General features: G+C 43.8%; 2 protein-coding genes across 2 annotated transcripts; one reads left to right on the plus strand and one right to left on the minus strand.

Moving 5' to 3' along the window:
- Positions 1-23,691: 23,691 nt before the first annotated feature.
- FICD (FIC domain protein adenylyltransferase) lies at positions 23,692-45,481 on the plus strand. Its single transcript, XM_074202254.1, has 2 exons — positions 23,692-23,908; positions 24,328-45,481. The coding sequence occupies exons 1-2, from the start codon at positions 23,692-23,694 to the stop codon at positions 25,401-25,403; spliced, it is 1,293 nt and encodes a 430-aa protein (XP_074058355.1). The 3' UTR covers positions 25,404-45,481.
- On the minus strand, positions 28,427-57,721 carry SART3 (spliceosome associated factor 3, U4/U6 recycling protein). Its single transcript, XM_074206068.1, has 19 exons — positions 57,465-57,721; positions 54,979-55,105; positions 50,501-50,605; positions 47,011-47,195; positions 45,586-45,691; positions 44,294-44,418; positions 42,862-43,017; positions 42,115-42,253; positions 41,128-41,235; positions 39,049-39,126; positions 38,896-38,954; positions 38,341-38,450; positions 36,914-37,026; positions 33,971-34,047; positions 33,202-33,370; positions 32,396-32,850; positions 32,051-32,203; positions 30,206-30,390; positions 28,427-29,834 (listed from the first exon to the last, which is right to left on the minus strand). The coding sequence occupies exons 1-19, from the start codon at positions 57,684-57,686 to the stop codon at positions 29,657-29,659; spliced, it is 2,850 nt and encodes a 949-aa protein (XP_074062169.1). The 5' UTR covers positions 57,687-57,721; the 3' UTR covers positions 28,427-29,656.
- Positions 57,722-61,071: the final 3,350 nt, after the last annotated feature.

Here is a 61,071-nt window from a genome sequence, read left to right on the forward strand (position 1 = left end):
TCTGTGTGACCTTGGGCAAGTCATAGCTTATTTGACTTAAACTTCATCTTCTATAAAATGAGTGTCTTGAACTAGCCAATCTATTCTTTATGTTTAATTTTTTAAATGAACAAAATGCTGTCTTCTCTCTGACTCATCCCTCTGCTTTCTACCATTTGAAAAATAAAAAATAAAAATCCTTTGCAACAAAATATGTAAGCAAGTAAAATAAAGAACCACTGTATCTAGCCTTTCTCTAGGCAGATGGCATGCTTAATCATCATGAGTCCCCTGGAAATGTGACAGGTCATTATACTGATCAGGATTATTTTTAAGTCTTTCAAAGTTTTTGATATTATAAAGTTGTTATTGTAAGGGCTTTAAGCACGCCCAGCTCCTGAGTAGGAGGTAGTTATGTAGGATATGGCAGGGGTGCCCTTCTGTCTTCCCCTATCAAGAAATTGTTCTCTTTCTCCTCTACTACATCCTTCTGCCATGGCCCCTTCCACCTCTGAGACCAGTAATCAATGATCTACACCCTCAGACTTCTCAGTTCTTTCTCTCTCTAATTACTTCACTATGAACAGAGTGAGGGACCAGGTTAGTGGGTTTTATCTTTTGACTTCTCAGACAGTCCATGGCTACTTTCCAACATGGAAACATAAAACTGTTAGATGTTCCCACAGTCCCACTTGTCTGTGACTCTAGCCAAGTTCCTCTGCTCCAATCCACTTGGTGCCTACAGGAGTCTGCCTGAGAGACTGAGTGTGTCCTTCCCCAGTTGGATGGGGTGAAATGTTGAATATTGAAAGTGTTCATGCCAACCTGGAGGGATGATGGCAAAAGAATAACTGGGGTTGGAAGAACCACAGCAACATTCTCCAGGATCCTGGAGCTTCTCTGGGTTTGCTTATTTCTATCTACTTGGCAGAATTTGGGGGAGCTGGGAGTTGGTGACAAACTAAGGCTAATGAGGGAGGGTAGTGCCTTTCACAAAGAACTAGTGCATCTACTGCAGTGATGCTGGTCATTTCAATGGACCCATGGTCTCCTGGGTGCTAGCCAGTCCTCCACTGGTAGAGTACCCCAACCCAGTGAAGAGATCTCTCATCCTGGGCACTTCTTAGCTCTGCCCAGGCATAACTCTTCCAATACATTCAATGTGGGTAGTCCTTTAGAGGCTGCCTGGGCACAAGCAGAGTTCACAGACTGTCCATCTGCTATTCCTCACTCTCCTGACATGAGAAGTCTACTTCCTTTCACTTCCTTTGCCAAATAAATACATCTTCTCAATCTCTCTCTCTCTCTCTCTCTCTCTCTCTCTCTCTCTCTCCTCTCTCCTCTCTCCTTTCTTTCTGTCTCTCTCTGTCTCCTCTCTCTGTCTCTGTCTCTTTGTCTCCCCTCTCTCTCTCTCCTCTCTCTCTGTCTCTCTCTGAATCTATTTTTCTCTCTATCTCTCTCTCTTTCATTCTCTCTTGTCTTTCTCTCTTTTTCTGCCTGTCTCATCTCTCTCTCTGTACCTTTCTGACTTTCTGTCTTTGTCTCTCTCTCTGTCTCTCTCTCCTCTCTCTCTCCTTTATCTGTCTCTGTCTCTGTCTCTCTCTGAATCTCTCTGTCTTTCTCTCTGTGTCTCTGTCTCTCTCTGTCTCTCTCTCTGTCTCTCTGTCTCTCTCTCTCTCTCTCTCTGTCTCTCTCTCTCTCTCTCTCTCTCTCTCTCTCTCTCTCTCTCTCTCTCTCTGTCTCTCTCTCTCCTTTTCTCTAACTCCACACACTCACAAAACTTTAAATCATACTGAACCTGAATTTGCTTGATATTTTATAGACATCCTCTAGAGTGTGACCAACTTTCCACAGCCAATATAAAAATATTTCCTATGAAACCTAATTTCAATTTATCAAGGACTTTTTTCCCCACTTAAACGCTTTGATTGATTGAGACATATTCTCACTTCATTGATGTATCACTTACCTAAAAATGGAGTATGGAGATTTGATTTATTCAATCACACTCCACCACCCTTACATATCTAAATACTTTCTTAATAATAATTCACATTTCTAAAGTGTTTAAAGGTTTACAATAGCCCTGTGAGGGAGGCAATATTTCCACATTTTTCACATCAATCAAAGGCCTCAGATTTTTGTAGGGAGTGTTTAATGCCAACTATATAGTAAATATCCATTTCTAATAGCTGACTAAATCTGGCTAATTGATATGATAATTATCAAAAAGAAACACACTGGTGAGATTCATTAACATATAGCATTAGATGGGGACAGTTAGGTGGCGCAGTGGATAGAGCACTGGCTCTGGAGTCAGGAGGACCTGAGTTCAAATCCGGCCTCAGACACTTAAGAATTACCTATCTGTGTGGCCTTGGGCAAGTCACTTAACCCCATTGCCTTGCAAAAACCTAAAAAAAAACCATATAGCATTAGAAAGTCAATTCCAAATCCTCTAAGCTACCTATAAAATACTGAGAGGACTGATAGGGACTCTCTAGGAGTCCCTACTAGGACTCTCTAGGGGCTCTAGGGACCCACCTAGTCAGTTCGAGTAGGGGCTGGGAGAGTGAGCTCCAGAGCAAGTATTATGCAAACAATTCCACCTCTTGGTTTAAAATAAAAGCTTTTGTCCATTCTAAATAAAGGATTTTCCATGCTTATGTTTTTTAAAAGATTTTAACACATTTATTTTCATATATTTAATTATAAAAATATTTTCCAAATGTTAAACCATTCTTGCATTCCAGTATAAACCTAACTTGGTGAATTATTTTCTGAATATATTGCTATAATCTTTTACATTTTATTTAAAATTTTTGCCTCTTATTCACTAATGAGATTGACCTAGAGTTCTTTTTTTGCTTTGTCTCTCCCTGGTTTAGGTATTGGGATCACATTTGCCTCCCATTAATGTAATCTAATACAAGAGACAGTTTTCTTATTATTTCAATGTTCTCGGTGGTGGAAGAAGGACTAGATTGACACAGTCTATAATGTCCCCACCCGATACTCTAGGCTTGACTATACTATTAACTCAGTCACCTTGTCAAGTCATTTTCCCCCTCTTTGACACTCATTTTCTTTATCTTGTAAAATGAGGAAATCTAAAGAAAATGTTATAGATGTTATAGGAAAATCACTGTAATGAGAATCGAAAGAATGGTCCCTAGTTCTGTCATTAACAAAATGTTGGTTTCCTCAGGCAAACCAAACCCTGGGAAAAATCTTAGCTCAAAAAGTCCAGGTCTCCCACTGCATCCAGGGCCATCTCCAGACATCTTCATCCATATCCATCCACCGGACCCAGATGGTTCCAAAGGAGAATGTGAGACTGGTGACTTGGCACCCACCATCTTCACTTAAATCCAGTTCCTTTGCAGACCATGGCATCAGTCTTCTTCTAGAATAAAGGACAAAAAAATAACAACATAATGATATTATGTTGCAACATTATGCAAATCCCTTCATTTCTTTCTAGACTTGTTTCTTTCTCTAAGGGAAAAAGGAATTGATCTACAAATTCCTTCCAGCTCCGGCATTCTATTTTCTGTGATTGATATCTAGCTACCTAGCTAAATATCTCCATCTAATAGTATGAATCAAATAAAATAATAATTGTAAAGCATTTAATACAGTATCTAGCATATAAGTCATATAATAAAATTCTAATATAAAAATAAATAATATACAAATATTATTGTGATAACTATGTGTTATAATGGATAGATGACAGAGGTATGAGTTTTAATCTTGCCATAGGTATATAATGGTTCTGTGATCCTAGGCAAGTTATATCATAGTAACATGATAACATAACATCGCAACATAATAACACATATAATGACTTTTATAGAGACCTTTCAAGCTTGAATAGCCATTTTACTAGTGTAGTAGGAACCCTAAATCAATCGATTCCCTATATGCCACATATAAGGCTAAGGTAACGAGATGAAAGGATAAGACCCTTTCAGATGTTGAGTGGCAAAATTTGTTTGGATGAAAGAGTTTGAAACTTGAATGTCCATTTGCGTTGTGCAAGAATAACTTCTCCCCCAATTGACAAATGGTCAAAGGATATGCAAAGGCAATTTACAGCTGAGGAAATCAAAACAATGTATAGTCATATGAAAAATTGCTCTAAATCATTACTTTTTAGAGAAATGCAAATTTAAGCATCTCTGAGATACCACCTCATACCTCTCAGACTGGCCAATATGACCAGAAAGGACAATGATCAGTGTTGGAAGGAATGTGGGAAATCTGGGACACTGATGCATTGTTGGTGGAGCTGTGAACTCATTCAACCTTTCTGGAGAGCAATTTGGAATTATGCCCAAAGGGCAATAAAAATGTGCATGCCCTTTGATCCAGCAATACCACTACTGGGTCTATACCCTGAAGAGATGATGAAAAAGGGTAAAACCATTACTTGTACAAAAATATTCATAGCAGCCCTGTTTGTGGTGGCAAAGAACTGGAAATCAAGTGAATGTCCTTCAATTGGGAAATGGCTTAGCAAACTGTGGTATATGTATGTCATGGAACACTATTGTTCTATTAGAAACCAGGAGGGTTGGGAATTCAGGGAAGCCTGTAGGGATTTGCATGAACTGATGCTGAGCGAAATGAGCAGAACCAGAAAGACACTGTACAACCTAACAGTAACATGGGAGTGATGATCAACCTTGATGGGCTTTCTCATTCCATGAGTGCAACAGCCAGGGACAATTTTGGGCTATCTGCAATGGAGAATACCATCTGTATCCAGAAAGGGATTTGTGGAGTTTGAACAAAGACCAAAGACCATTGCCTTCAATTTAGGGGGGGGGGGGGGAACCATTATCTTATTGTGTAGTTTTGCTATCTCTTATAATTTTTATCACATTCAACTGAGATCAATGTATAACATGGAACCAATGTAAACACTAACAGACTGCTTTCTGTGGGGGATGGGGGGAGGGAAGCAAGAATGGGGGAAATTGTAAAACTCAAAATCTTTCTAAAAAAAGAAAATGGGGGCGGCTAGGTGGCATAGTGGATAAAGCAATGGCCTTGGAGTCAGGAGGACCTGGGTTCAAATCCGGTCTCAGACACTTAATAATGACCTAGCTGTGTGGCCTTGGGCAAGCCACTTAACCCCATTTGCCTTGCAAAGACCTAAAAAAAAATGAAAAAAATTGAATGGGCTTGTTTTATACTTGTATGTATTTTGAGTTCAGAGTAAAACCATCATTAATTAAGCAGCTAGAGTTTGAATTAAACAATAATTTTTCTATTAAAAAAGAATAACTTCTCAAAACTATATTGAGATAAAAGATTAATTTTCTTTAGAGGATACTCAGGCTTCATAGAAGTCACCTTGCCAAACTTAGTAAAAAAAATTAAAACTCCAAGATATCTCCCCCTTTGTTAATTACAAACTTAGGAGGACAATAGCCCGATGCTAGGAGACCTTCCTCCCAGAAGGAGATAACCGGAGTTTCTGTTAATCTGTGAAAAGCAGTTTTGGCAGAGATATTGTGCAACTTCCTTGATTAGGATACTAAGGATGGTTAATAATTTTTCCCCTGTTCTTTGTTTTTGAATAAATATGCCTATGTCTTCCTCAGATCTGGGTGATACGCTTGGATGGTCCCTACTTATAGGTTTTTGATGGTAAATCCCAGAGAATAAAACTTCATATCTAGTCTATATTATTCTATGATGTCATTTAAGTCCTTTGTTTTTAAGGTCTCTTACAGTTTCAAGGGTCATAGCATCCAAAAAGGCAAAGAAATTCCTCTAAGACTTGAGAGAGACAATAGCTTTGTCCCTGGGATAGCCGTGGTGAGAATTTTAAAATGGTGCTGTAGACCTCTTCCTTGTGCAAAGCAAGGTTTGAGAAGAGAATTTCATTCTCCTCCCTCTCCATCCTTCTCCCTTCTCCCTTCCCCCTTCAGCATTAGCATCTTGCTGCAGGATTCTGGGTGGCCTATTTGCAGCAGTTTTTGAGTCTGCACATTTCCATGTGAAAGGGTCAGGAAATATAATGGAGAATTGGCAGGGGCAATCGATGTGTCCTTTGGCATGGGTCATTTTAAAACCAGGGATCAATCTCTAATGAACAAGTCAAGACAATCAATCAACTCCTAGGAGTGTTTTTAGGAAAAGGAAATCAATGAAAGAAGAGATTTCTTTCCCCTGCATCCTCTCTCTAGGGTAGCATCTAGAACATAGTAGGTGCTTAATAAATGTTTGCAGCAAGATGGCATAGTGGATAGAATACCAGGTCTGGAATCAGGTAGATTCATCTTCCTGAGTTCAAGTCTGATCTCATGCATATGGCCTTGGGCAAGTCACTTGCCTCAGTTTCCTATTCTTTAAAATGAACTGGAGATAGAAATGGCAAACCACTCTAGTCTTTGCCAAGAAAACTCCAAATGAGAGGCAGCTAGGTGGCAAAGTGGATAGAGCACCAACCCTGGAGTCAGGAGGACCTGAGTTCAAATCCAGCCTCAGACACTTAAGAATTACTTAGCTGTGTGGCCTTGGGTAAGCCACTTAAGCCCATTGCCTTGCAAAAAAAAAAAAAACTAAACAAATGAGGCATGGCTGAAATGACTCCACAAGAACAAGAATAAATGTTTGATTGGTATAAAAGCTAGAGCAGAAGCAGAAGGGACAATATGAAAGGGCAATTCAAAGACATTGCTTCCTGAGTAGTAGTTGGAGAACTGCTCCCTTCCTGAGAGGCAAGTTGGAGAAAAGAGAATTGGGAATCTGGGTAGAATCTAGCCACTGAATCAAGTTCAATTAGCAAGAAGAGATGGAGAATGATCTGATAGTTAAGTGGCCAAGCCAGAACTGGCATTCCTGACGGCCCTACAGTATAGATTCTTGTCCTTTCCAAAAGACCATAATGAGTGAAACAAGACATCTGGCCATAGAGTCCAGGGAGTCTTGAGAGCCATGGGTTCAATTCTCTATGAGGAAGAGTTTGAGAAACCTGCTTCCAGGAGATTTATGATAGCAGACAATGTAAGGGCCTTTGAGAGACTTTGGAATATGCCTAGATGTTCTGTAACTGATCTGATGGCAAATAGGAGCTCCGTTGACTGCTTGTGTCTAAATGGCTGAAAATTGGAAGTATTCAAAAGGCTCTCATCAGCCTCCTGCCCTCTATGGGTTTTGACTTTATCTCTTTGGCTTATTTCTCCCTAGCATCTGGCACACAGGAAGAGATAAGGCTGCCCTCTTCCCATCTGCAGTCCACTGATTACAGACTTCAGTTCTCTGCCTTAGTATTTCGACTTTCATTTTAGTGAAGGAAACTACGACTTTCTTTGTGTCAAAAGTTCAGAAGATTGCAGTATCAAATGTTCAGGAATTCTAATCCATGCTGAGTTTTTGCAACCAGTCTAGTATCTGTACCCTAAAATGAGAAGTGACCTTCTGGGATTACGTCCCCAATAGCTGAGACAAGGACTCATCAGACATCAGTACTAAATCTAGACATAAAGTTGGTGGGATCCACAATCTGTAGAGACCGCATCAACTCTGAGCCCGGTCTCCCCCAAAACAGAAGTGAAATAAGGAGAGTGTGCTTCTAAGGTGTAGGGGAGAAATATTTGTATTTCTGGTCTTACTATATCTTTTAAGTAAACATCTCCTCATAAAAATTTCTTGTTGGGGCAGCTAGGTGGCATAGTGGATATGGAGCCCTGGAGTCAGGAGGAACTGAGTTCAAATCCGGTCTCAGACACTTAATAATGACCTAGCTGTGTGGCCTTGGGCAAGCCACTTAACCCTATTGCCTTGTAAAAACCAAAAAACAACAACACAAAAAGTTTCTTGTTATTAGGTAGTGTCTGATTCTTTGTGAACATTTTGGATTTTCTTAGCAAAGAGACTGGAGTGGTTTTGCCATTTCCTTCTCCAGCTCATTTTACAGATGAGGAAACCAAGGCAAACAGGGTGAAGTGATTTGCCCAGGGTCCCCCAGTTAGTAAGTAGTTGAGGTCAGATTTGAACTCACAAAGTTGAGTCTTCCTAACTCTAGGTCCAACACCATCTACCTGCCCCCTATAAAAACTACCTGATGTCCATTGGTTAAAATGGACTAAAGCCTTAGTCACTGGTGGCTAACCATGGGGAGACCACACCAGAATGGAATGGAGGCTCCAGTTGAAAGCAGCAAAAATACTCCAATCTCCCCGGAGTACCCCTAAATCGTAAGAAAACACTGACTTCAGATGTGAGAAAGTGAGACCAGAGAATGTTCATGATACCACCAAAGCCAGAATTTCAACCAAGTCCACAGTCAAATATTAGAGGCATGAACCTAGCCCAGGGACAGACTAAGAGGGGCTCAGAAAGTCCAGTAGAGATACCACCCTTTATTAAGAGTAGCAAAGAGACATTATAAGACAATATGGGTTGGGGGAAGTATAGCAATGCTGGAAATGTAACTTGCCTTGACTCTGATCCCTTATAAACATATAAATTATGGATGTTCATTCTTTTATTTTTTTTAGGTTTTTTTGCAAGGCAACCAGGGGTTAAGTGGCTTGCCCAAGGCCACACAGCTAGGTCATTATGAAGTGTCTGAGACCAGATTTGAACCCAGGTACTCCTGACTCCAGGGCCGGTGCTTTATCCACTGCACCACCTAGCCACCCCTGGATGTTCATTCTTCCCACCTGCCTATGCTTATCAATGAGGGCCTACACCTTGGCTTGATGGGGAAAGAGTTTGTTGCTGCCATTGTTGATTATATAATTCCAGTCAAAGCCTGTAGACTTCGAGCAGTCCTCCAATTAATCACTGAAAGGTGAACACGTCTGGGAACTCATGAGTTATGATCATAGGAGTATGGACCCACAGAATACTTTGGACCTGGGATCAGCATGCAATAGGGTACCCAACCTAGTGAATGAGTACAAGTTAGGAGCATAGCCCACTGGGCACAAAACATAAGTGACCTCTTACAACAACCCTACAAAGTAGGTCTATTATCTGCAGTTTACAGATGGGGAAACAGAGGCTTGGAAATTTAAGTGACTTACTCAGGGAGCTAAGAGGCAGCTAAGTGACACAATGGATAAGTCAGGAAAACCTGAATTCAAATCCTGCCTCAAACATGTAGCAGATCTTTGACCCTGGACAAGTCATTTAACTTCTGCCTATCTCAGTTTTTTCAACTATAAGGCAGAGATAATAGCAACCCCTACCTCTCACATGAGATAGTATTTGTAAAGATATAATAGAGGCTATAAAAATGGACATTCTCCTCTCCCACTCCAGTAAATTTCTGAGGGAAGATATGAACTTGTGTCTTACTAGTCCCAAATCCAGCATTCTATCTACAACAAAATCCTCTCTCAATGTCTTAATTTCCTCATTTGTATAATCCTGGGTAAGACACTTCATTTGTTTGCCTCAGTCTTCTCATCGTTAAAATGAGCTGGAGAAGAAATGACTCCAGTATCTCTTCCAAATAGGGTCACACAGACTCTACAACGAAAAAAGGATAGCTAGGTGGAACAGGGGATAGAGTGCTGGGCCTGGAGTCAGAGTGATCTGAGTTCAAATTCAGCCTCAGACTCTTACTGATTGCTTAACCCTGGATAAGTTGCTTTACCCTGTTTGCCTCAGTTTCCTCATTTGTAAGATGTGGAGAAGGAAATAGCAGGGTCACAAAGACTTGGACACAACTGAACAATGATTAAACAACAATAACAAAAGTAGTGCTAATAATTTCTATACTATCTAGTCCCAGAATTACTTTGAGGTTTAACTGAGATATAAAGGCTATGTAAATGATGGTGATTATTAGGGGACTCCCCTACCTGCCTCCTTCCCCTCCCCCCCAAAAACTCTAATCTCGTTGTTGGAAAAGGAGTTTTGGGGCTTTGTTTTTTGTCATTACACAGATACATAAAGAGGAAGGAATAAAGGTTTTTGAAAAAAAAGTCCAGAAAGAGAAAAATAAAGCTAAAGAGAGAGTAGAAATTGCTTATGGTTTCACGACCAAGATAGTATCTCTGGGAGAGCCGATCTCAATACTACCCAAAGTCCCCAGAACCTCTATCTGATGATAACTTCCTACTGGGAGACAATGTGGTAGAAGGTTTAGTTTGGAGTAGGAACCAAGAAGATCTAGGTTTAAATCCTTCCTCAAAAACACTCCACACCTCTCAAATAGGCCAATATAACTTAAAAGGGAAATGATCAATGTTGGAGGGGATGTGGGAAAACTGGAACACTAATGCATTGTTGGTGGAGTTGTGAACTGATCAATCATTCAGGAAAGGAATTAGGTACTATGCCCAAAGGGCAATAAAACTTTGCATACCCTTTGATCCAACAATACCTCTACTGGGTCTGTAAGATCATGAAAAAAAGGTAAAAATCCCACATGCACAAAAATATTCGTAGCAGCTCTTCTTGCAATGGCAAAGAAATTGAGGAGATGGTCATCACTTGGGGAAGTGGCTGAAATGGTGATATATGTATGTGATGGAATACTATTGTTCTATAAAACAATCATGAAGGACGGGATTTCAGAAAAGCCTGGAAAGACTTGCATGAATTGATGTGGAGTGAAATGACCAGAACCAGAAGAAGATTATATACACTAATAGTAACATGGGGTGATGATCAACTATGATGGACTTCTTCATTTCAGCAGTACAATATTCAACAATTTTGAAAGACTTGGGATGGAAAATACCATCCATATCCAGAGAAGGTACAGCAGAATTTGAATATAGACCAAAGTTTATCATCTTACATTTTTAAACATTTGTCCTATGTATTGCCATTTTTTCTCTCTGTTTGCTTTCAAGATGGATATATTAAAAAAAATAAAAATAAAAACTCAAGTCTTCTCAAAAAAAATCCTTCTTCCATCCTGTGTGAGACTGAGTTACTTAACTGCTGTCTGCCTCAGTTTTCTCATTTGTATAATAAATCTTTCATGCCCTTAGCCCCTTTCTCCAAGGGAAGATGTGTTGTTGTACCTTCTTCTTACTAAAGCCTTTCCTCTGTTGATTATCTCCAATTTGCCCTGTCTTAAGTTTGTCTGTGGGTCATTGTGAGCATGTTGTCTCCCCCATTAGATGATAAACTCTTTGAGGGCAAGGATTGTATTTTGTTTCTTTCTGTATCCCCATCATTTAACTCGGGGTCTAACACATAATAGGAGATAATAAATTCTTACTGACTGACTTGAAAACACTGAAGTTCTCCATAAATGTTAATCATTATTTTGTTTCTTTTTATATCCCCATCACTTGACTCAGGGTCTAACACATAGTAGGTGCTAATAAATTCTTACTGACTGACTTGAAAACATAAAAGTTCTCTGTAAATGTCAATCATTATTGGGTTTTGGTTTTGTTTTTGCTTTAAACATTTCCTGAGTTTCTGAAGTCTATCCAAAGCTACTTGGGGATTTTGCCTATTTAAACAAAGAGGTGGGTATGAAGAGCTCTGTTCTCCAATGCTACCCAACACTCATGTTCCTTTCCATCTCTGGGTAACCATGGTGACAGAGCACTTCAACTAACATTTTTAAGGCTATAAATGCATTTTAAAAATCTGGCCTCAACTCTGATCTCTTCCTCCACCCACCTCCTTTCCATTCCCAGCAGCCTTTATGGCCCCAAGTCAAAATCTAAGCTGCCTGACCCTCAGGTGTGGCCACTAGATAATACACTAATCCAAGATGACCATATCAAGCCCCTTTTCTCAGCAATGAGAGATCCCCTTGGAAGACAGTGGGGAGACCCAATGTAAATCACATCTTTCTGAGCAAGTATTATCAGGTTATAGACTCGGGATCATCTCCCCAGTCTCATTTGACAACCCCCTTCCTCCCTGGTTACAAGTTCCAACCAAATTGGAAACTAGATACACCATCTCCTGCCTCCAAGCATTGCCATAAGCTGTACCCTCTATCTGGTGCACTGTGCTACACATGGCTCCTCATTCCTATCTCTCAGAATCTTTATCTTTCCTTCAGTTGTCGCTGTTCCCATAAAACATTCCCTGATCACCACAGTGATTAACCCTCCCTCCCACTCCAAATCAGCTTCTCCTCTTTTTTACCATCCTCCACCATTACCCACCCCCCAAAATCTAAGCTCCTTAAGGAAATTCATAAGATTTTAGTCGTCTGGCCAAAAATTCATCAACACACCTCATTTGACAGACTAGGAAACTGAGTTACAGATCAATTAAGTGACTTGTCTAGGATCATAAAATTCAAAGGCAGTCAGTCTTTGAACTCACTCAGGTCTCCCTGACTCCAGGCTCAGGGCTATAACTACTGAACCACCTAGCTTCTCTGAGCAGATAGAATGGTATGTCCAGTAGAGAGTAAGTAAGCTCACTTAACTGGAACCCATAGTGAATGAGAAGAAGATATTTTTTCCAAGATGGATGACCTGACTCCTCTAGGAACATGATTTTCCCAGCTAAGTAGAAGATGGATTAGAAAGGAAATGGGAAGTTTGAAATAGGGAAGAGGTAATTATTGCAACAATCGAGAGCTGAGTGTGTGGAGGGAAGAGGATGGTATGCAAGATATGTTCTAGAGGAATGATGGACAGGACTAAGCAAATGATTGGATATGGACGATAAGAAAGAGGAAAGAGTTGAGAATGAAGGGCAAGCTGGAAACTTGGGGAAACAGAAGGATGGAGACATCCTGGACAAAAGGAAGTTTGTAGGAAGGTCAGGTCTTAGGGACCAAGGTAATGATCTTTGTTTTCCATATTTAAGTTTGTAATGCTGATGAGTTTCTAGGTGGAATATATAGCAGACAACAGGAGAAGAATCATGGGGTCGGGGGTCTAGAAGGCACTCTGAAGATTGTTTTGTCCAACCCTTTTGATTTCTAGAAGGAGAAACTGAGGCCAAGGTAGATTACATGACTTGCCCAAAGTAATGGAAAAGATAAGTGGCTAAGTCAGGATTTGAGACCAAGTTCTCTGATTTCAAATCTGATATCCTTTCTTTCTTTCACATCTTAAAATGAGGCCTGCTCGAGGAGTAGTGGGAAATCTTCTGCCTAGAGAATGATGGCTGAATTCATGGGAACTGATGTAACAAGAGAGACAAACAGAGACATGGGAAGGCAGATGAGCAGAGAAAGACAGAGAAAAAGAAAGATGGAGAGAAAAACAGAGAGACAGAGGCAGGAAGTCAGAGAGAGAGAGAGAGAGAGAGAGAGAGAGAGAGAGAGAGAGAGAGAGAGAAGAGGAAGGGAGAGAAAGAAAGAGAAAAGCAGACCAATAGAGGCAGTGACAGAGAGAGACACAGAGGAGCAGAGAAAGAAAGAAGGAGAGAAAAACAAAGAGAGAGGCAGAGAGACAAAGACAAAAAGAGAAACAGAGAAAGATGGGGAGAGAAACAGAAAGAAAACAGAGGCCATGAAAAATAGAGAAACAGAAATAGAGACAGAGAGAGAGAGAGACACAGAGAGTGACAGAGACAGAGACAAAGACAGACAAAGAGATGGAAAGTTAGAGTAACAGAGAGAAACACAGACCAGAGAGAAATAGAGAGCAATAGAGAAACAGAGACTGAGAAGGAGAGAGCGACAGAGACAGAGATAGAGATATATTATAGAGAGATCTTAGAGAAGAGAGGGAAATCCAGAACTGAACCCTTGAGACTTCTTCCAGAGAGGGGGAACATCAGCAAAAGGAGACAGAGGAGTCAGACAGATGGGAGGAGAAATAGGAGAGTTGTTCCAAAGACCCTCAGCTGCATGCAGAGAGATCAAGAATACTAAGGATAGACAAAAGCCTATTGGGTTTATCTGTGAAAAGACCTCTGGTAAGCTGTAGATTTCCGGAACTTTGCCTTTCCTGTGTTCATGTTTTGATTGGGTTTCATGGGCTTGTTTTCCTCTTCTTATTCTGACAGTATGAGAGGGAGCATATAGAGCTATGGATGTCAATATAGCATGTCTATATGTGCATACATACATATTTATATATGTGAAAATGAATGTGATACCAAAACATGATAAGTGATTTCTTTTTCAAAAAGCATTAGTCACTTGGAAGAGAGCAGATTCATACAAAGAGGTGTCTTCAGAAGTAAGAAGTTAGGAAATAAGAGGGCTGGGTGAAATGAAAGCAATGCACACAGACAACTCTTCCAAGGCTGAGAAAGGGAGGCCATGACTAGAGGGGATGCCAGTTTTAAGAATAAAGGAGACCTGAATGTGTTTGGAGGCATCAGGGAGGAATCGGATGAGTCAAAAGAGATGGAAGAATAGAATGAACAAGGGGTGGTCTAAAGTGATCTTTCTAGAACAAATGAGATGGGAGGAGACACAGGGCCCTGTGGTACCAGACCTTTAGCCAAGGCAAGGATCCAGCCTTCCTCCCAGACTAGAGCAAAGGAGCACAAAAGGGATGAAGCTGAGAAGAATCAAGGACTAAAAATGGGGAGAAGAATGATCTGACAGCTCCATGTTCTCAGAGGGCCTGTTTCGCTATTATCTCTTTATATCACCAGGGCCTAAGAGAATACTTGGTATGTAATAGATTCTTAATAATTGCTTGCTGATTCACTGGTGATTGTCATGATTGTAATTTCCTGCAGGGAACTTACTCATTTTCCTTTTTTGACTGTAAACACACCTGGTGCCCTCCAAGGAAGCCCTTGAGAAGACCTAGTTCTTGTTCTTTCTCATCTATGGATTCTGGGAGATTCTCCAGGAAGACTGGGAATCATTTGGTCCTTGTATTCCCAGTCCCCACGAAGTAAAAGTTTAATAAAGGTGGTTTCAGTTAAATTGATTTGAAGAAAAATCAAGTCAACCCCATCCCAGTTCTAGTGCCTACTCTGTAATTTGGCTAAAGCCCTAAATCTCTCTGAGTCTCAGTTTCTTCATCTCTAAAATGATCCATAAGGCCCCTCCCACCCCTGATAGCCCTTGTTCTAAGGTCCCTCCCAGTGCTGATATTCTGTGTTCTAAGACCCCCTTCCCCCCTGCCCCAGTGTTGGTCTTCTATAGGTCTGGGATCTCTCTAGGCCTCAGGGGCATCCTTTATAAAATGAGGCCATTACCCTTGAAGACATATTGGGTTCCCATCAGCTCCATGATCCTCTGAGTCTCTGAATTCCCTTTATTCAGTCATCTTAGCAACCATCCTGGATCAATGACATGGTCAATCAGATCAGTTGTGAAGCTGGGGAGACCAGGCAGTCAGTGACAAGGTGGGAGACAAGGAGGGACTGCAGAGACAAGAAACCTCATCTAAAGTAGCCTGCTCCAGAGGGTTCCCACTGACAGGCCAGCAATAGAAAGACAAGGTTGAATGAGTTGCCAGCCTATGGAGCAGCAAGAGAGTTAATTTGGCCTGACTATAGCATGAGTGAAGGATTGATGAGCAATTTCCCTAGAAAGGCGAGTTGGACCTGGCTTAAGGAGTGACAGATAAAAACTTCTATATTTGGTCCTCAAGGTAACAGAGATCCCTGAGCATATTCAATGATCAATCAATCAATAAACATTTATTAAGTGCCTACTATGTACTGGACACTGTGCTAAGCACACTGGATCAGAAAGGAGCTTTAGGAATATCTCAAAGGAATGTTACAATGAGATGGCAGATGGGGATGGAGGAGAATATTTTGAAAAAAATAAAGCTTCCCACCATATCTCATCAATCTCATCACTTTTAATTTTAACTATGATTGGGGTTCCCCAGTTTGATTCATCCCCTATCTTCTCCTCCAGAATGGATTCTGAACAACCTGTGGTTGATTTTTTAAAATCCCTTCCAGGAAAGATGAGAAAGGGCGCCCACCTCCTGACAGAGAAAGTGACAGATCCCAGTATATAGAATGAGATATGACCAATATAAGAATTTGTTTTGGGGTGGCTAAGTGGTACAGTGGATAGAGCACCAGACCTGGAGTCAGGAGTACCTGAATTCAAATCCGACCTCAGGCACTTAATAATTAGCCAGCTGTGTGGCCTTGGGCAAGCCACTTAATCCCATTTGCCTTGCAAAAACAAAAACAAAAAAAAACAATTGCTTCCCTAGGTATGTTTGTTAGAAGGACCTTTTTTTCCTTCCGGTATTGGGAAGAAGAAAAAAATGCTTGTTAATTAGCCAAAAAAAATTTTTTTAAGAAAAAAATTATGTTCCCCTTGAAGATGATGTAGTTTTTTTTTTCTAGGTCCTCTTTAGAGGCTTAAATCTATATCCAATCTATAGTATAGTGAATAGACAGTTGGAGCCACAGTCAAAAAGACTTGAGTTCAAATGCTGCTTGTGTGACCCTGGACAAGTCAAGAGACTTTGTCAGCCTCACTTGCCCCATCTGAAAAATAGTATGATAATAATAGCACCTCTCTCTCAGGGTTGTGGTGAGGATAAAAATAATATTTGTAAAGCACATGGCAAATTTTAAAGCCACATATGAAAACTAGTGATGATGATGCTAATCTCGAGACCATTCAACATTGTAGATTAACTAGGGAATAAAAGCAGGGATAGGAGGGAGCTGCTGCCCAATCTATTTTTCTTCCTTCTGGTGCGTACTGGTGTGTGTGACCTTGGGCAAATCCCTTTCCCAATCTGTACTTTAGTTTCCTCATCTACAAAATGAGTTTAACTAAGAGGTGCAGCTAGGTGGTGCAGTGGATAGAGTGCCAGGCCTGGAGTCAGGAAGACTTGAGTTCAAATTTGATCTCAGATCCTTCTAGCTGCATGACTCTGTTTGCCTCAGTTTTCTCATCTTCCAAATGAGCCGGAAAAGAAGATGGCAAACCACTGTAGTATCTGTCAAGAAAACCCCAAGTATGGGGCGGCTAGGTGGCGCAGTGGATAAAGCACCGGCCTTGGAGTCAGGAGGACCTGGGTTCAGATCCAGTCTCAGACACTTAATAATTCCCTAGCTGTGTGGCCTTGGGCAAGCCACTTAACCCTGTTTGCCTTGCAAACCCCCCCCCAAAAAAAAAGAAAACCCCAAATAGGGGTTTCACAAGTGAAATAACTAAGCAACAAAAATAGAGGCAAATCAACATTTTGTCCATGACTCTAGGAGCTGTTGACCAAGTTGTAACTAAGCCGACTCTAACCCCGGTCGGGACAAAGCAGGCAGGAGACAGTACATCAGAGAGCTTTCTATTCATTCCTTCCTACTTTGTAAGGAAGCGATCTGTAAATCACAGGATTCCTCCACCCCTTGGAGTCCACCTTGCTCCTGTGGGGTCAGATACTTTATACACCATCATAAGGTGGAAGGGGGAGCATGGAACAATAAGATTTGGGGTTTGAGTGATCTTGTGACCACCAAGGAGTTCCTCTGGGGACAGTTAGGGTGGTTGTAGAATTTGGGGGCTCCTGAACAGTACAGATTATACTGATCCACTTCATGTAACACAGATAAGAACAATTCAGGGTGGGACCTGCCATACTGTTTTCTCAGACCCAGGGTCTGCCTGTGACAAAGACCTCTAGAAAGTGATTATTATTAAATTACATCACATCTATCATTTTCATCAAAACAAAATCTTAACTTTTTGACAGATCCATGGTGGCATCCATGCCCTACCTTTTTCTAGTTCCATCTGAAGACTTCAGTCCTGTGAAGGACCCCCATCTTCTGCAAAATCTCTTTCCCTGTCCTCCTCCATCAGTGTCTCCTGAGATTTTCTCCAATTGCTCCTGCTTCTATCTTAATTGTACACAGTTATTTGTATACAGTTTCCCTATAAGATTATGAACTCCCTTGGGGCAGGGAGTTTCTGGCCTTTGTTTCCCCTGCTTGCCACAGCATCTGACCCACAGTAGGGGCTTCTAAATGATTGTTTGCTGACTTACTAGTGGACTTCCCTATTTTGAAAGGGAATTATGTTGCCCTATGATCCTTCTCTTGGATATCTCCACTTAAGTCATATGGCCTTTTCCTAAAACACCAACAAGGGTCATTTGCTTTAAGCATTGAATGGTGACTGATTCTTCAGCAAAACTCTTAGTCCCATCAGTGAATTATGACAAGAATGAAAAGGGGGGATGGAGGTATGCAGCAGAGGTCTCTAGGATCATAGACAAGAATTGGAAGGTTAAAAATGATTGAATCCAATTCCACCATTTTAGAGATGAGGAAGATGACCCAGAGGGATCAAGTAATTTGCCTGAGGTCACACAGCTGGTCAGATGTACCAGAGCTGGGATTAGAGATCAAATCATAAGAACAAAGATTTAGAGCCAGAGAACTCAAAAACCATTCAGTCCAAGCTCCTCATTTTACAAAAGGGGAAACTGAAGCCAAGGGAAATTCAAAGACTTGCCCAAAGTAACAATTAATAAACAACAGAGATGAGAGTCATTGGACTCTAGGGCCAGCTCTCTTTCTGCTATTCCACAAAAAATTTTTTTCTGTATCACAATAGGTGTATCACACACGTCTCATCTCAGCCCCTGTGGCTAGGGTAATATGGGTATTATTAGTCTCCTTATACAGATGAGGGAACTGAAGCTAAAGCAACTTAAACAGGATCATCCAGTTAGTTACCAAGCAACTAGACTTTGTTTTCAATTTATTTTTATATTTTAATAGCATTTTATTTTTCCCAATTATATGTAAATATAAGTTTTGACACTCATTTCTTTTATAAAATTGAGTTGCAAATTGTCTCCCTCCCACTCCTCTCCCCTTCCTAAGATGACAAGTCTTCTGTTATAGGTCATCTATACATGGGCATTCTCTTAATTTCCTATTTTTGGCCATTGCCAAAAAAAAAGAGTTGTAGGTCCTTTATGATGCTCTCTTTGAGATACAGACTTAACAGAACACAACCGGAATGTCTCAACCTTCTAAAATAAATACTTCATTAGACAATAGGGATAAATGGGCAAAGAAGAAACCTGTCCTCAAGTTGCTTGCATTCTATTGGGGGAAACAATAAATGGATGTACAATAATACAACAACATGGCACCAATATTAAGGCACCTAAAACTTTGAAGGAAAGGAAGGATTGATTTCATGTAAGAAATGAAGTCGAGGAAGGAGAGCTTTCCAAGCATGGAGATGGGAAAAGGGAGGTGGAGAGATGAAGGATCAGTTTTCCTGAACTGGGGATGGAAAAATATTGTAGCCTTTGTCTTTGCCTCATTTTCCTGCCTGACGCCTGAAATAGAGAAGTGCATCTGACTTGAGATTCCAATTCGAGTCTTCCTGACTCCCACTGTGCCTTGTCATCTCACTGATGAGGATGATGAAGCGTGTCCTTTGTTCTTGAAGAAGACCACAACATCAGGGACGTGATTCCATGGCAAGCACAAGAATTGGATTGGAGGGAGGGGGGACTGGCCTAAGTCGCCAATCTCACTTTTTCCTTCTGAGCCAACTGGGTCCAATGGCCAGACAGGAAGCAGGAAGACGGGACATGGTCCTGGATGTGAGGTAATCAGGGTGAAGTGACTTGCCCAAGGTCACACAGCTAGTGAGTGGCAAAGTGTCTGAGGCTGGATTTTCAAACTCCCGTCCTCCTGACTCCAGGGTCAGCTCTCTATGTACTGTGCCCTACAAGAAGGGATAACATAGGACAGAAGAAATACAGTTGGATTTGGAGTCAGAAGCCTGGAGATTTGAATCCCAGCTCAGTCACTCACCCTGGGTGACTTAGGACAAGTCACTCTCTTTGCCTGGGTTTCCTACATCTTTAAAAATGAGAGAGTTGGTCTGGCTGGTCTTTGAGGCTTCCTACAAATACCAGAGAGTCCAGGGAAAGGATTTAGTTTATTTTGAAAATAGATTTTCACCAAGTTCTAGGGATTTTACCAGGCTTTGGGGATGAGTCTGGCTGTTCTTTCTATGAAGGAAAGGAGGGGTGAGTCAACTGTCCTTGGGAGAGAGGAGAGATCCTTAAAGATGCTCCGACTGTGTCCAGTAATGGGTACATTTCTTGGTGGCATCAAAGGAAAATCTCAGAAATTCCTCCTCCAAAGACCCCAGAGAGGCAATTTTCTGCCAAACCAAGAGGTCTGGGGGATAAAAGGCAGCTTTTCAATGTTGCTTCAGGCTTTATCTTTCACCTGCTACACCTAAAGATGCAGATAAAGTCAGGGAAGAAAATTAGAGGGTAGTTGATTTTTGACTGAGGGCAGGGAGGTGGAGGGGAGCAAAATCAGGTAAAGGCTGCCATCTGGTGCCTACTATATGCAAGTGTCCATCTGGACCACCCCTCATTCTCTCGTTTTTAGTCTTGTCTCGTCTTCAACTTCACTTTGGGGTACTCTTGGCAAAGATACTGGTGTTGCTTGTCATCTTACAGATGAGGAAACTGAGGCAAAATTAGTTAAGTGATTTGCCCAGGGTCACACAGCTAGGAAGTGTTTCATATCAGATTTAAACTCATGGAAATGAGTCTTGCTGAGTGCAGACCCTGGGCTCTACACACTATGCCCCCCACCCAAGTTGCTCTCCAGGACAGATGATGCTCTTTCCTGTTATATTTTAAATTCCAAACTGAACCTTTCCCTAGACCACCAAGAGAAGGCCATCATTTCACACATAGACATACACACATATGCACACACATATAAATGCATATTTTATATATAATATACATTATATAATGCATAAATTATACACACATTATACCTATATACATTACATAAATATATGTTTGTGCGTGTATATATGTTTGTAAAACTATGTCATACATCTTCCCTCATAATACCTTGGTAGTTGAGTATTTATAATAATCAGAATAACCTAATTGTTCAAAGTTATTCTTCGAACAATGTCGCTGTTACCATACAGATACAAAGCTATCTTTGTTCTGCTCATTTCACTCTTTGTTGTTTAATGTAAGTCTTTTCTGGGTATTTTTGTTGTTGTGTTTTCTTTCACATTGATTCTAAGCCCAACCTGCTCATCATTCCCTACAGCAGAATAGTATTCCATCACAATCGTTTACCACAATTCATAAAACCATTCCCCAACGGATGGACATCCCATCAATATCCAATGCTTTATCACCACAACAAAAGCCAATGTAACTATTTTAGAACACGCAAGATCTTCTCCTTTCTCTGGATCACCTTGGGAAACATGCCTAATAGTGGTGTTGTTAGTCAAAGGATATACACTATTTTATATTATTTTATTCCAGATGGATCTCCATAAAGGTTGGATCAATTCACAACTCCAACAATATAATAGTGTCCTATGACGCCCTTCTTTAAAGTTGATTGAGTTGGTCTATGGACAATAGGCAAAGAACCCACTGTCAGTCTATGCTCGGAACCCATCCTTGATAGCTCTACTACCCGACTTTGTGCTTGATGGTATAGCTTCCTTGCTATAAGGTTGAAAAAGGAGAACCTACCTAATAAAAGGGGTGATGTGTCACTCCCATCTCAGTATAATGGCAGAAGTAAAGTTCAAAAAGAAAAATCCATAATGTGTGACAATTCATTCTATATGTGTTCCTCATTACCATTGCACTCTAATTTTGAGCCCACTCTTTCCATGACCCTTTATTTCTGGGAGATGCATCTCTTGATTTGGAGGTAATATTTTATACCAATGATCTTATTGTACTATCTTGGTAAATGCCTCTGCTGAAACATACTGACTGATTATTAATGGAAAGTATGTTGGTGGGGGCTCAGAAGCCACAGCGTTAGAAGTATAACAGGATTACCTCTAGAATCTGAGAGTAGTTAGCTAGCCTTGAATATGGGAACAACCCAGAGAGGACACTATATTTCCATAGAAGAAATTAAGAATTCAATCATACACCCAGAATTCCCACAAAACTTTCCAAAAACACAGTTATTGTATCAAACAAGGGGCACTGTACTCCAAGCAGGAAGCCAAGAACAAGCTGGAGGAGAGCCATGGGCAGATGTACTGGGAATGAGCCTCAATAGCAGACTAACAAATTCCGGCCAAGAGACCTGACACTCTGTCATGATAAGCTCAATAAGAGTGGTGCTTGTTGGCATTGCTGGTTCACAAAGCATAATTATTCCAAGAACATTTGCAAAGATAATAAGAAGAACTGAAGACTGATCAACCTCAGAGTTAATTCAGTTATAATATTAATCACTAAGATAAGTCTGGAAAACCATTTAAAGAATTAGGTAGGCCTCCCTCATTTTTGGTTGTTTTTCAGGCATATTCCAATTCTTCACGAACCCTTGGTGTTTTCTTGGCAAACATACTATTTCCTTCTCCAACTCATCTGACAGATAAGGAAACTTGAAGCAAAAAAGATGAAGATAAATAGATAAGGAAATTGATAGCTAGATAAATAGATGACTGAAGGAATGGATGGACAGATTAGACAGATCTAGATAAATAGATGGATAATGGATGGATGATGGAATGGATGGATAGATGGATGAATGGATAGATGGATAGACAGATATAGACGGATGGATGAAGGAGTGGATGGGTAGATTAGACAGCTCTATTACAGATATAGATAGATGGGTAGATGGATAGATAGATGATAGATAAGATAGATAGATAGATAGATAGATAGATAGATAGATAGATAGATAGATGGATGGATGTCTAGATAGGGGGACTGGATAGATGCATAGACAGATATAGACGGATGGATGAAGGAGTGGATAGGTAGATTAGACAGCTCTATTATAGATATAGATAGATGGGTAAATGGATGGATAGATGATAGATAGATAGATAGATAGATAGATAGATAGATAGATAGATAGATAGATGGATGGATGTCTAGATAGGGGGACTGGATAGATGCATAGACAGATATAGACGGATGGATGAAGGAGTGGATGGGGAGATAGATATAGATAGATGGGTAGCCGGCTAGACAGATGCGTGGATGGATGGATGGAGGGGAACGGCTAGACAGATACAGACATGGCTGAAGGCACGGATGGCTAGGTGGGCAGACAGATGTGTAGAAGGATGATGGATGGTACATGGGGGAGAGAGCTGAGCGGATGGACAGACTGGAGAGGAGCGAGGAGGGGAAGGCGGGGGAGACCGAGCGGGAGCGCGCGCGCGCCTCCGCCCGGGGGACCGTGAGCCCCGCCCCCTCGGCTTCCCCGCCCCCTCGGGGGCGTGGCCGGGCGGGCGGCGGGAGGGGCTCCGGCCAGCAGAAGCCCGAGGCTCGGCTCCGCGTCCGGGAGAAGACACCGGCCTCCACGTATGGGGCGGGGCCGCTGCGCCTTTAGCCCCGCCCCCGACGCCTCCGGCCCCGTCTCTGACCAATGGGAGGGCGCGCGCATCACGCCCCCTTCGAGGCCCCGCCCTTCTCCCGCCGTGACTATTGGCTGCCGCTGACGGAAGACGGACTGAGGAGGCAGCCAATAGAAGCGGCCCACGGAGAGTTTTTCCCGGGGCCGGCGGGCCCGCGGGGCGGTACCGGAAATGGAAGCGGCGGAAGGGCGGCGGCGGCCAACCGGGATCGGGGAGCGCGGCCGCGGGGCGGGCTCTGAGGCGCTGAGCCCCTGAGTGCCGGGCCGAGGCGGGCAGCGGCGGCGGCGGAGACCCCCGGGCGGCGGCGGCGGAGTTGGCGGCGTTGGCGGGAGCGGGGCGCCGGGAGGCGCGGTGAGGCGGGCGGGCCCGGGCGGGGGGCGGCGGCGCGGGGGAGGCCGGGGCGCGGGGGGCGCGGGGCGGCCCGGGGGTCCCGGCCCCCCTGAGCCTCGGCTTCTCCTCGCAGGCGCCATGCGGCCCGGGGCCGCCAGATGACCTTGGCCGTGGCGGCGGCGGGGGCCGGGCCGCGGGCGGCGGCGGCGGGGGGCCGCTGGCTGTGGGGGGCCGCCCTGCTGGGGCTGCTGCTGGCCCCGCCGCTGCTGCTGCTGCTGCCCCGGGCCGCCCCGCGCGGGAGCCTCTCGCTGCCGCGCGCCCCGGGCCCCCCGCGCGGCGTGGAGCTGCTGGGGGCCAAGGCCAGAGCCCCAGCGGGTAAGCGAGGGGGGGGCCCTGCCCGTGACCGTGCCCGTGACCATGCCCGTGACCTGCCCGTGACCCGGCCCTGCCGGACCCCTCCTGCCCGTGACCCGCCCCTGCCGGACCCCCCCATGCCCGTGACCCGACCCTCCCCTGCCGGACCCCCCTGCCCGTGACCATGCCCGTGACCCGCCCCTGCCGGACCCCCCCTGCCCGTGACCATGCCCGTGACCCGGCCCTGCCGGACCCCCCCTGCCCCTGACCATGCCCGTGACCCGCCCCTGCCCGTGACCATGCCCGTGACCCACCCCTGCCGGACCCCGCCTGCCCGTGACCATGCCCGTGACCCGCCCTGCCCGTGACCATGCCCGTGACCTGCCCGTGGCCATGCCCGTGACCCGCCCTGCCCGTGACCGTGACCCCGTGTCTCGCAGGCCTGAGGCTGGAGGCGCGGGCGGCGCTGCGCCAGGCGCTGGAGATGAAGCGGCTGGGCAAGCGCGACAAGGCGCGGCGCCTGTTCCGCCACGCGCTGCGCGTGGAGCCCGACTACGCCGAGGCGCTGACGGAGCTGGGGCTCTTCTCCGAGGAGGAGCAGGACGTGCTGCAGGCCGCCTTCCTGTACGGCCGGGCGCTGGCCGTGGCGCCCCACCACGAGAAGGCCCTGGTGCACCGCGACCGCACGCTGCCGCTGGTGGAGGAGATCGACCAGCGCTACTTCGGCCTCCTGGACCGCAAGGTGCGCAAGGTCATGGCCATCCCCAAGGGCAGCTCGGCGCTGCGGCGCGTCCTGGAGGAGGCCTACTACCACCACATCTACCACACCGTGGCCATCGAGGGCAACACGCTGACCCTGTCCGAGATCCGGCACATCGTGGAGACGCGCTACGCCGTGCCGGGCAGGAGCCTGGAGGAGCAGAACGAGGTCATCGGGATGCACGCGGCCATGAAGTACGTCAACGCCACGCTGGTGTCCAGGATCGGAGCCGTCACGGCCGGCGACTTGCTGGAGATCCACCGGCGGGTGCTGGGCTACGTGGACCCCGTGGAGGCCGGCAGATTCAGGACCACGCAGGTGTTCGTGGGCCACCACATCCCTCCCCACCCGCGCGATGTGGAGAAGCAGGTGGCGGAGCTGATTCAGTGGCTCAACTCGGAGGACGCCCTGAACCTGCACCCGGTGGAGCTGGCCGCGCTGGCCCACTACAAGCTGGTCTACATCCACCCCTTCGTGGATGGCAACGGCCGGACCTCCCGCCTGCTCATGAACCTCATCTTGATGCAGGCGGGCTACCCTCCCGTCACCATCCGCAAGGAGCAGAGATCCGAGTACTACCACGTGCTGGAAGTGGCCAACGAAGGGGACGTGAGACCCTTCATCCGCTTCATCGCCAAGTGTACCGAGACCACCTTAGACATGCTGCTGATTGCAACGACTGACCACGCCGTGGGTTTGCCAGAAGCAAATCCCAACCATTCCGGATGCAAACAGACTATTCCCGTGAAAACCTAAATCTGTCTGGCTTCTTTTGGAGGAAATCACATCGAAGCCTTGAGCGTTCCTATTGGGAAACGATTCTTCTGGCCGACAAGGCTAGAGACCCAAGTGTTCTTGACCTCAGAATGTTTCTGGTTTTAGTTTTTGGGATTTTACTTTTTTCTTTAATAAGTTAAATTAAGCCTTGTCTCTACAAAAAAAAATAATTTATAAGCTAACTGCCAAATTATTTATTTTGGATTTCTTTTAAAGCACGTTAAAAATGCAAGATGTTGTAGCCAAACTCTGGGCTGGACATGGAGAGCCTCTACGCTTTTTCAAGGATCTATAAATGGGAAGCTGTTTTGTGGGCAAGCATCCCACAGGCTGCTGCCTATCCTATCCTCTCTGGGTTCAACAACAGACTAAGTTTCTGGGACTGAGTGTGTACCCATCTGCCAGGTCAAGGAGGGGCTCCGAGTCGGGATAAAGGGAAGCGAAGAGTTCGGTGACTTCTGAGGAAGCAACTCTGGGGGTGATTTTTGCAGATAACAGGCAGCTCCCTGTGTGAATGTCCAACAGGAGTTAGGTGGCACAGCGGATAGAGCTACCAGCCTGGCGTCAGTTAGGACCCAAGTTAAAATGTGACCTCAGACACATAATACTTAGCTCGTGTGACCTTGGGCAAGTTACTCAACCCCATTGCCTTGCAAAAAAAATTTTTTTTAAAAGTTGTTTGAAGGCCCGAGTCTATCTGCCCAGCCTGACTTTGTAATCAATCAATTTCTGTTTAGAAAGCAAACTACTGAGATATGAAATCAGGATCAGTTTAAACAGTGAGATCTTGAAGGCTTCACCTGGCTATTTTTCAAGTCCCTCCAAGCTGTCCTTCCCTTCTCAAGTTTGGTGCCAGAAATGGATTTTCCATGATGGATTATTTTTGTAATGAAGATTAACAGAATGACCAGCCTAGTTCCCTCCCTGTTCTCCCCAGTGCCCCTTCTTGTGAAGAGGAACATCTGTTAGGGCTGAAGTTGTTCGAATCTCAGACCACTCCATCATCCATCTTGCTGTGAATCCAGGACCATCAAAGTCTTAAGAATGTCTTCCCTGACAGATCACTCCAAAACATTCCCTGCAGACTAATAGACATATAATGCTGAGAAAAAAAAATACTCTTGAATCTCTGATTCTAGAGATCAATCAGATATAATCAGCTGGATCACACAGTCCTCAATGGAAACTTTCATGCCTTTGAGGCATGTCTGCTTGGAACCTTCCTGCCTTGGCCAGCATCTTTTTCTGTGCAATATCTTCTCCCGAGCCCTTTTTCCTCATGACTCCTCATTACACCACCCCGTAATTGTTCATCTTCAGAGATACCTCATGTTTAGCACAGGCAGTGGATGGACTTTTTTCTAGATCCCTAGGCCACATTTAAGGGGATCCTGCAATGGTAGCAGAGTCTTTGTTGACCACAAGTGCAACAGCTCCCATCCAGAAAATAACCAGGGTCCTTTCTGCTCATTAAAGTCCTCCACTTAGTGAACATCTCTTTTGTCCCTGTGACCCCATCTTCTCAGTGTTGGCACCCAAGTCACGTTCTGCCTTTTGAACCACCTAAGCGGTTGTCATAAATGGACAAATTTTGGAAGCCAACACGTTAACACGTCCCTTCTAGCTTTCTGAAGAGCTGAGCTAGCTTGGCCCCAGGTGATTAGAAAATCTAATTTTCACATAAAATACCAAGGTTCACAACCCTGGGATTTTTTTTTAAGACCACTGCCATAAATTGTAGAATTTCTGAAGCCCTGACTATATAATAGATTTTGTTCTTGTGAACAGACCCCCAAGGCTAGCTGAACCAACTAGGTGAAAGCACTTGTTTTTTATACTACAGAATGAAGAATTTGCACTTTAGCTCTAAGTGAAGGATGTTACTCTAACAAACTACTTATTCTAATAAAAAGTATTTTATTAAATACACCGAGTAAGCCTCATTCTGTTGTGGCCTTGGGCAAGCCACTTAGCCCCATTTGCCTTGCAAAAACTTTAAAAAAAACCTCCTATTTCAGGGGTTAGATGGGTTTCTGGCAAGGTCACCCAGGTCTAGGAAGTGGCAGTGTACCTTCAGTTGGATGCCATGACCTCTGCCTCCTCTTCCCACATGATGCTGCTGCTTCCCCTGATAGAATTCAAGTTGTTCTTTTTACAGGAGAGAAAACCAAGGCCCAAAGAGGTGGGATTTCCTCTCATCAATTCCTTGCCAACCCAAATACCCATTAAACTTCCATGCAGACACTTCTATTTAAGACAGTGCAATCCTGAAAAGTGCTTAACAGATAAGTTTTACCAATAATGGAACATAATTTGCAATCAAACGCAGGCCATAAGCATTTCTAAGTTATTGACAGCTGATCTACCACCTCCCCAATTAGATTCCACTAGAAAATGAGCTATTTGAGAATAGCAATTGTTTGATTTCTTTTGCTTTTCTACCACCAGAGCCCAGAACCACACCCAATGCACATGGAGCTTGGCACCTGCCCACCTCCGAAGTTTGTAATGCTAATTATAATTGAGTTTGTGGGCACAGGGGAAAGGGGAGGGAATCTGCTGAAACCTGGAATCACATCTGGGGCACAAGTGGCAAAAGCCAAGTATGCTCACACCATAATGTTCCAAGTGGGGTATGTGTGCTCAATAAGCCCCTAAGTAGACCAGGCATGTGAATAAAGAAGGGCTGCAAGAAGGGACCTAAAGTGTACTATGAGATTAGCAGGCAGTCTCAAGCCCAAACCACAAGACTGCTACTAACCCACCTAGTCCCTAGCTAACACATTAACTACAAAGGATCCTATAAAGATCTACAATATAGTTGTTTCACATTTCCATAGCAGTTGGATTGACAACACACCCGTGAAGCATTATTACTTACTTTACAGATGAAGATGCTAAGTTCCAAAAAGAACCAGAGCCTCAATTCCAGGCCAGTGTTTCCCACCACACAGCACTGAGGCTCTCCAAGTTCTTTCCCATATGAACATGGCCAAATCATCCAGTCCAGGGGCTCCTGGCCCCTGGGGCTGGCCTGAACCTCTGCCTGCCAACCTGGCTTCATCTATAAGATGCAGATCATAAAACATACCTGCTCACCTCACCAGGAGAAAAGTCTTTGTAAACATCCAACTGTGTCTCCTTATGTAATTTGCATCATAAGTTACTGTTACAATTCCTAACTGCATTTAAAAAGTACAACTTCAAAAAAAGATAAATTAGGGGGTGATTCTGAAATTCTTCTTGGCCCCAGAATTCTTTAAACTAAGCTGCAGTGAACTGACTTAGAATCAGCCCAAGTAGGAAGAACCTAAAACAAAGAACCAAAAAAGATCTTTTTAAATTGCTTAAGTCGAGGGAGGAGAATGGGTTTGGAAGCCCAGAACGTGCCTCTCCAGGCCAAGGCTGGGGTGTAAATAAAGCAAAGTACACCATCTGTGTTGAACTGAATAGGAGAAGAGAGGAGATTGTGCAAAAAACCTTTTAATGATAACTTCAGTTTAATAAGTGAAGTTAAATGGAGAACGTGAGTTTGCACTTGACATCATATATAAACAAAACCAAGGAGCTGAAGGTCTCGACAAGGGGGAGGACAATTCCTTGGGCAAACAAAGTGGACATGATCCACAGTGGCAGCACACACAATTCTGAATACAAAACAAACATCTCCAGTCTCCTATCCTAGGAAACTCAAAACTAAGGGTTTGACATGTCATTTACAAATACACAATAGAAAAACAGAGACCACTTTGAACAGAACATCAAGCCTATCCACTTTTCTCTAACTTCCCTTCCCCTCCCCCTTCTAAAATAGGCCATTGTGGTGAATTCCGAGCATCTGCCATTTTATCTTTGCCAAGATCGATGGGCCAGTCTGCTCCGCTGGGCGCAAAATGAGTATCCTGTAAATGGCAAAAAGTTGCCCAAGCAGCTGCCCTGAGGAATGGAGCTCTGCAAGAACAGTGCCCGCCTGTAAAGTGAACACTTCCCTCATGTTGCCTACCCTCAATATGAGGGATCATTTAAAGCCATTTAAACCCACACCAGCCTTCTTTGTCTCAGTTGGAACAAAAGAACCCTCTGGCTTGGTACAGCCCCAATCTGCACTGTGATGGGCCTAATAGGACAAAGTACTATTTACAGAGGATGATGGGGGGTTCCCCTTGCCAGCAGAAATAAGGACACAAAGTGGCTTCCTAAAAGGCATTTTCACATTTCCCATACAGTCTAATTCACTTTTTCAGGAGCATCTTGGCAAAGTCAGCATTTGACATCTTGGGCGCCTCTGTGGGTGTTGAAGAGGGTCCAGGTGGGGTCTGGAGTGTCCCATTCTCTGTCTTGGGGCCAGGATTGTTGGAGCGTTGCAAAGCTCGAGGCAAGAGCGAGAGCTGGGTCCTGCCCTTGCCCCGCCTAGAAAGGGAAATATTTTTATGTACAGACTAACTTAGTCCTTTTTGTAGTCATGAAAAGTGGGTACCAAGAGCTTTAGGGTCTTAAATTACATAAATGAGGGGGCAGATTGCAAAGTGAAAAGGATCCGGCCTAGCCTCAAGGGGTAATTTCCAGCAGATAATTTGACAAGATTAGCTGACTTGACCCAAGGCCTAAGAAGGCAGAGGCAGGACTCAGCAGCCAGCACTGCCTGTCCCTATCAGCTGAAGAAATGGCAGCCTAGTTAAGCTTGTTCTGACCCTTTTCTCCAGGTAGCTGTCCCCTCAGTGATGGACCCTCTCATTCCCCACTGCAAAGACCCAGGTCCCACTTAAGAGACGAGCACTTACGCGCCGTACACCTGCCGCGGCACCAGGGCCCCCGTCACTCTTCCCTCGGGCCTGTCGGGCACCTTCCTCTGAGGAGGGTTGCTGATGGCCACTTTAATGACATTTTCTTTAATTGTCATACCATCCATTTTCAACACAGCCTGAGAAGCCTGCGCCTCATTCTCATATTCTACGTAGGCAAGACCCTAAAGAAAGAACAAGGAACGATGTAAAAAAAAAAAAAGACAATTTGATCTCAAGTAATTCACTTATACAGTCATGCCAAACTACCAAAGGATTACTTGATAGGACTTGAAAAAAATCTGGAAGAACATGTCAAAGAATCTCAAGGGAAATCTTGAAAAAAAAGTAGAAGGAAAGAAGACACCAAAAACCTGTAGTACAGACCCCAACCTATAGTACAAAACAGTATGAACAAAATAATTTGGTATTGGTTAGAAAAAATAGAGATCTGTGGAATAAATTGATACATAACATATGAAAAATGAAATTTGCAACCTAATTTGGTAAACCCAAAGATCCCAGCTACTGGAGAAGGACTCAGTATTGACAAAAACTCAGAATCCTGGACAGCAGCTAAAACCAATATCTCTTCAAAAGAAGCTCCAAAAGGCTATGTAATTTAGATGTCAGACACGAGTATACAAAGTAATAATGGATCTTTGAGATCTGTAAACAGGAAGGTAATTGGAAGCAAGTTAAAGAAGATCACAGAGATCAACTGGACAATTTTGATGGCATAAAATTAAAAAAAAAACCTTACACAAAAAATCCAGGGCAGCTAAGATTGAAAGAGAAATGACTGACTGTGGGAAAATACCTCAACAGCAAGTTTCTTCAATAAAAGTCTCATGAAATAGAAAAAAACTGATTCAAACACAGAAGAATAAGTTGCCATTCCCCAGTTGACACAGTCAAAGAATATGGATGGACAGTTCTCACATCCAACTCCCAAGAGCCAAAAGAAAGCATGCTCCAAGTCACATGAAAGCAATTCAGAGGCTCCATTTCACATCTGTCAGACTGACGTGGATAAAGGAGGATGACTGTCCTTGTTCAGCAGCCACTGTCTATGGTAAATGCCACCTCGGTCCTACTACAGTCAAAGGCCACTCAGGACCACATCCCCAGAGATCAAACTGGGCAATCTCTCTTTAAGGTCCCAAAGCCAAATAAAGATGGACAAAAATATGGATGGCATCACTAAAACTAAGAACCACGGAGTGCCCATTGGTCGGGAAATGAAATAAAATCCAACTGAGCGCTAAGACATGATAGAGCTAGACTTGTCTGAACTAACAAGAGCACAACACTGGACAAACTGCTCTGGAAGACCAAACAGCTCAGAAAGACTAAATGAAAACCTCCACCAAAAAACATGTAGATTAAGAACAGAAAACTTCCCCACCAGTTTGTTATTTCTTCTCTAGCCATGTTTTGTTTTCCTAATCTGTCTTTCTCCTGTTGCAACAACTAATTTCATGAAACTACAGAAAGCTGGCACTGAAAGGGAACTGAGAAATCTCATAGTCCAATGCTCTTAGCTGACAAAGGAACAAACTGAAGGCCAGGAGGGTGAAGCAACTATAGCAGAACTGGGGTTCAGACCCCATCCTTCTGAAGCATATCCAAAGCTCTTGCTCTCTCCCTGAAATTTTTTTAAATTAAAGGCTTGAAGGGTAGGTGGGCCTCACCCAGAATAAAGCTGTAGAAGGTCACACTGAAGAGTCCTCACCTCCCCCTACCCCCAAGCACAAACCCTCCTCAGGGTAGATCTGTGCCAGGTCAGGCTACAGACTGCTTGCCACAGGGTAAAGGGCAACCCCAGGTCAGGGTCTCGTCTACCTTGGGTTTCCCAGCACGGTTGGTGACCAGCCGGAGGTCCTTCACAAGCCCGTGAACTTTGCAGATGTCTTCCAGTTCTTCCTTTGTGCAGGAGAAGGGCAAGCCAGAGATAAACAGCTTGTGCTTCTCCAAGGCCGTGCTATACCGGAACACCTGCAGGGCAAGAGAGATGAGATGGGGTCGAGCCACCTCAGCCAGGGATCCCAGGTGGTCCAGTCTGTTCCTTTGTCAGGGCAGTCTCAACCACTTCCTCACTACAAGACTAACTTCCAGAGGAAGGACAAGAAACCTCTTCTTCCTAAAGAACACAGCCACCCACTGCTCCCCGCCCCCACCCAGGCACACCTTAAAGTCCGGATTCTTATTCTTATCCACACAAGGCGAGACAAACATGGGCCTTCCGTCCACAATCTTGCGGTCTAAGCCCAGGGCTTGCAAGGCTGCCTTCTCCTCCTTAAACTCGACGTAGCAGTAGCCCCGGAAGTCCCCACGGTTGCTGAAGATGGGGCGGATCTCAGTGACTTCCCCACAAGTCTCAAAGAGGGGTCTGAGCTTCACATCAGGCTCCCCCAGGCTGTAGGGCAGGTTGCTGACAAACACAGTGATGTTGTCTTTCTTGCTGTCATGAAACACTTTGGGCAGCTCCTTTTTGATAGCAGCTGCTTTCTCCTTCTGTTTGGAAGGGGGCTCCACTTCTGTGGGGGCACTCCTCCCAAAAAGTCCCAGCTCCAGGGACGTAAATTTGTCCTCATCAACCAGAGGCAGGCTGCTCCCGGTTCTTGGTCGCTTGCTGGGTTGCTCTACAGAGTTCCAAAAGAAGACAACAGCCATCAAGTCCTCCTCCCCCGCCTCCCTGAGTAGCCAACCCCTAATCCTACATGCAGTGGCAGTACACGGGGCAGTGCCTATGTGCATCAAGGGAAAGCAAGCCTCTCCTGAAGATCTTGCTAAAAGTAATCCCGAGCCAGAGCTCCTGCAGGAGCCAGGTCACACCTCTCCAAGCACCCTAGCTCACACGGGCCATGTCAATGGTAGGTATTACTCGGACCTTTTACTGATTAGCACGGAACTTAATCCCGTTTTCTTTCTGTAAGCAAGGTCATGGGATGGGTGAGACCCCTGCCCAAGCTAACAAGTGTGCCCAGCACTACCTTCGTCTTCATCCCCCCACTCGTCGTCGTCATCTTCATCAGCCTTCCGTTTGTCCCCCACCTTGGTCTTCTTCATCTTCTTAAAGGCCCTCTTCTCAGCCCGGGCCCTCTTTCGCTGCTCTGTCTTTTCTTCTTCTTGCTGGGCCAGAGCAGCTTCCTTCTCAGCAGCCTGCAAGGATGAAGACGAGTCAGTGGCAAGGCTACAAAATCCACTGCTCTGCTTTTCAGCTAAGGAAAGGAGAAAAGGGGCACAGCTTCAATGATCCACATTTAATGGGCAACATGCTCTCTTAGCACTAGCATCTAAAGGGGAAAAGGAGGAAAGAGGGGGTCGATCAAATCTACTTCACACCTGCTAACTCAATTTCAAAGTTCCCACCTTAAGACTTGGGTGTTTTGGTTTATTCCCACAGCAAACATCCCCGGCCCCCCACCCACTCCGTGGACCTGAAATGCTTGGCAAGGGTGCTCCAGGCTATCCTTGTGTGCAGCAGCAGCAAGGTCTGTCCCAATGAACGTTACTACCAAAATTCACCCACTAAAAAGACACTTGGTTATTTTTATACTTTCTTATAGGCAGACCTCAATTTCCAAGAACATCTGTAAGAATGCTGCAACAGAGGAATTGAATGTCACCTCAATTTTTTAACATCAAAATTAGCAAATTTTCCTCCCTGAGCATTACATTTCAGAAGAGGTTATGTGAAGATTTTGATCAACATTCAGGCAATTACCATCAGTTGCTCAACAATTCATACAATCTCACTACCTTAACTCTCTGCTCATTAACTCGAGCTAATCGATTTTCAGTCTTCTGAACTGCTGAATCCCAATCTTCCAGGGTACCTAAACGAGAAGAGTCGTCAACAAGTTTGGATTTCCTGGGATTTCTGAAGACTTAAGAGGAAATTAAATCTCAGCCACACCTCCCCCTCCAGAAAAGAGAATTAACCATACACAGTCAGCAACCTAGGACCTTTTCAGGGACCCGCTATAATAGCCCAATCCATCAATTATCCAACAAGCCAGGCTTGGGCTACAAACCCTCCCAGGAGCAAGGAGCCTATCCTACATACTGACAGCCACTTTTTGATACTCCTAATTATTAGGAAATATCTCCTTAAAGTGATCTCCCTCCCACCTTCACCCCCCATATACTCACTACCTGCCATAGCTATGGGCAAGTCTCTGAAACCAATCTGAATCTAAATATCTTCAGCTACAAAATAAGGGGTTTAGACCAGATGATCTCTAATCTCTTCTACATTTAAATACTTCAAGAAACAGCCAATCAGCCTAACTTTAAGGTGGAATCATGAATAGCAGCTGAAAATCTCCCCATTAGAAAATTGACCTAACCAATACCTGAAATGCCAGAATGGCATATGGCTTCAATGCCCAAGATGAGCAAAATTTTGTAACTAATTTGGTTGATAAGTGTTCAAGGGAAAAAGGTTCTTTTGCTCAAAGTGACTACCATTCTTTTCTATTTCATAAGGGAGTTCTTTGCAGAGGAAGAAACTATATAGCATGAAATGCTGCATGATAATGTTTGTCCTTTGTTCTCAAAGAAGACACAGCATCAGGGAGGTGATGCCATGACAAGCACATGAAGTGGATTTGAGTGAGGGAGACTGTGCTAAGCCACCAGTCTCACTTTCTCCTCAGTCATCTGGGTCCAGTGGCCAGCTATGAGTCTGGATGACTGAATATGGCCCTGGATGTGAAGAGATCAGGATGAAGTGACTTTCTCAGGGTGACACAGCTAGTAAGTGTCAAGTGTCTGAGGCTGGATTCAACTCCTGTCCTCCTGACTCCATCCAAGGCTCTATCCACTGCATCACTTAGTTGCACAAATTGTCAGACTTAGTTTATATATTCATTGGTTGTGCTAAACTAGTTTTTTAATTCATTTATTTTTTCTGGCAAGAGATGGACTGTACATTTTGTCTCAATAATTTATCTAAAAAAACAGATTTTTCTGGGGAGGAGGGTTACAGGTAAATAAGAAGGTTTTGTCAGAGGAGATTTTATCATTTTTAAAAGATGAAAGCTTTAAATGTTAAACATGAATGTACATGTACAACTTTTACCAGATTGTTTGCCTCCATGGGGAGGGGGAAGGGAAGGGAGGAAAGTAGAAAAATGTGGAACTCATACATTTACAAATGGTTGAACGTTGAAAAACTATCACTGTATGTAACTAGAAAAATAAAATTTCAATTAAAAAAATGAAAATTTGGGGAGGCTAGGTGGCGCAGCAGATAGAGCACCAGCCCTGGAGTCAGGAGTACCTGGGTTCAAATCTAGTCTCAGACACTTAATAATTACCTAGCTGTGTGGCCTTGGGCAAGCCACTTAACCCCATTTGCCTTGCAAAAAACCTAAAAAAAAAACAAAAAAAAATTTAAAAGGACACTAGAAAGGGAAATGATAGGGGCAGCTAGGTGGCAAAGTGGATAGAGCATCAACCCTGGAGTCAGGAAGACCAGAGTTCAAATGTGACCTCAGACACTTAATAATTACCTACCTGTGTGGCCTTGGGCAAGCCACTTAACCCAATTGCCATGCAAAAAAACTTTAAAAAGGGGGGGAGGGGAAATATTATTTGAAACAAGAGTTAACACAAAAAAGATTAAGATAAAAATAAAATTTTCTGAAAGATGAGAGTTGGTGCCACAATTCCAAGTATAGAAAATGTCTAATCAAGTTACATTTTCAAAATTTACCATTATTAAAAATTATTTTTATATTATATTGCCAACATTAAAAAAACTTTCTAAAGAGTTCAATAATCAGAACATTTTAATTAGATAAAGGGACTGGCTAAATAAAATTGTCACTACAGCAAGGTCACAAGCTCTTAAGTTCCACAGCTATAAAATATGTGCAACACTTTTTGTAGCAAGAAAAGATCACTCATTGTAGTTTCTACTGTATGTAGGTAAAAGATTTTCTTTCTTCCCTACATCTGAAATGAGCCAAAAAGGAGAGGCTGCAGTTGGTAGAGGTCCACAGAATCCAGAAATTAGTCACAGAGTTCACAATCGGCTCTACACTGGCCCCTGTGAAGGTCTGTTGGATTTCTATGGAATAGACACAGAGATCTTCCTTCTACTGATAGTGAGTCTGTCCTTCATGAGCCAGACAAGCTAAGATACGGATTAGACCAAACATAGGACTTAGCTGGGACTGCCCATTACACCGGAGATGAGACTTTTGCTACAAGAGCCTTTTTCTTATATTGTTCAAAGGGATTACCAGACTCTGCCTAACTGCCTATCTCAAAGCATTTTATAAAATGCAGAGCTCTAGAGCAATGCAACTTACCATTAACTTTACCACAGTTCCAAAACTAAGTGTCAGATTTCATGTCATATTCCTACTGTCTGCAGTTATACAGCTAATTTCTAGTAAATCTAGCTTGGAGGATCCCTCTGGTATCTGCTATGGCATCATCTCCACAGAAGACTAACTCAAGTCAACTCCCAGCTCTGGGTCCCAGGGGTTTGGGTGCTGAATTTACCTGCCAGCTCTGCCAGCTCTAATCTACTGAAAACCTAGAATTTCTTCACTGATAGCATGGGGAAGATTCTAACTGGGGGGCAAGCCATGAGACTGATTCACAACTTCACAGATTACCCCCCCCCCCAAAAAAAGAAGGCAGACTTCCCTTTGATCCACACTCATGTGGCCCAGCCCATCTTCTCACCCTCGATCCTTTCCAGCGTAAGCAGCACTTCACAGACATGCTCCGGGTAGTCACTGGTACACTGAACAGCCCGATGCAGAGCCTTCCGACAGTGCTGAGTGTCCCCATGAGCCCTAAAGCACAACGACAAAGAACTGGAACCTCCAGGAAATAGGCAGGAAACAGGTCATCCCCTGGTAGTGTCTGTCCTCCCTGAGGGGGCCTGCCTGCTGTGGCTTCCCTCTAAGCAGACCCTGCTCAAAGCCTAGACGAGGCACCTTCTCAATTAAGTTGGTCAGGCAGCAGGAGAGAGAAGACTGGAAGAGAGAGAAGACCGGATCTACTGCCAGTCTCCTTGGCTGATGCATAGAAAACGGTCATATGACACAACACCCAGAAGGAGGGAGCCCAAGGAAGGCTACTGGTCACAACAGTGAATGCTATATGGCAGACTCTGTCTGGGGGCTTCCCAATTAGAAATCTCATTTGATCCTCACAACCACTCTGGGGCCGGGTGTTATTATTACCTTGTCCCCCGTTTTACAGATGAGGAAACTGAGGCAACCATTAGGGAGATGATTTGCCTAGGGTGGGGTCTTGCTGACTCCAGACCTGGTTCTTGATACAGTACACCACCATTCAGTTCTATTTGATTGTTCACTATCTTAAAGACCATCTCCCACAGAGATAAGCCTGAGTTACCCTGGGGAAGAACAGCCACCCAAAAATGACTAAGCCCATCTACAGCAGAAATGACTACTTCACTGAAAGCAATTAGACATCACAATTCTGCTGCTCTCTTACTTTCTGGAGGTAAAACTACCAACTCTCCAGAACAAGTCTTGCTCCCACCAAGTCATCCAGTAGGCCCATGCTGTCCTGAGAAGAGCTGCCACACATCCTCCTTTGCTTCTCCCAAAGTGCTGACACTACAAGGAGGCCGTCCTGGGTCCCTTCCTCATCAATCAACTTCACTCAGCTGCCAACATCATTATCCCCCGGCAAAATCAAGTCCTGTTCCCAGGTTCATCCCATTGTTCCTCCCACATTCTACCTCCAGCTCCAACCCCCAGCATGCCTGGCACTATCTGAGCCTCAGCTCCAGTTGTTTCAGAAGGCCCAGTCTGGTCCTATCAACTGCAAGCGCTTGCCCTCATAAGGTGTCAGAATCTGTGCTCATCTTCTATATTCTGATCCCCCAGCAAAACACCAACTTCAGGATGGCAGGGGAGGGTGTGTTTGGTTTTTGTTCTTTGTATCCATACCACTTGTACAGTGCCAGACCCCCAGGAAGTCTAATAACAACTGTAGTTCTAACATGTCTAGTTACAAAATTTAGAAAATGCTTCCCTGCCTCCTGTGGCCTGGTGACCTGCCTTCTCACCTTCCTTTGAGGACCCAGACACTCAGTTCCTAAACCCAATGATGCCCATGGTGTGCTTGGTTACCGTTCCAAGTTGTAATATTCCAGCCACATGTTGGCATATTTTGCATTTCCTTTTGTCATAATGCTATCCCAGAGTTCTCGTGCTTTCTGCATATTGTTACAAAGGCGGGCCTACAAGACGGAAAAGAGCAATTAAACAGTCAGAGTCCTTTGGCTGGAATAGTCTCAGGTCTGAGACCCAACATATACTGCTAGGCTAACTATCAAAAGAGGAAAGTCAGCATTTGTTCAAATTTGACAGCAGCACAGAAAATGAGAGCATTTATTCCAAGAACCTCAACAGGGACTGAATTTTGCTTTTCATTTTCACTGTCCACTACATATGCAAGTGTTCAATTTAAGACATCAATAAGACTTTCTGGTTCCATCATTTAATGAATGAAGATTCATTCACATGTCTATCTACCATAAGAAAAAATTAAGGCCCATTACATTATATAATTCAACTACTGAAAAGAATCTGGATCTTAACTTGAGACTTAATTATTCCAGCTGTGACTAACCAGACCAAGACCCTAAAAGAGTCAATAAAACCACAAAATTTTAAAAAATATACCTCCACTCTTGCCCAATTCTGCATTATGGTACAGGATGGATCTCCACTTTCACTGAAACCTTAGAAGAAAAGAATTGACAAACAAATGAATACAACTCATAAGACAGGAAAAGCTCCAACCCCAAATGCCCCAAGGCTAAGGCAGTGTCTTACGCTCTTCCACTTCTTGTTTCAAATACTCCAATGCCCGAGCAAAGGCAGCTCTCAGTTCCTCTAGCTCTTTACTTGAATCTGGAAGACAAGGTGGGAAAATGAAAGGACTTCTCGAATGAGACAGTCTCAGATGTCTTTCTCCTCCTTCAACTACCTTTCATGCCTGGCCAATCAGCTGATGTCTACAAGATCTCAGCTCCAGGAGCAGGAACCTTCTACCACAGAGTGCACAAAAAAACAAGACAGTGAGTTCCAAAAGCTCCAAAAGTGGTGAAACTAGAATTTACTTTCTTAGACCCTGATGTAAATAAAGTAAGCTAGTCATTGAACAAGAGCTTTGAAATATTTTCCCTAGAGAAATACTTTAATCAACTCCCACTCTGTCAACTCCTCCTGCACAACTCCCTCAAGCTCTGATGTTGCCCTCAGAGAAGAAGTGACACCCCAGGTCACACAGCCACAATGGGTCAGAGGTAGAGGACTTCCTGAGTCCAAGGCTGGCTATCCTCTTTCCCTCAAGTCATGATGCTTTTACTTCTCTTCTGATTTGGCATTAACTCCCCTGGTGATCTCTCCAGCACTCAGGAGCTCTCCAGACCTCTTCTCTAGGCAGATCCTCTCTGTCTTCCATCTTTCCCAGTGCTCCTATCAGGACGAGGGCAGCACCACCTCCAGTCACCCATGGCTCATAACCTTGATCTCCTCCCTCTTCTCATCTCCTTCTCATCTCCTTCTCTTCTCCTTCTCGTCCCACCCCCCACTCTCACTGCCAAATCCTTTTGACCCATAAGACTCCTCTCAAGTCTCTCGCCTCCATCTCCACTTACCCAATCACAGCCCTGGACTACCACAATGACCTTCTGACTGCTTTCCAGGTGTCAAGTCTCTCCACTCTAAATGATGCTCTGGCTATTCAAGTGACTCTCCTAAGCTCCTGGTCACCTCCTACTCAATGACCTGAACATCTTCCATCTCTTGTTGTGCATGTGCCCTGAGACCACAAGAGGCCTGGAGTGACCATCTCCACCTAGTCCAAGAGATTCCCACTTTCTTCTGTACTGTCTCCTCTCCAGCCTCCTTCCTCTCCAGTCACTCCACATAATCTGTGACCTGAATAAAGCCAATGCTTTCCTCAAAGCTATCTGTGGTCAGAATAAAAATGCAAAATAAGTTCCATTTTGAATTAACTAAATAAGGCTGCTAGAGGCTGGCAGAGTGACTGTCATGTGTACCAGAAGCAAACTAGAACCAACTTTCCTTGGGCTTCAAACCATGACCAGCCTGGCTTCCTCGAGACTCAGCTCCAGATCACCTCCCTATGGGAGGACACAGCTAGTTAGGAGGCTGCCCCCTGAGATGCTCCCATCTGCCCTGCCTGGGCCTCAGAGGTACAGACTTCCTCCTAAGTTGTCTCCCCACTAGAACATAAACTCTTTTGAGGGCAGGGATGGCTTCTGTCTGCCTCGTTTGCATCACACTATGGAAGGGCACAACCAAATCCTCAAGAAATCCTTGCTGCCAGAGGTCCAGTGCCTCTTCTCCTGGGCTGGCTTCAGCCATCATCACAGCACCAAAAGAGCCCCAAGTCATTCAGATGCTTTTGAAAGTAGCCTGTGCTCACTAAACAACACTTCAGTGCTAGAAACCACCCTGACCTACTCTCTTCTCCCTCTCCCTTCTAGGCCCAGCCCAAACTCAGATCCATGACTGCGGCCTGAGTCCCTGTCCAGGCTGATAGTCTATCTCTCCAACTGTATATCAGTCTCAACAATAGACATTTTTCACCCAATTTTGTCTTTCTGGAAGGATGTGAAGTCACCTTTAGGAGGCTAAGACATGTTTGATCCTAACAATCAGAAGAGCTAGAAAAAGAATGCATTTGAAGAGGCCCACAACTCCTCACACACAGCAGCCAGTAGGATCTTTCCATTGCCTCAGGCAATGCCATCATGACAAGACCAAGGGCAGGGACACAGACACACACACACACAGAGAGAGAGAGAGAGAGAGAGAGATATGCCTAAACATCTTTCAGGCACTAAGTAAATGTTTGACAGGCCAAGTATGAGGATACAATACCTTGTTTAAAATCCACTCTTCTCCTCAGGTAATCAAGATACGCCTGCCAAATCTCCACATAATCTGTGGCCTGAATAAAGCCAGCATTCAATGCTTTCTCAAAGTTGTCTGTGGTCAGAATAAAAATGCAAAATAAGTTTCCACTTTGAATTAACTAAATAACTGGTAGCAGAGTCAACAGATATAAACTGCTTAGAAAACAAGAGTAAGTTCTGCACCACTCAATGCGCAGCCCACGTGGCACATCTGTGGCATGACATATGGAATGACAGAAAATAAAAACAGAAACAGTCCCTGAATGTGCAGCTGAGGACTGACCAGCCCACTCTGCTGGACCTCAACAAAGTAGGGATAACAAGGCCTAAGCCTTGTGCCCCAGGTGCCTATGAGGAAACCAGGCAAGAGCAAAGTGCTGCCATACCCACTAGGGCATCAGCAGCAGGCCCTTCTGTGGGAGCAAAGACCTGGACATGAGGCAGAGGCCTCTGACTGAGGATGACTAAAGAATGGGAAGAACTGTGCAACTCAAGCAGGGGGAAGTAAACAGAAACAGGAAAAGCCATAGGATGACAACCAGGCAGCTCCAAAGAACCATGCCCCCAGAACAGCCTAACTGAATGCCGTGAAATGATAAATGACCAAGCTTGGACTTGGAGAAGAGGCAGGAGAATGTAGCGCCCTTCTCCCTTCTTTGCAGAAGCCAGGGATGGTGGCTGTGTAATGCAGCCACATCCAGTTGGGTTAACTGTTTTTCCCCTTCTTTTTATTCTTAGTTATAAGGAACAGTTCTCGAAGAGAAGGAAAGATCTTTTGGAAAATGAAGATGATGGAAGAAAGCATACGAATAAAAACAATTTCTCCATAAACTCACTGTTTTAACTCAGTATTTCTCAAGGGTGCATACTCTTAAAGCATTGAAATGCTCACTGGAGATAAGAATTATGAAAGTATCAATGATACAGAGAGTTCCCACAAAAACATCCTTACCAGAAACTATCTGATGATCAACTCCATGTCTTTCCATGGCTAAGAGGTACCGATTCCACAGTCCAACTGTCCAGGGACAGTTTCTAACAGCACGATCATGTGCAGACAAGACCAGATCCTTCATTTTCAACTGCCGATCCTAAAACAAATAATTCCATGGTGGGATGGGATAGTGTCCAATTTGGTATTCTATATAAAATATGGCACAATGCTGCCAAGTGCTTAATTAATATCAAATAATTTCTTGTAAGGATGGCCAATAACCTCATTTTCTTTATAAACGTCTAGTAAAGCACTGTGACATCATCACTTGTACTGATGCATTTCAAGCAGATGAATAAATGTTTTGCTTCCAAAACATAATAGGAAAAGGCTAATAAATTTAATACTTTCAGAAACACTTTTAGATTTTAGGAACTGGATCAGAAAAAAAGGAAGAAAAGAAAGGATGAACAGAGGGAAAGAATCTCAATGGAGGAAAAAAAGATGCAGCAATTTCTTGGAATTCTTGTCCTAATTTTCTTGCAATTATCTTTTTTAATTTAAAAGCAAAAGAAAGTGGGGCAGCTAGGTGGTGCAGTGGATACAGCACCAGTCCTGGAGTCAGGAGGACCTGGGTTCAAATTTGACCTCATTAATAGTTACTTAACTATGTGACCTTGGGCAAGTCACTTAAGCCCACTGCCTTGCAAAAACCAAAAAATATAAAAGAAATAAAAGAAAGTGATGCCCTATTGGTGCTCTTACCAGATATTGATTATAACGGGCCCACAAGTCTGGGACGAGGCAGTTCTCAGCCAGCGCACGCTCAAAGATTAACTGAATGCGAGCAGGATCTCCAGCTTTCAACTCAAAATCAATATAGGCTTGATATTCAGCCAACTTTGGGGTCTCTGCTACCACCTATTTAGAACAAAAATTAAAACAAGTTCCTCAGTATGGTTAAGGAAAACAATACAACTTGACATCAAATCAGAACTGTAAACACTGACAGTGGCCAGACAATCAAAACCCACGATGACCTGTCTAAAGCTACTCTGGCTGACACAGCCCCCAGAGGGATGATCAACGAGGCTGGTGCCATGCCAGTGGCAGGTTCATCACCAAGTCTCTCCATCTGAGACACAAACTTGCACCTGGCTGTGTGCCGGACAGAGACACCGAGAGAAATAAAAAATGTGACATTATCACATGCCTGATTGCCAAAAATGATCAATAAAAGACACTGGTGTCCTGAATCAAAACTAACAACCCTCAGTAGGATAGCAGCTTTATGAAACTTATGGTCATTCAGTTAAATCTTATCAAGAGAACGAACTGCACAGGCCAACAAAAGAAATCTACTGAAATAAAATATAAAACTTTCAAATTCAATGAACTATAGGCTGCTGTGATTTGTTGGCATGTCCCTCCCCTCCCCCGGCCCGTTTTTGTCTCTTCTATAGACATCGGGGTGGGGAGTGTGGGAGGTGAAGGTGGACTCTCATCCTGAATATCTCTGCTAGCTCAAAACTTCTACAAGTCTAGGATTGTTTACAATCAGTATCAAAGTAAGAAAAACCAAAAGGGAATAGGCACTCAAGAAGCTTGTGTTTTATGTTGCTAAAGTTAATATACATATTTTTAAAACTTACACTATAAGCTTCAAAAAGGTAGAATTTGTTTTAAGATCAGATTTTGTTGAATGAATTAAAATGGTTTTGTTAATGGTTACTAGGTTTAGAATAATTGTTTATTTTAAGTATGTGGTCTCACATATTTGCCTCGTACAAAACTCAGTGACCAGAATGTTTTGTTCAATTTAACTTTCTGGTTAACTATTTCCACATAATTAATTCTTATATTTTATCTTCACTGAAAATGTGAAGCAGATGAGTTCCTTTTTTCTGTGCTATAAGGTGCTAAAGCTGGGACAAATTCATCTTTTTTTGATCATTCAGGGTTACTGTTCAGCACCTGCCTTTCCTTCCTATTGCTGATATGTCTCATTCTTGCCCAACCAGGCCAACAGTGTGTATTTGTGTCCCAACACTGATCTATCCATACAAGTGGGGACAAGCCTCTTGATTTATACCTGGCAGCACCAGTTTTCTCAAGTGATTATGGGGAAAGGCTGACAGTTCCAAGACCATCCTTCATCTGTAAAAGACAGCTCAGGAGCAGAGTGGTCATCACTCACCAGGGCCTCCTCATACGGTTTACATCTCTCCATTTGCTGCAATGCTTTCTTGTAGCTCTGCATCACAGCCTCAGGGACTGGGTCATCTGACCACTCCTCATATTCTGCGTAAGTGGCTTCCATATCTAGGAATGGATAAATTCAGTTCCAAAACGGGCTGCTAGCTTCCAACCTGCTCAAAACTCCAACTACACTCTCACAATCTTAAATGAAAACTGAACCCAAATGAGTTTAACTGCATCTCTCAAATTGTAAAGTGGGTCACGAGGATATGAGGATATGAGGAAGGCCAGCCAGACCAACTTCCTCATTTTACAGAGGAAGAAACTGAGGCATCAAAGAGGTGACTTATCTAAAGTTACACAGAGAAGAAAAAATGTCAAGATTTCCAACTGGATCCTCATCTCCCAAGCTCCTTCCACTGAACCTCACTGCAATCAACTCAGGACAAGAAAACAAGCCAATTTTAGAACTTAGGCAAAGGACCGCCAAGAATGACACACTCGAGTGGGTCAAGAGCCGATGCCTCTCAATCCCTGAGCTGGGTTTCTCTTTACCATGTGGCAAGGCCTCTTCCACATATTGTTCTCAACATCCCTGGGCATTCTTCCTACTCGAGCTGTGGGCATGGGTCCCAGAAAGTCCCGGCTAAAGCAGTACTGTAAAGGCCAGGCACAAGAACCAGAGGGAAAATGAGAGCCAGGTCCAAAGAACAAACCTCATCCCTCTGACCCTCAGTTTCCCCATTTATAAAATATGGAAGTTGACAAGGAAAGTTGATCTCTAGGGCTTTCTAACTCTAATCTCTAATCCAATGGGGGAGGGGGCAGAAATAGTCAAAATTCCCAAACTAAGTATTCCTTTAAGAATTTCCTTTACAACTGCCACTTCTGTTCTTCATTAAAAATAGCCACAACACCACAATATAATCTATTAGTTGCCAAAACTTTTCAAACTGGAAAACCCAACTCCCAACCCAAATCTAGAGTATTAAAAATTCTTCAGTCTCTTCTTTTTCTACCCTCTACCAGTTAAAACATAAATAAATTCCTTTTGAGTCGTTTCTGACAGGGAAATGCCTGCTTTGCACCTCATCCTCACTTCAGGTGAGCTTGCCCCCTTCTATGAACCAGCCATTCAGAAACCCTGGGGAGAATTCTAGACTCTGCTTTGCCACTGACTAGCCCTGTGACCTTGAGTGGAATAAACTTTCTCATCTCTAAAATGGGACCACAGGACCCATTGGAGCCTTTGAAAACTAGAGGGCATTACGTTAACTCCAGGTACCTCACCTAGAAGTGGGACCCCCAGCTGGCGGCGGAAGAGTGTGTGGATCCTCTCAAGCTGTACAGCCAGAGCCTGCTGCTGCTCAGGCGTTGGGACGCTGCCAGGAGCAGGCTGCAAGAGCAAAGCAGGACCAACATCCATTAATACACACACACACACACACACACACACACACACACACACACACACACACAGAGTCCATCCCAACCTAATTATACAAGAAATACTGAGAACTAGGTTCCAACATATTTAATCAATCAGAAGGTGGAGAAGACACTGAATTGTAATCAGAAACCCCAGGATGCTTCCAGCTCTGCGCCTCATAAGCAGAACAACTTCAAACAAGTTAGTTCCCCACCTCAGAGCCACATATTTTCTCAGTTGCAAAATGAGGGAAAAGACCATTATACGGTTCAAATGAGATAACGAATTTAAATGTTTTCTAAATCTTATATAGGTATAGAGATCAACCATTATTGTTAACTGTAACTTCAATGTAAAAAGTTAATAATGCGTTCTTCAAAAAAGGACTATAAAGAAAATATTATGCAAGAGAATGCACTGTAATATAAGAAATTTGTAAAAATACAAGGAAATGGCAATTAATTTACTTCCTCTCAAAGGGTTACTATGAGATTGAACAGGGCTGTCCAAAATGTGGCCCAGAGGCCGCATGCGGGATTTTATGCATCCCCCTGTGGGTTTACTAAATGCTTTAGTAAACTTAGCCAAGCTACCACAAAGCTCTCACTAAAATGGCAAATCAAAACATATTTTGAAATTATGTCTCTGGGGTGGCTAGGTAGCACAGTGGATAAAGCACCGGCCCTGGAGTCAGAAGTACCTGAGTTCAAATCCGACCTCAAACACTTAATAATTACCTAGCTGTGTGGTCTTGGGCAAGTCACTTAACCCTAATGCCTTGCAAAAACCTAAAAAAAAAAATTAAAAGGAAGAAAAAAAAATATGTCTCAATAAAAATTTTTAAAAGTAGGTTGGACAGCCCTGATCTAGAATTTAAAAAGAAAATCTTACCAAAATCTCATTACTGTCAAGCCTCCGAACTGTTAAAGGAACCTGAGTCTAGAGACAAGCAACTCTCCTGGGCTGACAAAGTTGATGGATTACAGGTCACATACTTGGAGCTAAAAGCAATCTTAAAGGCAGCTTAGTTCCCACTGTTCACCTCAAGTGAGGAAACCAAGGCTCCAAACAGTGAAGTGATTGACTGACCAAGGAATAATGACTGGGAAACTCAAGATCCAAACCGAGACCCACTGCCTCCAAGGGCTTTACCCTGACCCTTTCTCTCAGCCAATAGAATAATTGTGACCTGTATGGTCCACAAGTATCACTTGTCCTAAAGAAAAACCACCAGACTTCCCATGCCTGAGGGAAACCAGGGAAGGCCTAAGGATGACAGGGCTTACCTGGGTTGTTTTCAGAATCACATTTTCAAACTCCCGATACGCCTCCCACATGGCTGCACCTTTGGTCACATGTAAGCCAACTGCAGTAAGGGCTCTTTCAAATATGGAACGAACCTTCTCAATACCACCTTCCTGACCAATCCCACCAATTGAATACTGAGCATACTCCAGCCAAATTTCAGGACCTAAAATAAAGAAAATTACACTTAAGTTCTGGACAAAAAACAAAATATTTAGAACTGTTTCAAATCAGGATTTTGCAACTCAAGTAAGTTAAAGATGATACTAATTCCCAATCTAAAAAAAAAATCACTTCTTCCATTTCCCTTTACAGAATACCTGATTCAGCAAGTATTTGAAGAAATCTTCTTTCCCCATTTTCTTTCAGTTTTTAAAATCTTGTTCTAATAACCATTTATTTCAGAACCAGATATCCAACTGGATGTTCTGCCATTTGAAGTTCTCCAATCTTGCCATCAGGAATCATTTCAGGGGCAGCATCAACCACAAATACACATGTATTTGTGTCTGTCACCAAGTTCTAGGGATGCTCCTACACACTACTTAACAGGGTTGGGGAAACAGAGCCAAGAGCTTCTTACTGTAGATTGTACTATCTCACCATGTGCATTCCACCAGCCTTCCACAGAACTTCAATGACTTCAGGTACAAGATATGTAAAATTTCTAGGACTTAACAAATATAAGAACTTCCCCATATTTATCATTCACTCTATTTGACAGGAAACTAATGATCCCAGCATCAAGTAGACTGATGACTCTGGAAGAGAGTGAGGCTGACAACTTTGTGCAACTCTGCTGGAAATCCAATTCACCCATGAGTCAAGACATCAGTCCTTGGCCCTCTTCAAAACGAAAGATGAGCAATACAAAAAAGTCCTATCAGCAATAATTAATGAGAATATTCACTACTGGCTACAATCTTCATTGTTTTAATAATAATGACCTTCAGTGTGCCATCTGCCATGTCTTTTGCAAGATATATTAAAGCTTCTGATTGTTTCAATCATTTCTGACTTAGTTTGGGAGGTACAGCAGTGAAAAATTTCAAGAATATTTCATATACCAGTGAATGCTTAATTATGGTTTTCTTTGAGTCACTGGTGCAAGAATCTCTTTCATTTCATCCGTAATTGCTTGTGCTTACCAGGCCGTACCTCCAACATTTTTTTTTCTTCTGGAGTTAGGTGAATTGCAGGCTTGTAAAGCCAGAATAAGTATTCCCTTAGAGCTCTGCTACCAGGATATTGTGCTATTCCAAAATCACCTTGTTTTGCAATCATATTCCATTACAGCTAAATGCTTCCATATAATGCAACATCTTCCACATCTGACCTTTAAAATTTATATTTATCATTTATGCAATTTGTGATTTACTGCTGTAAATGAGAAATTTCTTAACATTTCTGGAATACTTAGCCTTACTCAATTGATCAACCCATTTTTCTTTTAATTCTTCAAATGCTTCTTACCATACAGAAAATTACCATACAGAAAATAAAACTGGGTAATACAGATGGAACCATGTGCCAGCACAATACTTTTATCTTACCCCAAATCAACCACTACTTCACTCAACTTTGTTCTTTTTTCGGTCACAATTTTTTTCTTCTGAGGTATTGTCCAGTTTGTCTCTGCCTGGAGACCAGGTGTCCCTAGCTCCTTTTACTCCTGAGTTGTCTGCTCTGACTTCACTTTCTTTTCAAGTCATTCCATTTGAGTTTCTCATCTGCTGTCTCTTCACAACTGCCTTGATTTCCAATTTGTTCCTTCTCCTTTATACTTGAGTCATTTTCAGACCAACTTTTCCAGTTTTTTGCTATTTTTCCCAAAAAGCTGAATCTAGGGTCATCCTTACTTGATCCCTTCTTAGAAAATTTAGACTCACTATCCTTTTTTAAATGTTCTGTCCTTGTGTTATCTTTCTAGTCTTACCTGTGAAATTTTTTTGCCTATGCTTCCATAGTAGCAGTCTTTAGAAATGCATGTTTTCACAAAAGGCAGCTCTCCTTTCCTTCCCAGCCACTGCCTCAGAATGATAGGTGAGGTCTATTCTGTTTCTACTTTTTGGGGACCACCCTCCTCCTCTTCTCTGCTTACAGTTATGGAAAATAATTTCTAAAACTTAGAAACTAAACCTTGAAAAAGAAAAGACATTTTAAGAAACAGTTTTAATTGGGAAATATAGTTGACATCAAGAGACCTGAACAAGAGCAGCTAGGTGGCACAGTGGATAAAAGCACCGGCCCTGGAGTCAGGAGTACCTGGGTTCAAATCCAGTCTTAGACACTTAATAATTACCTAGCTGTGTGGCCTTGGGCAAGCCAATTAACCCCATTTGCCTTGCAAAAAAAAAAAAAACCCTAAAAAAAGAGACCTGAACAAGCACTACCCCAATCATTTAGTGGACGCTATTCTACCCACAAATCTGCATCTGCCACCTGTCCTATTTTTGGCAAGAATGGCATAGAGATTGGCTGCCCCCGAGTGAGAAGTCCTTAAATGAGAAGCACACAGGTCCATCCTTGGAACTTCTCCAACTTAATGAACTTACTAAAGTTGAGATTCCCCAGGGATCCATGAGCTTGGTTTTTTAAAATGTTTTAAATAACTGTTTCAATAAAGCTTCCTTTTAATCCTATATGGTTTTTTGGTAATTAAGTGTCTGAGGGTGGATTTGAACTCAAGATCCTCCTGACTTCAGGGCCAGTGTTCTATCCACTGCGCCACCTTGCTGTCCCTGTTTTTTAACATATTTAAATGCATTATTCTAAGCAGGGTCCATAGCTTCCACTAGACTGACAAAGAGTCAGTCATCACAAAGGTAAAGAAGCTCTACCTGGAACAGCTTTCAAGGTCCCAGGATTGCACAGACACTGGGAAAGGATTTGATCTGGGAATAGTCAGAAGGAACATCACAAAGTCCATGCTTGTTATTGCATAAGACAAGCTCTCATCTGAACATGCTCACTTAGCATTAGTTCCCTACCCTCCTAGCAATAGAAGAGTAGACACAACAATAAAGGAATATGCATAATGATTGAAAAAGTGACAAATACTCAAAAGGATAATTACTGCTCAATCAATACTTTCTAAGAAAACAGAAAAGCATACATAAGAAAGCTCTTCATCTAAAGCAACTTTTTAAAAACAATGGCATTTAAATGTGCTTTAATGACCCTGAAAATTCACTCCTTGAAAAATGACATGGAGATCAATACACAAAATTTTAAGTACTCCTGAAAAAAATTGCTTCTTTTTATTTTAAAATTCTTTTTCTATTCAAGCCCATAAACCAATAATAAGCCCAGACACTGAATTCAAGTCTAACATTGCTGATATGGTATCCCAATTGCAATAGCTGTTGCACAGGATTAAAAGAGTAAAACCCAAGAAAGGAGACAAGAATGTTTTGCTATGTTATATTACAAGGATTTTTAAATGTATCCAAGCAAGGTTTAGAAACTTACAAATATAGTCTTTTACAGCTCTCTCAAAGAGTTCATATACTTTCTCCCGATCTGAGCCATCTGAGGCAATCTTGATCTCATCCTTCAACCAATCCAGCCAGATTTCTGAAAGAAAAATTCCTCTTTGGATTATCATCAGTCAATAAACATTTATTAAATACCTTATATATGTTAGGCACTGTGAAGTTCTGGGATAAAGAAATCCTTCCGTTCAAGGAGTGCATAATCTAATAGGAAAGACAACATGTAAATCAATATAAACAAACTAACTATAATACAGAAAAAATAGGCAACAATTAAAAGAGAGAAGCAGGAAAGACACTAGAATGAAGAGAGGGTGGTGAAGGTTTCACACAGAAAACAGGATTTTAAATGAAGACAGGATTTTTAGTAGGGACATAAAGGAAGCCAGGATAACCAGAAAGAGACATGAGGAAGATTGTTCCAATGTGAGAGACAATAAAGGAAAATATCAGATGAGAGATGGAGTATCCTGTATGTGGATCAGTCAGAAGGCAGTGACACTGAATGGAACAAGATGTGGTGGGGTGTGAGGGGTAAGGAGACTAGAAAGGCTTAAGGGGAGCTTACAGAACCAAGCAAATAATTTTGTATTTGATCCGGTAATATGGAATTTATTGACTGGGGGTGATAAGACCAAACCAGCATTCTAAGAAAATCACTTTAGTAGCAAAATAAAGGATGGACTGGAGTGAGGAGATCTGAGGCAGGAAGATCCATCAATAGCATTGCAATAGTCCAGGGGTGGAGTGGTGAGGGTTGCCTCAAGGTAGATGCAGTGTCAGAGAGGAGGGGTGGATCTTCAAGAGAGATTGCAGAGAATAGGTTGCCATGGCAAAAGACCAGATATGGGAGGGCAAAAGACATGGTTCAGCATGATATCTAAGTTGTAAGTCTGAAAGACAGGGAGGATGATGAGGCCTTCAAAAATAAGGAGATTTGGAAAGGGGGAAATTGGACATAATGAGTTTAATATGTGTACTAGATCTCAAAATTCAAGATGGTTGAAAAAGCAGTTGAAAACGAGAGATTCCAAGTCAACAGAGAATATATAGCAGGTTAGACTGATTTGAGAATCATCAACACAGAAGATGGTAATCCAATCTATGGGAGCAGATGAAATCACTTAATGAAGCAACATAAAGAAGAGGGCCCAGGATAGAAACCCTTCTGGACCCTTATAACCATAAGAAAGCATGATATGAACAAGGATCCAGCAAAGAGACCTAGAGAAAGAGTGGTCAGGGAGGGGGGACAGGGAGGACTGGGGGGGGGGGGGTGTGGAGGTGGAGGAAGTACTAATGAAACCCTAGAGAAGAGAGCAATCAACTGTGTCAAAGGATACAGAGAGGTCAAAAAGAATGAGGATTAGGCAACTAAGAAAACAAACTGGAGAGAGCAGTTTCAGTTTAAGTCAGATTATAAGGGGTTAAGAAAGTGAAAGAAAATAAAGGCACCTACTGCAAACAGTTTTTCAAACAAAAATTAGCCATAAAGGGTTAGATATTTAGTTGTTTCAGTCATATCTGACTCTCTAACCCTATTTGGGGTTTTCTTGGCAGAGATCCTGAAATGGTTTACCACTTCTTTCTCCAGTTCCTTTTAAAGAAGAGGAAACTGAGGTAGGCAGGATGAAGTGACTTTTCCAGGATCAGAAAGCTTGATAAGTGTCTGAAGCTGGATTTGAACTCATGAAAATGAGTCTTCCTGGTTCCAAGCCCAGAGATCTGTACACTACAGAGCCACCTAGCTATCCAAAAAATAGAGGATGATAGCTAAATCGAGATGGAAAGATCAAGTGTGGAATTTTTCAGGATGGGGAATCATTACCAAAAATAAAATATAAAGATACTGAGCAAACATTAGAAGACCATAATTTTGCTATGGTGTTAATGCAAACTATCTCTAATAGGATTTAAAACAGTAAACTTTTAAATTTAAAACAGTAAATGTTTAAATTACTAATCTGAAAAACAAATCATTTAAAAATTATGCCTCATTCAGATAAAGTATTTTTATTTATTGCAAAATGATCTTAATCCTCACATGGTAGGCTAATTATCAGAATTCTCCATGTACTGATGAAGAATACTGTCCCTATTTCCAGGGAACCTATAATGAAGCACATTTATCTACCTTCTCACAGAGAGGTAAGGACACAAGGTGACAAAGTACAGAAGGATACAGTGTTTTAAAAAGTCAGATTATGCTTTTTTTGGGGGGGAGGGTCTTTATTTCTCTCAGTTTTTAATTGGGGTTGAAGCTGTCAGCAAATGCTGATGCCCAAAAAGAGAGGATCGTTTGAACGTTTTTTTAAATGCACAGAAAAAGACATATGGAAATTCAGAATGAAGCACAAACAAATCAGAGTTTTGAAACTAGACGTGGGAGATTTTATACCTTCATATTTTTTTGAATTTTTTTATATTTAAGGCAATGGGGTTAAGTGACTTGCCTAAGATTACACAACTAGGCAATTATGCAGTGTCTGAGGCCAGATTTGAACTCAGGTACTCCTGACTCCAGGGCTGGTGCTCTATGCACTGCACCACCTAGCTGCTCCCATATTTTTTAAGCGAACAGGAAACTTCATTCTGCTTTTTTTGTGCTCTGCTGCCTTGAAATGCCTTTGTTTAGTGTTTTAAAATTTTTGTGGAAAAAAAAAATTAAGATTAATGGCTTAAAGAGTCCCAGTTGCTAGTGTGAGGTCCCACAGTTCAAGCACTAGGGTGGAGATAGGCAGGATCTAGTTCAGACCTCTTAATAGCTAAAGCATTGCTCCCTCTTATAAAGTAGCAAAACTAATGATCAAAAACACAATAGCAACTTACTGTCACATTACAGAGCCCACAAGCTAACCCCCCCACTAGTCCTGCAATACTCTAAAATGCTCAAATAATATTTTTCAGACATTCCGAGCTTCTATTCAGAAATGCATTAAAGTGATAAAGCTGCTTAGCAAGCAGCAAACAGGGTCAAGAAGAAGAAAATGGAAAGGGGGGATGGGGAGATTAGGGTAATTAGATGAAAATACAAATAAATATCCATATCCAGGAGGCTTAAAATAATCTGTTAGAAAATCTAAGTAAAAATTGATCCATTACTTATTCAGATATGCAAAATTCAAAGAAAGGGTGAAAAATGAGAAAAAGAAAAAAAAGATGACCTGGGGTATCTGCAAATGAGAGCATCCCCAAACTGCTCTCTACAGCCTTCAGGGATCACTGAAATCCATAGGGTAACCCCTAACACAGATGTGAAATTTAATTAAAGCTATTTCAAGGAACTGTTTTTATTTTTACTCATTATGCATTAAAATATTGCCAGATAATTGAGGAGCTCATGGACTAGCAACTGGATCATTACAGTTTTTGATGGTTTTGCAAGCTCCGTTTCCAACAAGGCACACTAACATTAATGTCTTTTTGTATAGAACAACGATGCTGATCGTGATTACTATTTGTTATCAGAGATTAAGAGTTTTTAGGTTTTTCCAATGGAATTAGTATTTTAAATATGTGCGTCTTATTAATGAGGCATTATCATTAACACTATGACTACTACTGCCAGTCAAGTAGCAGTTATTACAGGCCTACTACACGTCAGACACCAGGAACAGAAAAAAAAAAGCACAGGAGCAGCTAGGTGGCGCAGTGAATAGAGCATCGGCCCTGGAGTCAGGAGGTCTGAGTTCAAATTCGGCCTCAGACACTTAATAATGACCTAGCTGTGTGGCCTTGGGCAAGTCACTTAACCCCCTTGCCTTGTATAAAAAAAAAAAAAGAAAGAAAGAAAAGCACAAGTCAGGCTCTCAAGAAGCTCCCAATCACAATTTTGGGGTATCTGCGATGGAGAATACCATCTGTATCCAGAGAAAGAACTGTGGAGTTTGAACAAAGATTAAAGACTATTACCTTCAATTTCTGTTAAAAAAAAAATGTTATCTTACTATGTAATTTTGCTGTCTTATATTTTACTTTTTTTCCTTAAGGATATGATTTCTCTCTCATCACATTCAACTGAGATCAGTGTACAGCATGGAAACAATGTAAAGACTAACAGAATGCCTTCTGTGAGGGGTGGGGGAGGGAAGCAAGATTAGGGGAAAAATTGTAAAATTCAAAATAAATCAATAAATTAAAAAGAAAAAAAGAAGGAAGCTCCCAATCTAATGAAGGAGGCATCCAAACAATTTGGGTCAAACAAGATCCAGACAGTCAGCAGAAGGAAGGTTTCTCCATTGAGGAAATATTGGCTACCACAAGATACTCAGTCCAAAGGCTGAAAGACTCTATCAGTCAAATTCTAGACCACATCAATTCTTACTAGAATAAAGCATGGAACTGACCATTCATCACCCGTGTTCCCTTAGAGCAGGAATTAAGAGCTCCCTAAAACATATTCCCAGTTTACATTGTGAGAAGGACAGGTATTAGTAGCAACAATCCCAGTTTTACCTTCAGTAAGAGGGAAAAGTTCACTCATTTTCTGGCGAGCCCGTCTCAGCTTGATAAGTTCTCCTTCTTGTCGAAGTAGCTTTATCAGGTCCACGTGGCAATTGTAGTCAAATGCATTGATGGAAAGCTTTAACAAGAAGATATTTTAAAAGTTAATTTAAATGTAATCTTGAAAAAGTTGGAAAACCAACTGGTGACATTCACCACTATATTTTAAAGAGTTCATCTTTATACCCCAAATCAGAAGGCATAAATTGGTGCAAAACCAAGACAGCATTGCCTACAAGCACAATAATGCAAAGGAAAACATCTCTGGAAAGCATCAACCCTCGGACCATTATGCTGACCTCTCCTGACTTCTGAGGATTCACACTGTCCATGTGGCAAGGAGGCTGAGGTTATACTGAACTGCACTTATTTGTTATGAGGAATTTTCTGTCAGAAAGGATGTGTCCCAGGAAATAGCAGTGATGTTAAAAAATTAAAAAGCATCAACTGAGTATTTTAAAAGGAGAAAAAAAAGAATAATAATCCAACATTTTTCAACACCATCTGTCAGGGAAAGGGAAAGAGTTTGCTGAAAAGGAACCCAGGGAAAATCTCTTGTAAGAACATAGAGTGGAGGGGCGGCTAGGTGACGCAGTGGATAGAGCACCTGCCTTGGAGTCAGGAGTACCTGGGTTCAAATCTGGCCTCAGACACTTAATAATTACCTAGCTGTGTGGCCTTGGGCAAGTCACTTAACCCCATTGCCTTGCAAAAGCTAAAAAAAAAAGAACATAGAGTGGGTTAAGTGACTTGCCCAAGGTCACACAGTTAGGCACTTATTAAGTGAATGAGGCCAGATTTGAATAAGATGTTAATAGATGTTCAATACAGACCTGTCAAAGGAAGGAGTTATCAATAACTAAGAAGGCTGACTATACTTGTCTAACTAGGTCCACCAGCCTAAGCCAGTGTATTTAAGGACTCGATCGTCTGCCAATTCAGTTCAATAAACAACTTCCATTCACAAGTGGCAGTACAGGTTCAACTAGGAAAATTTTAAAAACAAAACCCTAGCGTAAATCAAGTGGCCTAGAACTAACCAGAGGTCCCTCACATAGGATCTAAGTAGAAGTTCTGAGTAATAAACATCAGGGCCAAGTTGGGGGAGAGCTTTTAATTTCAAATAAAGAATCATAATTATAATCATTGAAATAAAAAGCACTTCGCAGGTTATGGGGGGGGGGGGTGGAATCAACATATCTTGGTATGTTAACCACCATTAGTTGACTGAGTCCTGCCCAGCCTGAAATTTTAAAAAGCAGCCTGATGATCAGGGAGGCTACAGCAGGAGGGTCAGGTCTTGCTCTAAATTGGTGACACTTGTCAGATTGTGGAAAAAACTCCTCAATTCTAGGGGAATAAAAATGTGACCAGGTTTGTTACTATACAAATTTACTGCACTAACAGACTAGACAAATATAAAGTGATGCTTCTCACTCTGAAAACCACAGCAACAAAATCAAGGCTTATAAGGGAAAAATTCTAAATATTTTTCTAGGACGATCTGTTTAATGTCACCTCTACTTCATTTTCTCCTGAAGTGATACATAAAAACCTAGAAATCAAACTTCAAATTCTAGCCATCAAGCTAGTCCTCCAAGCAGAGAGCTCTGGAGGGCACCCAGAGGGGTGAAGGGCCTTAGCCAGGCTTGAGCAGAGCTGTGAGCTGACCCCGATACTCCCAAGCAAGCAACCTGCGGCAGGGAGCCCGCCAAAGGGGGTGCGTTCTTAACCTCAGGGGCTCCCCCGCCCCAGGCTCCCTTGGGAAAGGAAGGCGAGGGTTGGGAACGAGGATTAGGGCATGACAGGGACGGGCCCTGGGTCTACCCCCTCCTGGCTACGTGGGTATGGCTATACAGCTTCTAGGAACATCGGTGGAGCCCGATTCTCCTCGTTCCTAAATACACGGGTCTCGTTTAAATGGTGAGATCTGGTCACTTTAGAATAAGAAGCTGATCTCCGTGTGGCTGGATGCGACAGCTGCTCCGATGCACCGGTGGCCCCGGCTCTGCCCTACCTCCTCCTCCTCCTCCTCCCCCGGATCTGCACTTCACCCGTAAAGCGAGAGGGGAGCCTGAACCCCGGCGCCAGCGCACGCCCACTTCTACATCTGGGGTGCCGCGGGGGTTCACCGTCGGTGTGCAGCCAGGAGGCGCGCCCCGGGAGCTGTGCCCGCGCCCACAGGGGCTCCCGCGGGCGGGGCTGGCAGGGGTGCCCCTCGCGGGGGGCCCGGGGCGGGGATCCCGCAGCGGCAGCCCGTGAGGAGCTCCCCTCGGGGCGGAGAGGCCCGTGCCCGGGCCGCGGGCATCGGGAGCGGGCGCCTCGGGGCCCGGGGCCCCGGCCTCGCCCCGCTCCCGCTCCGCGCACGTGGGCCCGGGGCCCGCCCTGCGCCTGCGCGGAGCTCGGGCCCGGCCGCCCCCGGCCCGCCGCCGCCGCACCTGCTCCTCCAGGCGCTGGATCTCCGCCTCGTTCTCCTTCTCCTCGTCGTCGTCGTCGTCGTCGTCGTCCTCGGCCGAGGAGCAGCCCAGCTCCTCGTCGTCGTCCTCGTCCTCGTCGCCGCCGTCGCCGCCCCCGCCCGAGTCCTCCGACTGCGCCTCCGGCTCGGGGCGGCCGCGCGCCGCGGGCCCGGCCAAGGCCGCCGCCGTCTCCTCGACTTCCATCTCCTCGGCCGGCCCGGCCGCCCCCGCCGCCGCCGCCGCCGGCGCCTTCGCGCGGGGCCCAGACGCGGCCGCCGCCGCCGCCGCCGCCGCCGCCATCTTGCGCCGCCCGCGTCTTCCCCGCGAGCCCGACGCCGCCGCCGCCGCCGGGACCTAGGCGCCGACGCCGAGGCTGCCCCGGCCGCGCCTGCTCCCAAGCCTGCCGCGCCGCCCGGCCCGCCGCCCGGCCGCTTCGGCGGCGGGATGGCCGCGGGGGCGCCGGCTGCGCTCGGGGGGCCCCGCCCTCGGCCGGGCTCCTCGCGGCCGAGGAGGGACCCTCCGTTGGCCGCGTCCGGGCAGGCGCGGCGAGGGGCGCGCGTCCGGGTCCTCGGACAGGAAGTGGGGGCCACAGAGGAGGTCAAGACGCCGCAGGGGGCGGGCCGTGCGGGCTCGGACGCCATCTTGAGAAGGGCAAGGGCGCTTTGCCTCCGGGGCCTGCCGTACGCGCGTGCGCCCCCGCGCTGCCTCTCGGGAGCGCGCGCCGGCTCCGCCGCACTTAGACGCAGTGGGCTGCGCCGGGGCCCGTGGCGACCCTCCGGGCCCCAGCTCGGCCGAGGGGCCTGGGGCGATGCTCAGGGACCGCCGGGCCCGGAGCCAACCCGCGCCCCCGGGCAGTGCGGGCGCTCGTCCCAGCCGGGGCTCCGCGCCTGCCCGGCCTCTGCTCCGTGACCTTGGACGAGTCACTTCCCCGGGCCCTTGGCGGAGACCTCCCACCGCCCGCATCCCGGCATCCCGGGGGGCGTCGCAGAATCCGGGAGCACGGGCCGCCCGCAGCGCGCTCTGCGATGGACGGAGAAGGGGAAGGGCCGACGCGACCCCGGGCAGCGCCCCCAGGCCAGGGTCCGCGAGCCCCCAGACACCTGCAGAACCGGAATGGGCGGGGCTTCAGCATGAAGCAGCTTAGCGGAGTAAAACTAGAAAAGCAAATCATTTCCCCGCTAAGGCAGCAGATGTATTCTCCGGGGCAGAAGCAATATTATATGAAATTAAATTTCTGCCCAAACACGCCCAAGAGAAGTGGCCCAATAGAAGGGGGAAATGTAATATAAAATTTCGTACATAAGGGTTTGATAACCAAGATATTTAAACAACACACACGTGTGTGTGTGTTTATATTTATATAGAGAGAGACACAGAGTATCCCACAAATTTTATTATTTTAAATTGTTAACACCAAACATTATACAGAAATATTAAAGTTGACCCTAAAATTTGTAGGAATCTTATAAATGATCCCACCACAGCAGAAAAGTGATCAAACAATAGGAATGGTTCTCTTAAAAAAAACTGCAAACTATGAAAGAATACTTTAAATCACTAATAACAGGCAAATCAAAAAGACTTGTTTCACCTTACACTCAAATTCAAAAAAGATGACAAAAGATGGTAATAGTCAATACTGAAGGGATTTTTTAGGAAAATAGGTATATTGGTGCATTGATAAAGCTACAAATAAATACCATGTTAGAAAGCAATTTGGAAATTTACAAATAAAGTGATTAAAATACCCATACTCTGACCCAGAGATTTTTTCATTAAAGGCACACACCTCTAGGGGACTATTGCTAAGTCTTCACATAACCCCATAACATATTAGCATTTTTCTCCAGCACATCTGATGTTTGTCCCATATAACCGAAGAGGACCACGTGGTCACATGATGACAGACTTGCACATTATGTTTATTATAGTGAGGGAAGTGTTGTGCAAACCACCTTCTCACTGCCTTTTCCAGAACCATGTCACCTCTTGACCTGATTTGATAGGAAGCAAGCCCTTGGCCTTATGGATGTCAGCGCAGTACCCCAGCAATGCCGGGCCAGTACCAGTGTGGTGATTGTAGCAACGACCGCTTGACACCACAGACTAGCTAACTTGTCTCTCAATCTAATTATCATGTATAGCAAACTCGTCTCACAGTCTAATCAATAAGGTAGTTGAGTTGTTCTACAAAGCTTTGGAACCATACTCCCCCTGGAACCCAAACAGGATTTCCCAGAGGCTGCCCAGCTGGTCATGGGAATAGTGCTGCCTGATCACTACCTGGCATCGTTTACAGTCAAAACTACTGCAAAGTAGATGACCGTTATTTGGACAATTGTGGCATAGGGATGTAAAGGAAAATTACTGTGCCATATGATTCCCTCATTGAAGCCTAAAGCTTTTCCCTCTGGACACAGGGAAAGCTGATTCCTGAAAGCCACATCAAGTCAAGAAGAATTAAGTTCTTACTCTGCCAGACACAGGGTTGAGCACAGAAAGACAAAACCAGGATTCCTGCCCTCAAGGAGATCACATTCTTTATGAGGGAGACAACATGCAAATGTCTAAGTATCTACACAATAGATGCAAAGTGGACATAGAGATTAGAAGGGAAAAGGCACTAGTTTTTTCCTTAGTATTTGAAATAAACTTTTAAACACAAGCTCATGTCAATATATATTGGTAATGCAATTGGGAGGAATAGAGGAACATCTCTGGATTAGAAATTTTTAAAAATGGTTGTTTAGGAGAGCATTGTCCCTCACCAGGGGCTTGGAGAGGAGAGGGGCAGGAAGGAGAAAGTAGAAGAAAAAATGAAGGGGATGGCAATAAAAACAGAGGAGAGGAAGAGGGACAGACACTGAATTACAGATTGATTTGTTAAACTTCCCAGCATATAAAGAAAAAGTTTATGCTGGGAAATCCATCTGGGATTCTAGGCAATGAGACAGGAGATTGAGTGGCCAGGGAGCACAGTGCTCAGTTCTGAATTTAGGATGACCAGACCTTACTTCAGATATTTGGGACCTGGGCAACTATGTTAATCTGAGTCTCCAGCTTTTCATCTATAAAATTAAGGGGCTGGGGGCAGCTAGGTGGCACAGTGGATAAAGCACTGGCCCTGGAGTCAGGAGTACCTGGGTTCAAATTTGATGTCAGACACTTAATAATTACCTAGCCATATGGCCTTGGGCAAGCCACTTAACCCCATTTGCCTTTCCAAATCCTAAAAAAAAAAAAATAATAATTAAGGGGCTGGACTTGGGCTCAAAGCTCCCTCTGAGTTTTGACTAGCACATAACCTGACTCTGGGGCTCCCTGCTCCTCATCCACCACTGCCACATATAAGAGTCTCCTCCACCTCCCCCCAACAGAATAAAGGTTCCTTGGGGACAAGAACTATTTGGTTTGACTTTGTATCCCCAGTATCAAACACTATACATATATATATATATATATATATATATATATATATATGCTTATTGATTGACTAATCAACTCCATCAATTTGCAAATGAGGAAAAAGAAGTCCAAGCACTCCATCCATCTCCATCCATTGGGTAGCAGCCTAGAACAAAAAGGTGCT

This window comes from Macrotis lagotis, chromosome X (assembly GCF_037893015.1).
Source record: "Macrotis lagotis isolate mMagLag1 chromosome X, bilby.v1.9.chrom.fasta, whole genome shotgun sequence".
NCBI lineage: Eukaryota > Metazoa > Chordata > Mammalia > Peramelemorphia > Peramelidae > Macrotis > Macrotis lagotis.

Coding starts and splice junctions, on each gene's coding strand:
- FICD (XM_074202254.1), top strand. CDS start 23,692: ATGACCTTGGCCGTGGCGGCGGCGGGGGCCGGGCCGCGGGCGGCGGCG. Junction 23,909..24,327: donor CAAGGCCAGAGCCCCAGCGG/GTAAGCGAGGGG, acceptor CGTGTCTCGCAG/GCCTGAGGCTGGAGGCGCGG.
- SART3 (XM_074206068.1), bottom strand. CDS start 57,686: ATGGAAGTCGAGGAGACGGCGGCGGCCTTGGCCGGGCCCGCGGCGCGC. Junction 47,196..50,500: donor AGCTGTAAAAGACTATATTT/GTAAGTTTCTAA, acceptor TCTTTATTTTAG/GTCCTGAAATTTGGCTGGAG. Junction 39,127..41,127: donor AAGAGTGGATTTTAAACAAG/GTATTGTATCCT, acceptor CTTGTCTTCCAG/ATTCAAGTAAAGAGCTAGAG.